This window comes from Adiantum capillus-veneris, chromosome 1 (genome assembly GCF_014529385.1).
Source record: "Adiantum capillus-veneris isolate H3 chromosome 1, ASM1452938v2, whole genome shotgun sequence".
NCBI lineage: Eukaryota > Viridiplantae > Streptophyta > Polypodiopsida > Polypodiales > Pteridaceae > Adiantum > Adiantum capillus-veneris.
Genome location: NC_140931.1, coordinates 116,265,865 through 116,337,953, shown reverse-complemented (window position 1 = coordinate 116,337,953; position 72,089 = coordinate 116,265,865).

The window sequence follows — 72,089 nt, the reverse complement described above, 5'->3', positions numbered from 1 at the left end:
TAGATTTGTGATAAATCTTACCAAAATTTAATCAATGTCTAGGTTGGACAAGTGGTGGGGCTTCAAACATTACTGTCTTAAACAAGTGGAGCTATCTTACTTGAATAAGTGGTGGCCTTTGAATCCAAATCTAAGCCAAATCTCTAATTGTTTGCTTGTAGTTAGGTTGGACATTTGGTGGACCTTGTATCCATGTTTCCTCAACAAGTTGTGGCTTTTAGTTTTCACTTTAAGTACTCATATTTAATGTTGAGTGTAGGATGGAATATGTTGAGTTAGTAGATTGTATTTTAGTCAAGTGGTGTTTTGTGTACGAATGCTGAAAATGGTTGCAAGGATTCTAACAACGACTTTACCTTAAATAAATTTCTTACTTGGAGTTCTACATATAAATATGGTGGATAAGATTCTAGTGGTTTTGAGATACCATTTGTGTGTGTGTTTTCTTAGATTCACAAACTGGGATGGATAATGCTCCTTTGGTTCAGTCAACAACTATAGAATCCATAGATTCTATGGTTTTTGAAGTGCCCAAGATGGATGATATTTCTATACTAGAGTCTAGTGTTGTGCAACTTGAGAAAGCTTCCAATAATGAGAACCAAGAAATCGATGCTTCAAAAATGAAACATACATCAAAAGAGACTGAAAAGTCCACTCACGAGCTATTGCCAATTGCTACTACGTCATGTAGTGTAGATGTTGAGAAATCCATGCTTACAATTATATTGGATTTAAATGGTCTATTGTTGAAACGTTCCCCTCAACCATCCTCACACCACAACTCAGTGAAAATGGATTCAAAAAGATATATTATACTCAGGCCAGGTTTCATCCAATTCTTGAAGACTATTTTTACAGAGGTTCAATGTTGCAATTTGGTCGACAGCTACTAGGAATAATGTGTATCAAATCCTTGCAGCACTAAACAACTTAGCTGAGGATACATTGCCTTTCTTTGCAATTTGGTTGCAAGATGTTTGCTACACCGCTCAAACTCAAAAATTGTTTAGACCCAACAATCCAAACATTGAGGCAATGTTCAAGCCTCTAGCCAAAATTGCCATGGGGTTTGAATGTGATCCACAAAGAACAGTGCTTATTGATGACTCTCCTTACAAGGGATGTATTTCACCAGCAAACAATTGCATTTTTCCACCACAATTTGATGCTGAGAAGATGGTTGACAATATGCTCTTGGAGGAGCTACTGCCATACTTGATTCAGCTTGATGAGAGAAGGGATGTGCGTAATTTAATTGATTCTAATCATTATGGACAACCTATAGTGACAAATGATAGTGAATACAAACAAATCATGGAGTATTGGAAGCAGAAAAATGATGTTTTGTCAGTTAAGGTATTCTTTACAAGAAGAATATCACCTGCAAAAGGTGACAGAGATGAAACTATTATTGAAGACGCAAGTGACACAAGCCACCGCAATGAAATGAGAAGAGCCCAAATACAAGAGATCTTGGCAAAGGAGCGTACACCCATTGAAAGCATGAAGGCATCACAATTGACCACTTTAGCTAGGCAATTGGGTTGTAACACAAAAGGAGTTTTGAAGGCAACCACAACAAAGGCTTATATAAATAAGGTGAAAGTTGAGAACAATATTCTAAGGCTGGATAGAAACCAACCCTAAGGTACTAGTGACATGTCATATATTCTTGATACACATGCTTGAACACTCATGTGCATGGTATCTAACAAATCTTTCTTTTTATTTCTTCCTGCAGCATCTTACAAAGGATACTACTAGATGGAGCTCAATCAATAGAGATTTTGATATTTTTGCTCAAAATAATGAAGGAGTCACCTACATTTTTTGTTTATCAATTTCTTGAGAGACTTTCTTTTAATTTGTAATCATCAAATGAAATGAAAAGTATCCTTCTTATTAAGATTGCTAATCTTTTTCTTGTTCAAAACTTTCAATTGTGATTTATAGTTTTGTTAGCATGAGATTGTGCTTTTTTAGTTGAAAAAAAATGTCAAAGATCCAAGTCTTTTTGGCTTTACTTAAGTTATTAATTGTGAAAAATCCAAGTCTTTTTGCTTTACTTAAGTTATTGATTATCTATGTAATAGTCCTTAAAACAATATCGGATGGATTTCTTGCTCCCATGTCTCACATTGGTCTTTAGGTAAGACAAGTGGTGACCTTGAAAGTATGGTCTCATATCTCGATCAAGTGAAGAGACATGAAGCTTAAATATCACTACTATGTATGTAGTGTTAAACTCCATCGAGACAAAGATACTAGAGTGCCAAATTGCAGTCTAGTTTAAGTGAAAATCCATTTGAGCTAAGGTAAAACTTATAGTGCCTCATTTTTCTAGGATTCTACCCCATCAAGGAAGTTAGAATCTAGCACAAACCAATTAAGACTCTTTTGGAGCCTAGATAGGACAATTCGTGGAACTTAAGAAAATTATTATTGAGTTAGAGTCTAGTTTAGATAAGAAAAAGATCTTCAAACCAGCACTTGACTTTCTTACTAATTCAATATTCAAAGTCCCTTGAGGATAACAAATTACGTACCTACTTGTAACCTAACTAATGAGTAATTATATAGATCTAAGCAAGTATATATAATGAGTCTTCAAACTAATAAACCAAGGGAAGAGAGTAGCAAGGTCCACTACTTGTCCAAGCTCATCTCTAGACAACATAGAAAGATGCTAGTTCTACTAATTGTCTAATTATAGGCATGGAGAAACGATAGAAGGTTGACCACTTGTCCAACGTATCATATCTTGTAAGATGGGAGGTTTGGCCTTAAGATTCACCATGTAACCAACCTATACATCATTGTATTATGAAGAGTAGAAAAGCAAAGCTCCACCACTTGTCCAAGCTAGTTCTAAAATCCACATGGAGATGAGCAAGCTCCACCATTTGTCGAATCTCTCTTCCATTAAAACATGAAAAAACTCAGCTATGTTGTACAAGGGGGACTTTTTTCCAAGGTCCACCACTTGTCCAAGCTAGGATCCATTAAAACATGGAAATAAACAAAGCTCCACCACTCGTCCAACCTTTAGAGTTGCAAAGTGTATGGGTTGTCTAAACTAGGTATGGAAAAATAATTGAAGGTCCACCACTTGAAACATGGAGCGAAGCAAGCTCCACCATGTCTCCAATATGCTAGACTCCATTCAAACACCCTAAACCCATGATATTTTGTACATAGGGGATGTACATTCAAGGTCCACCACTTGTCCAACCTAGTATCCCTAGTAGCTTGATAGGTTTGGTCTCAAGATTCACCACTTGTCCACTCTATGTCATTGTATTAAAAAGGATTGGGTGTTAAGGTCCACCACTTGTCAAACCTCTAGGGTTATATTTTAAATGGTTTTTTTTCTCACAACTTGAACTACCCATGATATGTTTTACATGGGCATTTTGTTTCAATGTCTGCCACTTGTCCAAGCTAACTCTATTGAAACATAGAGAGAACCAAAGGTCCACCACTTGTCCAAGCTAGGCTATATTGAAACATGGAGAGAAGGATGCTCCACCATTTCTCCAAGATAGGATTCATTGAAACATGGAGAGAAGCAAGGTCCACCATGTCTCCAAGCTAGGATCCATATAATACCCTAAACCCATTTTATTTTGTACATGGGGGGTTTTATTTCAAGGCCCACCACTTGTCTAACCTATTATCCCTAGTAGCACCAGTGGTTTGGTTTCAAGATACACCACTTGTACACTCTGTGTCATTATATTAAGAAGAAATATGTATTAAGGTCCACCACTTGTCCAACCTATAAGGTTATATCTTAAATGGTATCCTTTCTCACCACTTGAAATGCCCATGATATATTTTACATGGGGGTTTCATATTAAGGTCCACCACTTGTCCAAGATAACTCTATTCAAACATAGAGAGAAGCAAAGGTCCACCACTTGTCCAAGCTAACTCTATTCAAACATAGAGAGAAGCAAAGGTTCACCACTTGTCAAAGCTAGGCTCCGTTGAAACATGGAGAGAAGTAACCTCCATCATTTTTCCAAGATAGGTGCCATTCAAACATGGAAAGAATCAGGATCTACCATGTCTCCAAGATGCCACGCTCCATTGAAACACCCTAAACCATGATATTTTGTACATAGGGTGTTTACATTCAAGGTCTACCACTTATCTAACGTATTATACCTAGTAGCATGAGTGGTTTGGTCTTAAGATTCACCACTTATCCACTCTATGTCATTATATTAAGAAGAACTGGGTGTTAAGGTCCACCACTTGTCCAACCTATAAGGGTATATCTTAAATGGTATCCTTCATCACTTGTCAAGGTCCATCACCACTTTTCCAACCTGTAAGGTTATATCTTGAATGATATTTTTTCTCATCACTTCTAATGCCCATGCTATGTTTTACAAAGGGTTTTTGTTCCAAGATCCACCACTTATCCAAGCTAGCTCTATTGAAACATAGAGAGAAGCAAAGCTCCACCACTTGTCCAAGATAGGCTCCATTGAAACATGGAAAGAAGGATGCTCCACCATTTCTCCAAGATAGGTTCCATTGAAACATTGAGAGAAGCAATCTCCACTATGTCTCCAAGCTAGGCTCCATTGAAATACCCTAAACCCATAATTTTGTACATGAGGGGTTTACATTCAAGGTCCACCACTTGTCCAACCTAGTATCCCTAGTAGCATGAGTGGTTTGGTCTCAAGATTCACCACTTGTACACTCTATGTCATTATATTAATAAGAACTATGTGTTAAGGTCCACCACTTGTCCAACCTATAAGGTTATATTTTAAATGGTATCCTTTCTCACCACTTGAAATGCCCATGATATGTTTTACATGGGGGTTTCATTCCAAGGTCCACCACTTGTCCAAGCTAACTCTATTAAAACATATAGAGAAAGAAAGGTCCACCACTTGTCCAAGCTAGGCTCATTGAAACATGGAGAGAAGGAAACTCCATTGTTTCTCCTAGATAGGCTCCATTGAAACATGGAGAGAAGTAAGCTCCACCATGTCTCCAAGTTGCTAGGCTCCATTTAAATACTCAATACCCATGATATTTTGTACATGGGAGGTTTACATTCAAGGTCCACCACTTGTCCAACCTATTATCCCTAGTAGGTTTGGTCTCATGATTCACCACTTGTCCTCTATATGTCATTATATTAAGAGGAATTGGGTGTTAAGGTCCATCACTTATCCAACCATAAGGTTATATTTTAAATGGTATCCTTTCTCACCACTTGAAATGCCCATGATATGTTTTACATGGGGGTTTCATTCCAAGTTCCACCACTTGTACAAGCTAACTCTATTAAAACATATAGAAAAAGAAAGGTCCACCACTTGTCCAAGCTAGGGTGATTGAAACATGGAGAGAAGGAACCTCCACTGTTTCTCCTAGATAGGCTCCATTGAAACATGGAGAGAAGTAAGCTCCACCATGTCTCCAAGTTGCTAGGATCCATTGAAATACCCAATACCCATGATATTTTGTACATGGGGGGTTTACATTCAAGGTCCACAACTTGTCCAACCTATTATCCCTAGTAGGTTTGGTCTCATGATTCACCACTTGTCCACTCTATGTCATTATATTAAGAGGAATTGGGTGTTAAGGTGCACCACTTGTCCAACGTATAATGTTATAGCTTGAATGGTATTTTTTCTCACCACTTGTAATGCCTATGAAATGATTTACATGGGGGTTTTGTTCCAAGGTCCACCACTTGTCCAAGCTAACTCTATTGAAACATAGAGAGAAACAAAGGTCCACCACTTTTCCAAGCTATGCCGCATTGAAAGATGGACCTTAATACCAAATTATTTCTAGTAGCATGAGTGATATTTTTTACATGGGGGGTTTACATTCAAGGTCCACCACTTGTCCAACCTATTTTCCCTAGTAGGTTTGGTCCCAAGTTCGCCACTTGTCCACTCTATGTCATTATATTAAGAAAAATTGGGTGTTAAGGTCCACCACTTGTCCAACCTGTAAGGTTATATATTGAATGGTATTTTTTCTCACCACTTGTAGAGCCCATGATATGTTTTACATGGGGGTTTTGTTCCAAGGTCCACCACTTTTCCAAGATAACTCTATTCAAACATAGAGATAAATAAAGGTCCACCACTTGTCCAAGCTAGGCTCCATTGAAACATGGAGAGAATGATGCTCCACCATTTATCCAAGGTAGGCTGGATTGAAACAAGGAGATAAGCAAGCTTTACCATGTTTCCAAGCTAAGCTCCATTGAAACACTCTAGGGGGTTTTATTTCAAGGGCCACCACTTGTTTAACTTATTATCCCTAGTAGCATGAGTGGTTTGGTTTCAAGATTCACCACTTGTACACTCTATGTCATTATATTAAGAGGAACAATGTGTTAAGGTCCACCACTTGTCCAACCTATAAGGTTATATCTTAAATGGTATCCTTTCTCGCCACTTGAAATGCCCATGATATGTTTTACATGGGAGTTTCATTCCAAGATCCACCACTTGTCCGAGCTAACCATATTCAAACATAGAGATAAACAAAGGTCCACGACTTGTCCAAGCTAGGCTCCATTGAAACATGGAGAGAAGGAACCTCCATGATTTCTCCTAGATAGGCTCCATTAAAACATGGAGAGAAGTAAGTTCCACCATGTCTCCAAGATGCTAGGCTCCATTGAAATACGCAAAACCCATGATATTTTGTACATGGGGGATTTACATTCAAGGTTAACCAATTGTCCAACCTATTATCCCTAGTAGGTTTGGTCTCACGATTCACCACTTTTCCACTCTATGTCATTATATTAAGAGGAATGGGGTGCTAAGGTCCACCACTTGTCCAACCTATAAGGTTATACCTTGAATGGTATTTTTTCTTAACACTTGTAATTCCCATGACATGCTTTACATGGGGTTTTGTTCCAAGGTTCACCACTTGTCCAGCTAATTCTATTGAAACATAGAGAGAAACAAAGGTCCACCACTTGTCCAAGCTAGGCTCCATTGAAACATGGACCTTAATACCAAATTATTCCTAGTAGCATGAGTGATATTTTGTACATGGGGAGTTTGCATTCAAGGTCCACCACTTGTCCAAACTAATTTTCCTAGTAGGTTTGGTCGCAAGATTCATCACTTGTCCACGCTATGTCATTATATTAATCATAATTGGGTGTTAAGGTCCACCACTTGTCCAACCTATAAGGTTATATATTGAATGGTATTTTTTCTCACCACTTGTAATTTCCATGATATGTTTTACATGGGGGTTTTGTTCCAACGTCCACCACTTGTCCAAGCTAAATCTGTTCAAACATAGAGAGAAACAAACGTCCACCACTTGTCCAAGCTAGGCTCCATTCAAACATGGAGAGAATGATGCTCCACCATTTATCCAAGATAGACTACATTGAAACATGGAGAGAAGTAAGCTCCACCATGTCTCCAAGATGCTAGAGTCCATTGAAATACCAAAAACCCATGATACTTTGTACATGGGGGGTTTACATTCAAGGTCCACCACTTGTCCAACCTATTATCCCTAGTAGCATGAGTGGTTTGGTCTTAGGATTCACCACTTGTCCACTCTATATCATTATATTAAGAAAAATTGGGTTTCCACATCTAAATGGATCTTTGCTTGGATAAGTGGTAGACCTTGAGACCTAAATACCCATTCTACACTAGAGCATTGGTTAAGCCTTATGCACTTCAAGTATACCTTTAACAACAAGTATAAGTTATTAGTTGACTTAAGTCTAGTTGAACTCCACGGTATTGAGACTAAGAGAGAGTGTGGCATAAAAAGGAGTCAGGATTTTAATTTGACTTTCTTTCTATTAATGAGTAGATCATAGATGGACTTTGGTATCTAATAAAACCTTAGGATAGACAATGTAAAACTCATGTCTATTGTTGTGTTTACATTAAGTGTTCTTGTTCTTTAATTTCAAAATCATAATAGAAACATGGATTGGCTATATGCTGGCATAAATTGAAGAAAACTATTGAATTACCTATCCAACCTCCTCCAAGACCTTGTCCAAGGAATGAATCACCTCCTTATCACCTACCACTTGCTTTCAAGGACATCAAAAGAGTAATTATCTTGGATCTAGAGGGGTTACTTCTCAAGACAATTGAAATGAAACATGGAGATTCTATGCCAGCTTGGGCTCAACACATGCAACTTGTGGAGGATAAAGATAAAGTTTATCATGTGGTGCGACCAGACGCACAAAGTTTTTTGGATTTTTGTGCTGAATACTTTGAGCTATGGATATGGAGTTGCTATAACTTAAACAAGGGTGCAACTCATCACACAAAAATGTTTTCCTGAGCAGTATACCAAGTTCAAGGTGTTTATGAGTAACAAAAATTGCCAAAATCCAAATATCATGTTAGGATTTACAAGGGTTTATCAAAAAAATTTGAGTGATATTTGGAAGATATTTGAGGATTTGGATGCAAACAATACCTTAATTTTTGATGACACTCCATATAGGGTGATGTGGAACATGACAGGGACATATCTTATATTTCCAAAGATGTGGAGGCAAACTTCCGAGCAACTTCAAAACTTCTTGCAGAGAACCATAATTCCATGGTTGGTAGGATGGTTGTATGCAAGAGATAAGAGAGTCTATACATACAACACAATTGTAAATCAGTATAGTGATTCTGAGACAAATTATGTCCTTGGTGTGTACTTGTCAACACGAAAGCATTGAATAAATATGGCCATAAGATTCTTTTTTATTCTAGTGTGTATCTTTCAACATTTGTATAATTTGATATAGTGTCAATTTTATGAACACTTCAATGGAGTGCACCCTACTCTAAGGGGACTTCAATGTACTATTGGAGTGCATCCTATTGTAAGGGGACTCTGATGTATTGCTAGAGTGCACCCAAATAATTGGGGACTCATTTTTTATTTGATTGGGGCCTATGTTGTGTCATATAGTAAAAGAAATTCATTTTTTGTCAATTCATATCGAGGTTGCCTTTATTTGTAACTATGAGAGAATTGATGTTTGATGTCAAAATAAAACTTGTAAGTGTGGATTAGAGAATTCATGGACTTTAAATATGTGAGAGGGATCTTTTTCTTGGGCACAAGTTTGCTTCAAGAATTTTGTCATTACATACTTTATGTGAAAGAGTTTTAGAACCTAAAAGACTTTGAAAAGAAAACTATGGAATCTAAGTGCATGTATTCTTGAATGGCTTGAAAGTTGATGTATACATGCATGTCGCCTTGATGAAGATTTAGATCTGACAAGATGCAAAGCTAGAATTTTTGGACGTTACCTTTGTCAATTTGGTAATAACATATTTAACTTTCTTTTCTTATGGGTGGAAAATATATTATTATGTGCATTTGGAACCTAATTGCTTGACCTTCAAACCAAGATTCCTATGTTATTTTTTCATATACTTTTTTGTAATGAATTAAGATTGTGGATACAAGGTCCACCACTTGTTCAAGCTAGATCTAAGAAAGTATATATACTGAGTCTTCAAACTAGTAAACCAAGGGAAGAGAGAAGCAGGGTCCATCACTTGTCCAAGCTCATCTCTAGAAAACATAGAGAGATGTTAGGTCTACTAATTGTCCAATATAGTCATGGAGAAATGATAGAAGGTTGATCCACTTGTCCAACCTATCATCTCTAGTAAAATGGGAGGTTTGGCCTTAAGATTCACCATGTAACCAACCTATACTTCATTGTATTATGAAGAGTAGAAAAGAAAAGCTCCACCACTTGTCTAAGGTAGTTTCAAAATCAACATGGAGAGAAGCAAGATTCACCATTTGTCCAAGATAGGTTCCATTAAAACATGGAAAACCTCATATATGTTGTACATGGAAGCTTTTTTCCAAGGTCCACCACTTGTCCAAGCTAGGATCCATTAAAACATGGATAGAAACAAGGCTCCACCACTCATCCAACCTTTATAGTTGCAAAGTGTACCGGTTGTCTAAACTAGGCATGGGAAAATAATAGAAGGTCTACCACTTATCCAATATATTATCTCTAATAGCATGGGAGGTTTGGTCTCAAGATTTAGGAATTGGCTGACCTATATTTCATTGTATTATGATGAATTTGGTTTTAAAGTCAACTACTTATCCAAGCTATAATTTTATATCTTGAATGGTATTCCTTCCCATCACTTAGAAAACCAATGATATGTTGTACATGGGGGGGTTTGTTACAAGGTCCACCACTTATCCAAGCTAGTTTCATTGAAACATGGATGAAGGCAAGCTCCACCATTTGTTAAAGCTAGACTCCATTGAAATCTAGAAAATCCATGCTATGTTGTACATGGGGGTTTTTGTTTTAAGGTCCAACACTTGTCCAAGCTAAGCTCCATTGAAACATGGAGAGGAAAAACACTCCACCACTTGTCCAAGCTAGGAAACATTGATAGTAGTTGGTTTAGTTTGAAGATCCACCACATGTCTAAGCTAACTCTATTGAAACATAGAGAGAAGCAAAGGTCCACCAATTGTCTAAGCTAGGCTCCATTGAAACATGGACTAAAACAAGCTCCACCATTTCTCCAAGATAGGCTCCATTGAAGCATGGAGAGAATCAAAGGTCCACCATTTCTCCAAGCCAGGCTCCAGTTTTCCAACCTATAAGGTTATATCTTAAATGGTAATCTTTCTAATCACTTGGAATACCCATGATATGTTTTACATGGGGGTTTTGTTCCAAGGTCACCACTTGTTCAAGCTAACTCTATTGAAACATAGAGAGAAGCAAAGGTCCACCACTTGTCCAAGCTAGTCTCCATTGAAACAAGGAGAGAAGCAAGCTCCATCATTTCTCCAAGATAGGCTAGCGTGGATAAGTGCACCTTGAAACCAACCTTCCTATGAGGAAATAGAGCATATGCTACATATTTTATGTTTGCCCCATGCCTCAAATTAAGAAGTTATAGATTAGAAGTGGACCTTGATTGAATGTCACATGCAATAAATTAAGGAAAAATAGCCAAGTGGATTGTATTCCTCAATGGATCCTTGATTTCACAAGTTGTGAACCTTGAGTCACTTTTACATTAACTTGGATAAGTGGTGGACCTAGAAACCAAGCTCTCCATGTTGAGATAAGTTGTAGGTAGGACAGTAGAACATAGACAACGATAATGGATGTAATATACTCGTCTCCTAATAATCCAATTGATTGAAACCATGGTAGTTTAGTTGTTTTCATTGTGTATTGTATGTGCATAAAGTGGAATGAGACCTTAAGAAAACTCAAATTTTGACAAAATCTCTATTTTTTGTACATGATATATTGAAAGTTGTCCAACCTGGGAATTGGGATTTTCCCACTTTACCTAATATGGTCTTATAGGCATGTGTGCTTAGGTCTTATAAACTTGTCCTAGAAGTTCCGTTACGTATGGATATCATTTGATGCTAACGGATGTGATCTTCTTGCCGATGAGCGATTGGCTTTTGGTGATTTCAGCCACTTGAGTGTAGCTTGAGTTAGATGCGAGTTGTTAGTTGTTTTCCAAGAGATTGACAACCTCTTGTTGCCTCTATACACTAGTCGAGTCAGCTTTATCCGATGGTTTGACAAATTAATCGTGGTTCTCGCTAATACTGCAATAAGATAGGATGGTGAGGTTAGACATGCGTCCCACATAATGTGACGTAAATATTGAACCTCTTGCAAGAAAAATTCACTTTTCTTTTGATTAGCATAAAGTTTATTTCTCTTAAGACTTGAAATATTACCTGGAGTTGTTGCTTGTGTTCGTCTAGTGAATTAGAGTAGATGATAATATCATCAAAGAACACTCCAATAAAGGTTCGGTGAGGCTTGAATAGCTTCTCCATCAAGTGGTTGAATGTGGTTGGTGCATTGGGCAAGCCAAAAGGCATGACAATGTATTCCTAAAGAGCAAACATATTGCAAAATGCGGTCTTTGCAATGTCTTGATCAACTATCCTTATTTCATGATAGCCACTTTTTAGGTCAATCCTATAGAAGTAGGTTGACTCTTGCAGCTTATCAAATAGGTCTTCTACATGTGGAATGAGAAACCTATGTTTGATAGTGATCCTATTTAGGGCTCTATAGTCAACACACATACGATATGTGTCGTCTTTGTTTTGCACTAATAACACGGGTGAGCAAAATGGAGATGAGCTAGGCCTAACCATGCCTTCTCAACTAACTCGTGCACTTGCCGCATAATCTCCTCTTGTTGAGCTTGAGAAACTCTATAAGGAGGTTTATTAGACGGTGCACTCCCTAGAAGAATTTCAATTGCATGCTCATCATTGCCTCGTTTAGGAGGTAGTTCACAAGGGATGTCGTCAATAAATACATCTTGAAATGCCTTGAGAAAATTGGATAACTCTAGTTCCTTATGATTATTTATATATTCTTTTGCTAAAGCATTAGGTTCATTTTGAGAATCTTTAACAAAAATCATGTACATGGAAATAGAGCTCTTTTTTGACTTATTGAAAGCTTGTGTATGTACAATGGGTATGGTGTTACCCATCTCTTTGGAATCTATGTACATATCTTTTTCCTTGAACCTAAAGTAGATTCTCCTTTCAGGAAATTTAAACCATGGTGCCCCTAGGATTACATCCTCGTGCTTGAGAGGAGAGATAAAGAAGTCCTCTTTGTCCACATAGCTTTGGACATGGAGCCTCAATTTCCCGATTAAGGGAGTGACTAAAGCTTCTTGCCCCTTGAATACACCATCGGCGGGTAGGACATCTCCCATCTCATAGGCTTGGATGCCTAGCTTGGTGTCCAACTCTATGGATGTGAAATTGTGAGTAGAACCACGGTCAAAGAGAATAAAAGCATCATGTTCTCTTACCTTTCCCCAAGCATGTCATAGAGGAGATCATTTGTGGTAAGCTTCCTCTTCTTGGATTTCGACCAAGGTAGCTCTAGGAGGCTCATGGTCCGTGTTCTTTTAGGGGCAAGCACGGTACGCATGCCCTTGATAGCCACATTTGAAACAATGGTTATCCTTGCGATAACGCTCAAGATCTTCAAGAGATATTTTTTCTTGCCTTTGTAAACTCCCTTCTCCTTAGCTTTGTTGTTATTGGAATTGGCCTTAGGAGACTTTTGGACATTGTCCTTCCCCTTAGGCTCATTGGAACCCTTGTTTTCTATGGGCTTAAGATTTCTCTTAGCCCCTGTTTGGAAATTGATTTGTGAAGCCACCATGGTATGGTGTATGATCGCAAATATGGTGCGTGGCCTTTGGGAGTTGATGTACTCCGCCATATCTTCAGTTAAGCCCACACAAAATTGTTGTTTTTGCTCTCCAAAATCCATATTTTTGAAGACAATTTCTTTGAGATGTAAGTCACAAAACTTGTGTACATATTTGTGAATGGATTCTAGGGAGATAGCTTCAAGCTTTTCCATTCGGTGAGTACTTTGTCTTTGGCATCGGTGGCCAAAAACTTCTTCATGATGGAAGCTCCTAAAGCTTTCCATGTTCGTGGGGCTTCACCGTTTGCCCATAGGCTAGACCACCATTTCCTGGTGGACATTTGAAAATGCATAGCTATGTGGTGTAGCTTAGAGGACTCCGTGAACCCCTCATCTCCAAATGCCGCACCGAATTGTTGGATAAAAGCCAAGACTTTGTCCAAAGCACCAAAAGTGCCATCGTAGGTAAGGAAAGAGATGCTCTTTCCTCCCTCTTCAAACTTCTTGAGATTGGACGATCTCTTCCACGCGGAAAAGGATTTCCTATGGCCTCTTTTTTTTTATGCTCTAAAGTTGCACCATTGCTTTCTTTAGAAGATGAAGAATTTGAGGAAGATGGAGAAGAGGGTGACCTCTTTCTCGCCTTTTTCTTGCCTTGATCTTCTTTGTGTACACCATCACTTTCTTCATAAGAAGGAAGAGGATGAAGAAGATGGAGAAGAGGGTGACCTCTTTATTACCTTTCTCTTCTCTTGTTTTTTATCATCCCTCTTTGAATTATGGTGTGGAGAAGTGTGCGATGGTCTTATCTGTTTAGGAGGTGATGGAGAGCATTTTTCTCATCGTCTTTGTGGAGCCATCTCCATTGAGGTGACAAGAGACTCACTTCTTTCTCATTATTTTAGTGGGGGCTCTTGAGTTCTCCTTTGGGAAGGAGATGTGTCATCAAGAAGCAAATTTTTGAGCCCTTTGTATGGATCCTCTTCTTCTTACCAAATGAGAGAGAGGTCTTTTTTGGAAGTCTCGCAAGGAGGCTTCCTAGGTACTCTCTTGTCATGGTGGGGAGTTTTGAGAATTCCATGAGCACGTAGCTGCCATTGCACTTCACTTTGGAGGGATGGATTTTCCATGGCTTGTTGAAGCCTACAAACAAGGTAGTTAACAAGCATAGGGGCATCATTAGTAGCCTGCTAATTAGCAAAATCAAAGCTATCAACATTCACTCTCTTTACTATTGTCAGCCATTCTAACAATTCTTAGGTGTAATATTTTTTTTTAAGGTTTACTTTGGCACTTCACGCCCTAGTTGCTACTCCTCTTTACCCCTTTATAAAAGCACTTAAGCTCATGTACCCGTGGCTCGAATATCATTCATTGCAAGGAATAGAAGAGAGGGTCTTTCAACACCAAAATAGTACCTTCTCCTGTCAATCTTCTTATAGCTCAATAGTGGTTAAGCCGTAAGCCGTAGGCAAGCCCCTTAGGACTCCACTATTACGACCATAGCTCTCAATGGTGATGCCCCATTATCTGCATGAAGGCACCCAAACAAATTGAGTATCCTCTTTAGGCTTGTATCTTGAGCATAAAGCATTGGCACAAGAACTTGAGCATGCAAACAAGGTTGGCATACATGATGTGCTACTCCACATAAATCCGGGGCGTTCGGTCACATGGCCATTAAACCTAACATTCTCCCTTTTTGATGGACAATGTGGGAGACCATAAGAATGGAAGAGAACCACGCTTCACCCAATGCCCATCAACTCACGACAGTGCTAAGACTGATGGCTTGGAGATACTTTTAGTGAGTGCATCTGCTATGTTCTCTGACGTAGGAATCTTAGCTAAATCAAGGTTCTTGTTTGCCAGGCATTCACGACTGAAGTGATAACGCACATCAATATGTTTTGTTCTAGAATAAAGCAATGGATTGTTAGCCAAGGCAATAGCACTCTGACTGTCACAATGAAGAACTGGTGTATACTGCTCCAATCCAAGATCTTTCACTAGGCAAGCAATCCAAATAGCTTCTTTGCATGCCTCACTAAATGCAACATACTCTGCCTCTGTGGTAGAAATGGATGTACTGTCTTAAGAACGGATCTCCAAGAAATAGCAGAACCAGCAAATGTGTAAATCCAACCTGTTGTTGATTTACGACGCTCAACACAGCCTGCATAATCATTGTCTACAAATCCTTGAATGGATGACACTCCACAACCATAGCATAATTGTCTATCTATAGTGCCACTCAAGTATTTGAGAATTGACTTGATAGCATCCCAATGCTTTTTACCAGGGCTAGACATAAATCTGCTGACAACTCCCACTGCATGTGAAATGTGAGGTCCTGTAGCCACCATGGCATACATGAGACTACCACAAGCTGAAGCATAAGGAACCTTAGTCATCGCAGTTTTTTTCTCAACACATTTGGGACAGTCGTTCTTGCTAAGTTTCAAATATACAGGCAATGGATTACTCAAAGCCTTCCCCTTCTACATGTTGAAACGATCAAGAACCTTGTGCACATACTCTTTTTGAGAAAGGTACAACAACCTCTTCTTATGGTCACGAGTAATGCGCATACCCAAAATGTCATTGGCTTCACCAAAATCTTTCATGTCAAATTGACTTTTCAGCTTGGTTTTCAAGTCAACAATGTCCTTCTTGGAATGACTAGCAATAAGCATGTCATCTACATAAAGGATAAGCATAATAAGTTGTCCATTGGGTTGTCTTTTCACGTAAAGACATGGATCCTTGTTACTGCGCTTATAGCCTAGGGAATGCATAAATGCATCAAACTTTTGATACCATTGTTGTTTGGATGATTGATTCAAGCCATAGAGACTTTTCAAAAGCTTACAGACCAATTGTTCCTTGCCCTTTAGCACAAACCCTTCAGGTTGCTGCATATAGATCTCTTCCTCGAGATCACCATGTAAGAAAGTTGTAATGACATCCAAACATTCTCAGTGTGTTCATCTTGACCACAGGAGAAAATATTTCTAGGAAATCGACACCATATTCTTCCTTGAAACCTTTGGCCACTAAACGAGCTTTGTAATTGTCAATCTTCTTTTTGTAAACCCATTTACAAGGCAATGCTTTCCTACCTTTTGCAACGGAACAAGTTCCCATGTTTTGTTCTTTGCAATACTAGACAGCTCCCTCTTCATAGCATGCTCCCACTGAAACTTATCATTGGCTAGCATAGACTCTTTGTAACAGGAAGGCTCACCACTATCTGTCATCAGCACAACAAAATCCACACCTGGAACAAAACATTCTGGTGGATGTGGGACTCTTTGAGATCTCTGCGGGGCTGATCAGAACTCGTACTAGCTTGTGTAGTAAGTGGCTTGGGAGATATCTAGACAGGAGGTGATACATCAAAAAATGTCACTTTCTAGAATTCAACCTCTTTCATTGGTTTTCTATGCATCTTAGTCTCATTAAAGACAACATCATTGCTACGAATCATTCATTGACTTTCTGGATCCCATAAACGATAGCCAAATTGACCATCTACACCATAGCCAATGAAGATGCATTTTTTGGACTTAGGATCTAGCTTAGCACGCAACTCCTTGGGTACATGTGCATAAGCTTCACAGCCAAATGTGTGAAGTTTTTCATAAGACAATTTATGTCCTGACCATAACTCCAAAGGTACATGAGACTGTAATGAAGCATGTGGTGATCTATTGATCAAGTACACGGCTGTGTATAATGCTTCAGCCCAAAATGTTTGCAGTAAATTAGCTTGTGATAGCATAGACATAATCCGCTCTTAGATGGTCTTATTCATTTGTTCCGCAACACCATTTTTGTGCAAGGGTATAAGGAGCTCTAAACTCACGTTGAATTCCCCTACTTGAACAAAAGTTTGTAAACTCTTTGGAGACATATTCTCCACCATTGTCTGAGCGCAAAGCTTTGAACTTAGGCTCAAAGACTGCGTTTCAACACTAGATAAGAACTTCTTGAAGCAAGAAAAGGTCTCATATTTAGACTTCATGGCGTAGACCCAAACATGCCATGTTGCATCGTCAATAAATGTAACATAATAGGACGCACCACCATGGGATTTAGAAGGCATATACCCACATAAATCATTTTGGCACAAGCTCTAAGGGTTTTCTTTCTTTGTCAAAAGAATGTGTACGATGTGTCCGTGTTTGCTTTCCATATTGACAGTGCTCACAAAAGGGAAAATCAAAAAATGACAAAGACGGTAAGTAGCCCAAAAGAGAGAGTGTCTCCATTCCCTTTTGACATATGTCCTAATCGGCTATGCCAAAAAGCAACGATTGGCATCTCCGTTATAGAAAGAACATTGTTTTTATCACATACATAAAGAGGGAAAAGTGAACCAACCTTAGAACCATGGTCGATAATAAGATGATCCTTCGCAACACGCCAAGACTACTGATGAAAAGTTACTTTGTAACCCAAGTCATCAAGACATCCAACCTAAAATCAAATTATGTGTCAATGCTCAAACATGACGCACATTATGGATGATAAACTTCACCCCATTTTCCATAATGATGGCAATATCACCTACATTATTCCTAAAGGCGTTATCGAGCTACAACCTCATCACATCCTTGAAACACGGGAAAGAAAACTATGGAATAGAAACATCATCGAACATCTAGCCAAGTGGAAGGATTTTCCAGAAGAAGATGCAACATGGCAAGATCAACTAACACTTCAATGGAATTACCTACACTTACCCTTGAGATGAGGGCATCTCAATCCTTTCACGTTGGGTAGAATGTAAGGTCTCTACCTGCCCTAGAAAAGGGCTACCTATGTAAAATTTTAAGCCTAAATATCAGTTTGGCAAAAGATGCTATTTTTAGCAGGTTTCAGTGATCAGATGTCATTTTTGTGTTGTGATCCTTGTAGAACTTTTAATTCTGGTCAAATTCAATTTCTGTGAAAATTTTCCAAAAATATAATTTTTTTAACCCCGGGTATGGTCTAGGGTCGACCGGCTCGTCAAAATGTGCACCGACCCAAGTTTCCTTAAAAATAGGGTCTAGACGTCGGAGGCTGCTATTTATGGCAGGTAGTCATATCTATTACCTGTAGGTCTCTCTCGAGTTAGCAAGTTTTAGAATTGAATTTGGGTTAGTATAAGTCTAGTTAGCTTAAGGTTAGTAAATTCCTAAGGTATGTGTATGGCATGGATGTGCATGCATTGTCATGGGAATGCATGGGCATGTGTCTCCATCATGTATGGCCATGGGTCATGTGTATAGCTAGTCTTGTGACAAGTGTTAGGTCAGGCATGAAAAGTGTAGCATGGGAACTAAGCATGGCCTAGATAGGGTAGAGCATGGGCCAAAGAGTGAGGTGTGGGCAATGGAGCATGGGCCTAGGACACCACACCCCCTCATTATAGCAAGAAGGTAGCCGGTACCTCCTCTTGTAGGACTCAAATTGTGTGTGTCAGTGTGTGTGTGTGTGTGTGTGTGTGTGTGTGTGTGTGTGTGTGTGTGTGTGTGAGAGAGAGAGAGAGAGAGAGAGAGAGAGAGAGAGAGAGAGAGAGAGAGAGAGAGAGAGAAGGAGCATAGGAAAGTGGAATGGGCAAGTGAGGAATTTCACTAGAGAATCCCACACTTGGCATGGAACTTGGAGGTGTGTGTGTGTGTGTGTGTGTGTAAACCTTTTCCCCTGTCAATGTTGCTTTACACAAGTTTATGTGTGATTAGCCATAGCTCAAATCAACTTCTACTTGAGGAAGCTATGGTTTGAAAGCATTTCATTGCACTCTCCTAGATGTAGAGTATAGTTATGAGTAAGATTAGGTATTCTTTTCCTAATCCTTGTGGGTGCCTAATCATTATTGATATGGTTACTTGATACCATATTTTAGCCCTTCTTTCTTTGGAGTTTTTCTAACCCGAGGTAGTGAGATATGGCCCCCAAGAGGACACTGTGTTAATGGTGATAACGACCGCGAGGCAGGAACTAGCAATATGGCAAACAACGGTAAAGCACCAATGAGAGAGGAAAATTCGGCCATCTCACGAGGCATCGAAGAGGAAATTCATGAGGTAGGATGGATTTTATTTTTTATTTTACATAAGCATTACATTACAATAACTTTAGGAATTTTTAAACTCCCCGAAATATGTTGAAAATCCAACTGAGACAATGGCATTTGTATTTTAAAGATTTTATTTGAATTTTAAGTTTGAAGTAAATAGAAAAGAAATGCTTTATGGAAAGACTGTTTTGAGGTAGGAAAGAATGGTTGTTAGGAAAAACTATTTCAAGCAAGTTTCATTCATTACTCCAATGTCGACTTAGTTTGAACCCCCTATCGATCACAGGGTGGTAGCTCATGGAGTTATTGTAGGAGCTAAATCCATGACTTGCTTTCTATGTGGTGGATATGTCCATGGCTTGCTTTTGATGCGGTGGATACATGATTTTTAACCGCCGAGTTCCTCCATGAATTGGGTGGATCATGGACTGGTTGTATGGGTGGAGTTAACACTCGCTAGAGGTCCTCACGACTCCAGGACATTGGAATTTTTAATGAAGTATTGTTTTTTGAGTACTTTTTCCTAGGAAAGATATGTTTTGGTGGCGATTTTACAATGTTTGAAGGGATGTTTTAACGAACTTGTGTCGAGGAAATATAAAAAAGGAACCCTCATTGTTGAACAACAATGTGGTAGTAATCAGGCCACACAAAGACTCTGTGTGAGTGCGGGGTGGAAAATGGGGCTTGGCTCAGGCTGCAAAGCCTACGAGACGGGTGGTCCCAATCAGTCGGGAACTCTGTGTTATGTACAATAGAGTACGAAATTATATTTCTCATTACGCCAGAGCGGAAGGAACTCAATGTACATGCCTCTGAAAGCTACGGGAAAAAGAGTACACCAAGGTTACTTCTCCTCTTAGAAGATGAGAATAGGTCTAATAATATGTAATGACGCTTCCCCTATGGGACGGAGCTAGACTCCTTTCACTGGTGGCTTGGAATCAACTCACTAAGTGATGAGAGACCATCCACTGGTTTTCTTTTTAGCCTGGTTTTTTTTTTGCTCCCGCATAGGATCTAGCAACCGTCAGGTGTCCTCCAGTTCCGTCAAGGTAAGACGGGGAGGTGACCTCACAACTGGTATCAGAGCCTAGGTTTCAGATTCTACCTTAGTTTGGAAAAATTCATACTGTCTGAAATTTGTTAAAAACAAGAAATATTGGATAGTTAATCCAAGGCTTATGCGTCAATATTTCAGGAAGATCCTATGGTTGAATATCACAAATTCCAAGTCTTCAAACTTATTTATGAGAGTGCATCTTTTCCGACGGAGCGTGATGGAGCTACTGATGAAGGCTCACACTCCTCATTCGACTCGGATAGATAAAGGTTGGCAGCTCGAATAGAGCAATGAAGGCGGGACTTATTACATCAATGCTTGGAAGCTGGGATGTCTTACCATAGACTTAAAGAAACTATAGTGGGCAAAGGAATTGAGAGTAGTTCAGTTGTACTACTTCTTGGGTACAAACTCAAGTATCACTGTTCCCACTTATCCAGGAGGCACAGGGGCAACCCCTGAACGAATGGGTATTGGAGAAAGTGGTGGAGATAATTCCATATTGAAGGATCAGAACTTTTTCTATTCCTCAGAATACCCCTAAGAATATGGATCTTGTAATTTTCTTCCCGATTTCAAATGAGTATAGGAACTATTATACCAATCAGTTAGAAGATTGTAGAAATGTGACTACAAACACCCAATTTTTTGTATCACCATATTCCAAGTCAGCCAGCTATGCGAATGCTTTAGATGCCACAAAAATTTGTAATAATGTAGGACGAGATACCCTTAGCTTTTGTTTGTAAGGCTATCCTTGTAAATATTCACTTTATGAATAAAGAACCAAGTCTTTTGAATTGAGTATCTTGATCTTGTGTCCATTCTGAAGTTAGATCTTAGTCGTGTGATAAGTCTTTGAATTTATAAGTCTACCGATCTTATAAAATCATGTAGGTACCTCCTTCTACTCTTTATATCGCAGTTCAGGGGAAAAAAATTCTTCTTAAGCAAGCGCAACCCCCCCCCCCCCCCCCCCAACTTCAAAGGTGAAGGGTTTAACGAGGAACGAGATGCAAAAGTAGCCAAGTGGAAGGATTTTCCACAAGAAGATGCAACGTGGCAAGATCAACTAACACTTCAATGGAATTACCTACACTTACCCTTGAGATGAGGGCATCTCAATCCTTTCAAGTTGGGTAGAATGTAAGGTCTCTACCTGCCCTAGAAAAGGGTTACCTATGTAAAATTTTAAGCCTAAATATCAGTTTGGCAAAAGATGCTATTTTTAGCAGGTTTCAGTGATCAGATGTCATTTTTGTGTTTTGATCCTTGTAGAACTTTTAATTCTGGTCAAATTCCATTTCTGTGAAAATTTTCCAAAAATATAAAGTTTTTGACCCCCGGTATGGTCTAGGGTCGATCGGCTCGTCAAAATGTGCACCGACCCAGGTTTCCTTAAAAATAGGGTCTAGACGTCGGAGGCTGCTATTTATGGCAGATAGTCATATCTGTTACCTATAGGTCTGTCTCGAGTTAGCAAGTTTTAGAATTGAATTTGGGTTAGTATAAGTCTAGTTAGCCTAAGGTTAGTAAATTCCTAAGGTATGTGTATGGCATGGATGTGCATGTGCATGTATGGGTATGCATGGTCATGGGAATGCATGGGCATGTGTCTCCATCATGTATGGCCATGGGTCATGTGTATAGCTAGTCTTGTGACAAGTGTTAGGTTATGCATGGAAAGTGTAGCATGGGAACTAAGCATGGCCTAGATAGGGTAGAGCATGGGCCAAAGAGTGAGGTGTGGGCAATGGAGCATGGGCCAAGGACACCACACCCCCTCATTATAGCAAGAAGCTAGCAGGTACCTCCTCTTGTAGGAATCAAATTGTGTGTGTGTGTGTGTGTGTGTGTGTGAGAGAGAGAGAGAGAGAGAGAGAGAGAGAGAGAGAGGAGCATAGAAAACTGGAATGGGCAAGTGAGTAACCTCACTAGAGAATCCCACACTTGGCATGGCACTTGGAGGGGTGTGTGTGTGTATGAACCTTCTAAATCCATTTATAGCAAGAGAAATCGATCCTCCTTGAGGGGGATGCCTATATAAGTGTAGCTCACCCCTCTCTGGACACACACAACCCCCGAGTTTTACAAGAAGGTGCTGCTGCGGGAGCTTCTTGGAGGAGCTCACCTACATCAATTAGCACACACATGGAGGCTTAATCAAGGTGATTAATTCAAGTTATGTTACTCTAATTGCTCCATAGCCTCTTCTCTCTGGAGGACCTATGTTGAGCCTACCCTATTCTATTATTTCTGCTAGTTGGTTATAGCATAATTTCTACTCTCTAGTGTCTATTAATACGGTTGATAATCAATAGGCTCTTACCTATTGATCATTCCTTTCTTTGCCGGATTAAGGAGCACTAAAGCTACCCTAATATCTCAAGGAGATCTAAATTCTTTTAATTATGCATAATCAATGTTTAATTGTTTCCTACCCACCTATGTGATTTTAGTACAAGATTAAGAAGGAATTAATCTTCCTCTTATGCTCTAGTTAATACATGCTTTAAGGGTGAAATCAATCTCTCTTTGTGCATTAAATTTCTGAATGATTATGTTCCCTTGTGCATTAAAGATTATGTATGTTTAGAGTTCTATTTACATGCACTAATCTAATTGTACATATTTATGCATGGTAAAGTAGATTTTGATCCTCTCTTTGACCCAAGTCTATGCATGGTTATGGGCATACATTGTGCATAGTATTGATGAGTCAAAAGTGATGTATGGATGTGATTTCTATATTGCATATGGTGGATGTAATTATGGTAATATTATGGTAAATATTATGCATGTGTGTTTATGGTAAGTTTGTTTTCTTCATTCATGGTCAAGTGACTAATTAGGGAAGAATTACCCTCCCTTCTATGTAACATTAGATACCTAATTAGGGAAAGAATTCTTTTACTCTAAATCACTTGTGCATATCGGCATGTTGATTAATCTTAGCTAGTTTCCCCTTGTCAATGTTGCTTTACACAAGTTTATGTGTGATTAGCCATAACTCAAATCAACTTCTACTTGAGGAAATCTATGGCTTAAAATCATTTCATTGCACTTTCCTAGATGTAGAGTATTGTTATGAGTAAAATTAGGTACTCTTTTTTCTAATCCTTGTGGATTCCTAATCATTGTTGATATGGTTACTTGATACCATATTTTAGCCCTTCTTTCTTCGGAGTTTTTCTAATCCAACGTAGTGAGATATGGCCCCCAAGAGGACAGGCTTTGGTGGTGCTAACGACCGCGAGGCAGGAACTAGCAACATGGCGAACAATGGTAAAGCACCAATGAGAGAGGAAAATCCATCCATCTCACGAGGCATCGAAGAGGAAATTCATGAGGTAGGATGGGTTTTATTTTGTATTTTACATAAGCATTGCATTACGATAACTTTAGGAATGTTTAACTCCCCGAAATATGTTGGAAATCCAAATGAGACAACGGCATTAGTATTTTGAAGGTTTTATTTAAATTTAAGTTTGAAGTAAATAGGAAAGAAATTCTTTTTGGAAAGACTGTTTTGAGGTAGGAAAGAATGGTTGTTAGGAAAAACTATCTTAAACAAGTTTCATTTATTATTCCAATGTCTACTTAGTTTGAACCCCCTACTGATCACAGGGCGGTAGCTCGCGAAGTTATCGCAGAAGATGAATCCATTACTTGCTTTCTATGTGGTGGATATGTCCATGGCTAGCTTTTGATGCGGTGGATACATGATTTTTACCCGGAGAGTTACTCCATGAATTGGGTGGATCATGGACTAGTTGTATGGGCGGCTAGTTGACAACGGGTAGAGTTAACACTCACTGGAGGTCCTCACAACTGTAGGGCATTGGAATTTTAATGAACTATTGTTTGTTGAGTACTTTTCCTAGGAAAGATATGTTTTGGTGCCGATTTGACAATGTTTGAAGGGTTGTCTTAACGAACTTGTGTCGAGGAAATATAAAAAAGGAACCCTAAGTGTTGAACAACAATGTGTTAGTAATTAGGCCACACAAAGACTCTTTGTGAGTGCGAGGTGGAAAGCGGGGGCTTGGCTCAGGTTGCCAAAGTCTACGAGAGGAGTGGTCCCGATCAGTCGAGAACTCTCTGCCCTGTGCAATAGAGTACGAAATTAGATATCTCATTGTGCCAAAGCGGAAGGAACTCGGTGTAAGTGCCTCTAAAAGCTACGCAAAAAAAGGCACCAAGTTACTTCTCCTCCTGGAAGATGGGAATAGGTCCGATAATACGTAATTACGCTTCCCCTGTGGAGCAGAGCTAGACTCGTTTCAGTGGTGGCTTGACTCAACTCACTAAGTGATGAGAGACCATCCACTGGGTTTTTTTTTGTTGCTTCTGCATAGGATCTACTAAATTGTCAGGTGTCCTCCAATTCCATCAAGGTGAGACGGGGAGGGGACCTAACAACCACTAACAAGGACTTCAGCTCGTATAAATAAATCTACAAAGATAGAGTTTCCTATGCATCATAAAAGACATCATTATTTTTAGTCAACATATTAATGTCTTGTGCATCATTGTCATCCTGAACTATATTCAGTTCTTCAATCTTAACCAAACTCTTTGGTTTCTCCTCTTTATCATCATAGTCTTTGCCTTTACCTTTTCCCTTCTCTTTGTCATGCTTCCAAGCATAACAATCCTTCTTTATGTGACCAAACTTATCACAATAATGGCATTGAACATTGCAGCGACCACGAGACTTTGATCTACTCTTTGATGCATCTCTATTGCCCTCTTTCTTGGACTCACGTTGCAAAGAACAACCCTTATGTTGCTTATCATCCCTTTGCACATAATGAGCTTCGCCATAATGCAAGCTAGTCATGGTCTTTCGATGCATCTCCTTTGACAAAAGGGCACTAGTAACATCATCGGATTTTAGCATACCATTAGGAGTAGAGTTAGTAACAGCTGTGCAAAAGATATCCCAAGAGGGTGGCAACGAACAAAGCAAAAAGATTGTTTTCATCTCATTATCAATGGTCATGCGTTGTGCACGAATCTGGGCAAAAAGAGAATCAAAATCATTGACATGGTTGGCAATGCTAGCTGACTCTTTCATACTACGAAGGTTAAAAACTTTTCGCATCATGAAAACCTTATTGCTAGCCGTATCCTTTTCGTAAGTGTCGCATAATGTTTTCCATAAAGATGATTAGTCTAACATTCTAAGACTGAAAAGTACACGGACTCAATAAGGTGCAATCTAATCATAGACCTGCATAGCTCACCAAGATCATATGACTGATATGCGTGTCTAAAGTGCACAAAATTCTTGAATATCAAGCAGTTCATAAGTGTCGTCACCTGTCATAGCGTCGTGGGCACTCTCCTTGAGAGCATCCAGCCGCAAGCCATCATGGGCAGGATCAGGCATATTTTTCTCAAAATCAAAAGTCATATTGATATCTGAATCCATGTCGACACAGTGCAGTGGAAGGAATATGACTTTTGATTTTTCTCAAAATCAAAAGTCATATTGATATCTGAATCCATGTCGACACAGTGCAGTGGAAGGAATAGCAAGAAAAATACCTGATGTCGGCAAGATGCTCCATAGATGTAGGATGTACCACAACTGATAAATATCGATAAAGAATCCCGTTGACACCGATAATTAGCCTTGCTGATTTCGTTCGTGCTTCAATTTTTACTGAGGATGTAATCTTGCTCTGTGTTCCAAGAAAACAATCCGTTAGTTTAGGTGTGGTTTCCTTGAGCACCAGTACTGCACTGGTCTTTGTATCTTGGAGAATTGAAGACGACTTGAATTAATTTACGAAAAGACCATATGTAGTATACACAGCATTTATTGCTCTACTTGGAGTTCGCTTACTATAAGTTAAATCATGTTTGAGACTAAGTGTAGTCTCTTCATGTATACATCAAGTTCTCAACCTTGAACACTAGTGATGGTGGGGTTGTTTACTGCTGAAATTGGAAAATAAGTCAAGGACTTAAACTTGGCTGATGATTTATGTTAGCAAGTTACTTTCATGGAAAGAGGTACTCTTTAGGGTACATCTTTGTGTGATAACTTGTTTTGCATACTCATGTGTGTTCTTAATGGAGTCTACACACTATGATTGGATAGGAATCGGTAACACAAGCTGGTTGAAAATGGACAACAATGGGAAAAATCAAGATGTTACTCTTGGTTTCATTGAACCTCCTATTGAACCATGTTTCACTCAACCAAACATGTGGATGCGTGACGGATGCCAAAATGACACTATAGAAAACATTAGTGTATCCTCACTCTTGTTTTCGAGGATGAAAACGCTTCTCCAAGGGGGGAGTAATGTCATGCCAAGGGTAGGACACGCACGGCCAAGGGCCAAGACGGACATGCAGTCAAGGGGGTCCCTATATTTAGTAGGCCAAGGGTCTATAATAGGGCATGGATGGGTGGTGATGAGCATGTTCTAGTTCCCTTGTCCTTTCATTGGGCTATGGTGATTACCTTGATTGCAACAATCGGTTCACTCTCAGATGAGCTACTAGGTATCACTTGGACTAGGTTCACTACTGTTTTACCCTTGTTTAAAGGATTTTTTGGAAAATATTCTGAAAAGTGTCCTCCCTTTTTGCAACATTGTATGCAGCAGGCTTCAAGTGGCTTGATGTTCTTGTCAAGCTCTGGGCATTCATTTTTCCAATGATCATCTGCACCACAATTATGACAGTTTCCAGTTCTTGGCTTAATCATGGGTCTTACCATAGGAGGTATGACACCTTGATTAGCCACATAGTACATTGGTACAAGATCTGGTGTAGCATAAGTCACAGGTTCTTCCATTGGTGGTGGATGTGAATTATACCAATCTCCTTCTACCATTGTTGTAGATGGACTAGGCTCAGTATAGGGTGTACCGGGCACCAGTGCTTGTTCATCTATGACTCCCTCTTGATGCATGTACTTTACACACACTGCATTATGTCCCAGATATGGATGTTGTTGACCCAACATGGGTTGTCTTTCCATACCCATCGGTGGTCTTTGAGTTGGGGCCATGTTAGGATGATATTTGTACATGGGTTGTCCTTGTGGCCTCATAGGCACGTACTGAACATTCCCATCATACTTTGGTCGTTAATAGCACTCATTGGTCTCATTGCTGGTCCATTTACACTCGATTGCACACCATTTTTGCTGCCTAATTGGTTGTCCCTGTTGAGGTATCCCTTGTGTTGGTCCTCTCATAGGTGCTTTTTGCATGTTATTCATCATGTATTTCATCCTTTTGAGCATGTCTTCTATGGCTGAAAGTGGTGCTGCAGCAGCCGTTCCCACTTGAGCTGGTTTAGTGGATGCTATTTTCTCGCTTTGGTTATCTTAAGGGACATCTTCTTTGTTGAAAATATCACAATTGTCTCCTAAATCAATAGCATCTGACACACACTCTTCTAGTGTTGTATACCTCTTGCTATACAGTATAGCATGAAGTTCTTTGTTTAGCAGTCCCTCTAGAAACAATGATACTAGTCATTCTTCTGCAGGTATCTCTAGCATTCGGCATCTAGCAATGTATTGTTTCATTCGAATTGCACAAGCCCTAATAGGCTCACCTTGTTTTTGTTTAAAACTGTAGATTTGAGCTATCGTATTGTGTTTGATCCTCGTTTGGAACAAGCAGCTACAAATCCTTGGGCTAATGTATTTAAATCCATGATCAACCTTGGTGAAATGTTTTGGAACCATGTTAATTCTTTTCCTTATAGTGTCATTCCAAACCCCTCGAATTGAGTATGGAAATCGAATATGTGTTCTACTCTTAGCACTTGCTTAAAGCTTGCTAAGTGGTCATAGGGATCCTCAGATCCACTGTATTTTTAGACCCATTTTTGAAAATCATCTGGTCTGACACGTCTATTTGGTTCAACTCCCGGTCTCATGGCAGTTGGTCCCGTTCCCTTGGTCCCGTTCCGAGTCCCTCAAACCAGTCTATTGAAAATAGTGACTCATGTAGCCCTGGATTGGCTTTAGTGTCACCCGGTTTTCTTTGTGATGAGGTGGTTTCTGGTTTCTTAACATTACTCTCAGAAGATCTCTCACGGTGTTCTTCTCTTGGAATAGTTTCTAGTCCTTGGCCCAATATCGAATCCCTTATGGAATACCCTTGGTATTTGGTTTTTTCCACCTCGTCAGGAGTCATCATAACAAAGTTGTTGTTATAACCATTCCTAAATAGGTAGATTGGTAGATCTGCTGAACCTTTATCTTTGATCTTGAAGATATAGATGATCTTCATGGGTCTTAATTGACCTGATTTGGCATGCAAAGTTCACAGAATATCTTTGACGCTTCTATCCTCCCAGCAATAGACTCTGATCCTAGGATTGTCTATACTAAGCCGTTTCAAAGGCTTCAAATCAACTTGATCGTATCATTCAAATTCTAAAGTTGGTGGTCCTTCCTTTGCTGCCATATTTGGAATTGTGGTGTTTACTTCTAACCCCCATTTGTCTATCACGTTAGGGTTTTCAACTTGTAAATACTGAGTTTCATTTCTATCCATGTACATTTTTCCTTATTTGTTCCCATGATCTCTTCTTCAAACTCAATACCATGGTCATCAATGCGAATAGCATACTCTTCATTGGGGTACAGGTAAACCTGAGCTTGATGGCGACTAGTCTTATAAAATGAGAGTATATGCTTGTAGCGCACTGTCGTTCCAGGAAGTTCCATGCCCTGAGGACATGATCAGTCCAATGGGGAGTAAGTCCAAAGCTTTGCAGAAAGCTTCAAGCTTCTCATGAGACAATGCCTTTGTGAAAAGATATGCAAGGTTGTCATGTGCTGGAAAATAAGCCAAGATGATCTCTCCTGCTGAGAGCCTCTCCCTGACATAGTGGTAATGCACCTCAATGTGCTTTGTGCAAGCATGAAAAACCGAGTTTCTCGCAACTGCCAATGCGCTCTAACTGTTGGTGTAGATAGTGTTGGCAATGTCCTGTCTAACACCCAAATCAACCATAAGGCATATAAGCCATACACACTCAACCGTAGCTATAAAGACTACCCTGTACTCAACCTCACAGTTGGAAGTGGCCACAGTAGGTTTCTTCTTGCTCAACCACGATATACATGAACTACGAAGCAAGAAAAAAAAATGGCTTTTGGACACTTGTGTGTCAAAACAACCACCCAATTTGAGTCTTGAAAAGCATGTAGGTCTGGCAGCAATGATCCCCCCTTGAGATAAAATAAGCCAAGAAATGCCACTCAAGTAGCTGAAAATACTCTTGGTAGCCTGCCAATGCTTTGATCCTGGACTATGCATAAATTTGCTGACCTATGAGACTGCAAACAAAATATCCAACCTAGCGTCGCATACATAAATGAGGCATCCAATAGCAATTTGGTAAAGAGTGACATCTGTAGGATCACAAGCATCATGAAGACTAAATTTCACACTTGTTTCCATGGGAGTGGAAATAGGTTTGAAATCCTCAAGCCCAAACTTACATAGAATGTGTCTACGTAACTTTTCTAATATAAGGCAATACCACCATCACACTCCTTAAATTGTATACCCAAGTAATGATGCAACAGTCCCAAATGTTTCATCTTAAAAGTAGCATTAAAATCAGCAATATGTCTCTCATTTGGTCCGGTGATCAGCAAATCATCCACATAAAGAACTACGATGAGAAGTACGTCACACTCACGCTTTATATACAATGTGCTTTCTGTTGGACTGTTACGAAAGATTTTTTGACCAAATGAGTGTCAGCCTTCTCATACCAAGCATGAGGAGACTGCTTCAACCCATACAAAGCTTTGCTACATTTTCACACCTTATCCTTTTGTCCTTTCTTGACAAAACCATGAGATTGTGTTACATAAACTTTTTCAAATATGTCACCATTCAAGAAAGCAGTAACAATGTCTGATTGATGTACATCCCAACCAAAATGAGCTTCCAATGCACATAGAAAATGCAACATTAGTCATACGACAAGTGGGAGAAAAAGTCTCTTCATATTCTATGCCATCCAGCTTACGTTTCAACTTGTAAACCCACTTCATACCAATGGCTTTTTTTCCAGGAGGCAAATCACATAAAGTCCATGTGTCATTTTCTATAAGTGCATCATATTCTGATTGCATGGTAGCCATCCAATTTTTTGAATTTTGTGCTTCATCAAAAGACAAAGGTTCATCAACATCATGTAAGCTAGACACATCCAAAGCATAAAAATATAATTCATAAGATGCATGGCAAGAGCTTGAACAAGTGCGACTAAACAAAGGTGCATCCAATTTACTGTCAGGAAATATATGCACCACCCATTTTGGCATACCTCTAGCCTGCTCATTTTCAGCCCTTTCCTCATCAAGTACATCATGTACATCTACAGCAGTAATAGGTTGATCTATAACATTTTTTGAAACCCCCATAGGCTATACATTTTCCTCGTTGGAATTTACATTTGAACTCCACCATTGAAAAGAGGCAACAAAGTGTCATAAATGTCCTGTGAGCTTATATTACTGTCTCTAGTACATGACAACAAGGGCTAAACAAAATCTTCCACAAACACAACATCCCGTGGAACCAAAATACGTTGTGTTTGTGGATGAATCCACTTGTAACCTTTGCTTTCAGAACTATAACCAACAAAAATACATTTGATAGCCTTATCATCCAATTTTATGTGCTTTTTTTGTGGCACCAAAGCATATTGAAAACAACCAAAAACACGCATGTCCTCAATAGAAGGCTTTTTATCATGTCATGTGTCATATGGATTAATAGACTTCAAAGATTTCGTAGGACACCTATTTAGTACATAAGTGGCACAAATGATGGCCTCAAGCCAAAACCAATGCATCAAAGCTTGACTTTTGACCATACATCATTCCATTTCCGTAAGGAAAATGACCTATTTTTCGTCTCAGAAACACCATTTTGCTGAGGTGTATAAGGCACTGTATGTTGGTGTTTTATCCCATGACTAGCCAAAAATGCATTAAATTCATGAGACATATACTCCCCCCCTTGTTCGGCACGAAGGGTGCCCATAAGACATTTTGAGACCTTTACTTAGGTCTTTGCTTTGAGCAGATAAACCCATGCATTCCTGAAGTAATCATCAATAATATTCACAAAGTAAAGGTAATTTCCCAAGGACGGAGTTTGCATGGGCCCACAAACATCACTATGCACAAGCCGCAACCTGCATGTGGCCCTAACTGAACCATCCTTTGGAAACTTAGAACACTGCATCTTACCCAAAATACAGCCTTCACAACCATGTTTGACAGGTGCTTCAAGAGGCGGCAAAGAAGAAACCATGTTACATTTCTGCAAATGCAATAAACTGGCAAAATTCAAATGACCAAAACATGCATGCCAAAGTTTTTCATCTGAAATAGCCTTAGAATCCACAACTGCATTTGCAAAATTCTGCCCACACTTTTCATACAAAGTGAGCTTATACAGCCAAGAGCATAAAATGCTAGATGCAACAATTTCATCACCAAAACTGAGATCATATACCGTACATCTATCATCCACAAATTTGACTACAAGACCAAGTCTAGCAAGTCAAGATACAGGCAAAAGATTCTTCTTGATCCCATGTACATAATGTGCATCAACAAGTGTGAAAGAATTTCCATTTGTAGCAATAAGCACAATCTTTCCAACTCCCTGAATCAGCTAAGGCATTGTTGGCACAAGTAACTGAATTCCCATGAGGGACAAACTCAAGAGAGGTGAACAAATTACAATGTTAAGTAATGTTCTTTGTAGCACCATTTTCAAAATACCACACATGTAAATCTGTAGCAGCTGGCATGCATGCATCATGGACAACAAGATTATAGGTACACTTTGCACTAAAATCCCATTCTACATCAACATTAGCATCACAGTCCCCTTTCACAGAAGACTCAACAATAGCTGCATCTGTAGTGGAACCAGCATTTGCAGTGGAACCATCCTCTTTCTTCTTGGCCTCTTTGGCCTTCAACTTAGGACACTACTTGATCAAGTGATCATTAGCTTTACAATAATGGCAACGCATCTTCTATTTTTCCTTATCACCAAAATTTCTAGACGAATTTCTGCCAGCAAAAGCATTAGGAACAGGTAATTTTCCACTCGCAGAAGAATCATGAGAAGTGGTTGCATTACTGTTACCACCTTTTCTTTGAGCAGGAATAAAGGCCTGTTCAACTGCATGTTGTCTAGTCTTAATTTTTTTGGAAACAGACTCTTGCAATAGCAATGTGCACAATGCATCAAACTTGACAACTTCAAGATTTCCTTGGGTCATAAGTCTCCAAGTACTAGCAAAAATCTGGTAAGAATCTGGCAAGGCATCAAGAATAGTTTGCATAAGGGAACTGCCTTAAATGACTTCACCTATAGAAATAAGTTTCTCATTGATATCCTTAACACCAGCAAGGAAAGTGTCCATATCATCTTCCTCATGCATAATCTTCGATTCCGGCTCTTTATGTAGCAATGCAATTTTAGCCTCATTGTGACTTGTATAAAGACCAGCCAAAATATCCCAAGCCTCTTTTGTAGATTTCACTGAAGGAATGTGAGGAGTAATACTGCGCTTCACAGACAATGCAATCAATTCATGAGCATGCGCATCTATTATATAACCCTAACGAGCTTGTTTTGTCGTAGGCAAAACAACTCTAACTACAGCAAGACCTGCAACATCCTCAACTTCACCTACATCCTCAGAACTAGGATGTACATCAATTCCCTGCACAATATTCTAGACACCTTTTGATACAAGAACATGTTGCATCATGTAAGCCCCCATAGGGTAATTTTCCCCATCCAATCTGTCCTTAGTAAGCAAACATCTTGAACACATCTGTGTTGTTGTCAGCCATGGTAAATGCTGCACCTGATGTGAAAACTGCCCAAAAAGAGGAGAAACAAAGGAGGAACAACACTTGCTATATAGCGAAAACCGTAGAAGACTGTAAGGGACTTGTTATGCAAAAAACGGCACTGACAAAAATTCTGCACAAAATGACAAAATAGCATGTACAGTACTGTCTGTAGTGGAAACGGAGGCCGAAATGAGCCCAAATCAAAATTCTGAGCAGATCAAGCTCCTGGAGCCAAAGCAAACCTGCGAACGCTCACCAAAGCTCATAGAAATTGAAGTAAGTGAGAAAGCGTATGTGCTAGAGCTGCTAGCGACTAAGCCCGGGAGGATGCAACCTGCTCTGATACCAATTGTTGGAATTAAGGTTGCAAGAAAACACACACAGCTTGGAGAAAATGAAGGAAGCTCAAGGCACACAACAGAGAGTGCATTACTTAGTGTGCAATGGAAAGATGGATAGCCCTAGAATGATGGACGTATATACAATGCACGGAGGAAAAAACCTCCTAGTGAGGGAAAAAATGCCATAGCAGTCCTAAGTGTGTTCACACACATCACTACCACATGTATATGGTAACACGGTGGCACCTCTCAAGTATCTGAACATGTGCCAACAATCCAAACCACACACATAGAGTTTGAAAGTATTGAGCAGATGCCACTAAAAGAACTAGGCATTACATCAATTGTGGGGGGTATTTAGGACTTGGATGAGGTAAAACTAGAAATGGATGCTTGGGATGATCTAACAATGGATAGCAAATACACCATACTGCATAGCCAAAGAGTATATGGAATATGAGCTCAAATTTCTAGAGTCTATGGAATTATTGATGATCTAGCTAGATGAGTAGACCAAGAATTTTGGCCATGATAGGCTAGCCTTGCCAATAATGAAACACAAAGCTATCTTGTGGAAAACGAAATTGCTTCCCTCCTTAGGGTTCAATGCCTATGGAGATTATGAGAGAGTAGTAGCAATAAAAGAACAAGTTTTACTCATCCTTGAGAGCCAAAATTTATGGAGAAAGAAATGTTTGAGAAATTGCCTCAAGATGAAACCATCTAATTTAGGAATGCACCACAACACCTTTGGATTGACTTGACTTACTATCCTATTCCTAGCAAGCAATCCTCCTAGAGTAACTATGAAGTGTGGAGAATCAAGAGAAAGATGGAGTTGAATTATGCAATCCTTGCCAATGCTAAATCAAACACCAATCCCACAGAAGCATACATAATCCACATCCTCCAAGAAACAATAGCAATGTTGAGAGGTGTCCCAAATCACACATGCCAAATGACATACAAAATAGAAAAGATGATGATCACATGTATTGAAGCTTATGATAAACAAAGCACAACACCCATGGGAAGTTTTTATTGAGGGCACAAACGAAATCTATTGGGACTTGCAAGAGGCTCTTTCCAGAAGTGTGATTATGGGCATGTACGCCTGCATCATGTTCTTGCCCTCCCTCTACATTCAGACCTTCAAAGAGGCATTTATGAAAGGGTTTTTCAAAAAAGATTTGAGCATCTTTAGTCCATCAATATAGGATCTCAAAGCTAGACATGTGGCTTATCAAAGTACTCAGCTCATTAATCCTCTCCAAGATCCTTCCTTCAAGACATACATCATGGCACATGCAACATAGTTCAACAAAGTACTAAAGTCCAAGTGACATTTCTAAAATTATAGATAAATCTTCTACAATATGCATGAGGACGTGCGTTGACTAGGAAGAGGGGAGTGTTTGGCCGGTATAGCTTATGGGTACCCATTTCACAAAGACAAATTTCATAGACACATTTTTTATATATTTTACTTTTTTTTAGACCCATGTACATGAGCATATGTAATTTTGATCCTAGAGCTATAGATTTAAGAGTTGTAAATATATTATTATGTATGCAAGTCCTAGAGTAGCTAGCCAATGGCCATTTTTAAAATCCCTAGGTATATAAGACAATAGATTTAGTTTTAAAGGGACACATAGTTTTTGGATAACAAAGGAGGTCTATTGTACGTGTTGTTAAAATGTTTCTCATCTATACTTTGTAATCAACATAACTCTTGATTGCCTAATCTCTTTCAAATTCCAAAACTTGCATTGTGTTCCTCTTCTCTTGTTGTCTCATTGTTTCGTTATGTGGTGCTTTGTGACTAAGTGTCTGCAAGCCTTATCTTCAATTTTAAGTGCATAAAACTTTGTTTTATGACATTTTGACTATAGGAGAGTGCTAGTACAATTTAGGGCGACCTGTTTCAATATTTTTGTTTCAATTTTTATGACTTGGTTGATGATAGATGGTGACTTTTTTACCTTGTCAAAATATTGCTAGACTTTGTAGATTTTTTCTCTTAGACCTAGTATAGTTTCCCCTAAAACTTTGTGGCTATCCAAACCCGTTCAATCATTGAAATAGCATGATGACTTAGAGTGGTGAGATAGGACATGGGCACATTTTTTGGTCTTTGAGTTTTTTATCAGCTTATCAATTCTAACATCATTGCTTGCTAAGTTCACTTGTTGGGGTTGACACCCTTAAAGAGTCTTCGTGCCCCATTCGAGTCACTTCCTTGAGTATCGACAAGAGTATGTTAGTGTCAAAAATCTATGCTATGGACATCCATCGTGGTGACCCGGTAACAAAAGTATGCTAGAATTGACCTACAACTTACCAAAGGCTTCTAAAATGTAAGGGAATCCTTCCTTTGACCTATAAGGGTTTCCCCTTGTTATACATCTAAAATTGGATCAATAACCCACAATTTCAGCCCTTGACATGTTTGGGTTTCTTGGTAAGATTCTAAAGTAAGTTTTTGGGTTGTTTGTTTGAAATTAAATAAAGAAATTCCAAAAGGGGTGCCAGTCTTCGGGGCCAACATTGTGTCATTATCTACTTGGGAGCCCACTAGCTACCAAGTTGTGGGTTATTTTGAAGTGGTGAATACCAGTTGTAGGTTCATTTGTGAAGCTTTTTTGTTTCATAAAGTGCACTAAAATTTAGATGACATAGTTTTGGGTGAAAGCTAAAGCTCTACCTCCCTTTACTAAGGCTACAAGCCAGTTTCATGGTTTCATTGCGGTTATATTCAAGTGCTTTCAAGTTAAAAGCACTATCTCCTAGGTGCTAATTTTGTTATCCAATACCTTGCGCCAATTCTTGAAATGAGTTTTTTATCTAAAAAGCATATGCAATGGGCATATACTTTGTATGTGTTTCACTTTCAGATTGTGCATGTGGAAGGCAAAAGGAATGTTGTGCTTGATGCATTGTCAATTCCTTGTGATCATGAACTTGATTATAAGAAGGAATAGTATGTTAATGATGAATATTTTGAACATTTGCTAGATGGAAAATGCCATGAACACTATCTCCTCGGAAATGGTTTTGTGATTATGCATGGCAAACTACGTGTCACTAGGCCATTGTAACATAAGTTTATGGTAGAAATTCATGTCCCACAATATGTAGGGAATCATGGTATAGATGAAATAGTGAAAGTGTCTGAGACGTTCTTTTACTGACCTAATTTGAGAAGAGATGTGGAGCATTTGTGTGAGCATGTGTAATTTTCCAAAAGGCCAAGTTTGACATGCAAAAAGCACCATGATTGTTACAACCATTTCCCATTCCAGATAAGCCATGGGACACTATTTCTATGGGTTTTATCTTTGATGTTCTAAGAAAGAAGATAGAGAAGTGATGGTATATGGACCATTATATGCAGGTTCAACAAATAGGCCCATTTTATTCTTGTCAAAAAATAGATAAGATCTGATTAGATGGAACAATTGTTCATGTACAATGTGTTTGAGTAACATCATATGCACAGTCAAGTGTCAATAACTCAGGGGGGTCACTATGTATAAATTGTGTATTATCATGTGCGTTCTGGAACTATATATAAAACTCTTTACCTGTGAGTTTTTTTAAAATAAAATACCCCCTTTTCTTATTCAATATGTAAAATTTTTTCCCAATCTCCTTTTATAGTACCCTTCTCTATGTGAAACTGTGAGAAAAACTTAAATTTAACAAGCCCTTATGTTGCACTCACATGATAGTCGCATAATTATAAGTGACCCCCCACCCCCCCCGCTCCCTGAGGTCAAGAATCATGGTCCTCCCATGAGAAGTTTTCTCTGGAGAGGGTTCTTTGAAAACATAGGTACAACACTTAAGCTGTCATCCACAAACTGATCAACAATCAAAATAAGCCAATTACACAATCTTAAACTTACTTAAATGATATGTGTCAGACAATGAGGGAAAGTGGTAATAGTATTTACCTTTTTTTGAGTATGCATATAACAATACAATGCATTCGTCTCAATAGGCAAGGCACCCCTTTGAAATTGTTGAGGGTGGACAAAAGGTTCCTCCCATTTTTCATACAAAAGACAATATTTTTGAAGTAGATTGATATGTAGAAAATATGGATGAAATGTACAAGAAAATTAGGCTTCCCTTGGAGAAGACTTAGACAAAGCAAAAAAGGGATGTTGATTGTCATTGATGTGAGCTCTTTTTTTCACCTTATCATTGGGTTGTATTATGATTTGAAAAGGCAAGATTATAGAAAATTAAGAGCAAGAAATGGTTGTGTTTCCAAATCTCATCATGCACTACTATGAGTCGTTTCAAGCAATAGACAAGAGCAGTGATGTTGCATGTAGGCTGAAAGTGTCAAACAATTGGAAGATTCATAACACGTTTTGTGTGAGTCTTCTAAGACCTTTTGTGGAAGATGTGCCAAAGGATACGCTAGTCAAAGGTCAACATGAGGTTGATGAACTTGATGAGATCTTGCTGCCTGAGTAGATATGGGCACATAATTTAAAAAAAATTGCAAGGCGTTATTTGGTGAATTTCAAGAACTAAGGTCAAATGTTACAACATATGGTCAAGAGAAGGGTGATGCTGGAGCTAGCACTTTTCATGTACACAGTGGATTCAATGCATCAAAAGTGTGAAGATTCCATATAGTCATTTTTACTCATGTTTGATAGTCTTTCTTGTAGATACATGTGATGATAAAAGGGTGCTAATCACACTAAATCATTGATGGCATGTATAGCATGCATGCAATTGAGGACATTGCCATTTCAAGAGAGGGGATATTTCACAAGATCGTGAAAAACAATTTTATTTACTAGTTTCCTTCCCTTGATTTTTCTTTAATTTTTGGGACCCTGTTTTTGAACTCACAAATGCTCGAACATTGCATGGCTAGTGTGAAATGGCCAATGGTGGAGAGTTTCACTTGCAGGACTCAAGAGGGGGTTAAAATATAAACCAAATCAATCAATTGGACACTTGTCAGTAGGAGAGAAACTCGTTGGTCAACACACTCCTCTGAAAGTCTCTTCCTAGTTGGGAGCACCCAAATATGAGAGTGGAGGTTGATTTTCAATTTACAATTTTCACTGCAGTGTTCACAAGTGGTTTTCGCTTCATGCTTGGCAGTTCATGTATATCATGGTTGAGCAAGAAGAAACCTATTGTGCCCACTTCCAGACATGAGGCTGAGTACAGGGAAGTCTTCACAGCTTCGGTTGAGTGTATATGGCTCAGACGCCTTATGGCTGATTTGGGTGTTGGACAGGACACTGCCAACACTATCTATACTAACAATCTGAGCACATTGGCATTTGCGAGGAACTTAGTTTTTCATGCTTACACAAAGCACATTGAGGTGCATTACCACTATGTCAGGGAGAGGCTCTCAGCAAGAGAGATCATCTTGGCGTATGTGCCAACATAGGACAACCTTGCAGATCTTTTCACAAAGGCATTGTCTCGTGAGAAGTTTCAAGCTTTCTGTAAAGCTTTGGGCTTACTCCCCTTTGTGGAGTGATCATGTCCTCAGGACATGGCACTTACCTTTACTCTTTGTGCCAACTCTCATTCACCGCATTTCTCCCAGGGGGGATTTGTTACCATATACATGTGGTAGTGATGTGTGTGAACACACTTAGAACTGTCGGTGCATTTTTTCCCTTGCTAGGAGGTTTTTCTCCCTGTGCATTGTATATACGCCCATCACTCTAGGGCTATCTTATCTTTCCATTACACACTAATTAATACACTCTCTCTTGTGTGCCTTGAGCTTCCTTTGTCTTCTTCAAGTTGTGTGTCTTTCATGCAACCCTAATTCCAACACTTATTTACTTCAAATATTCTTTTGATAGAGGAAAACCCCCGCTAGATATCCCTTTGTTTGAGCTTTTGATGTTTTTTGCCTTCCTTGTCACCATAGATTTTCCTTTCTTGAGATATAAGAGCAAGAGAGAGAGAGAGAGAGAGAGAGAGAGAGAGAGAGAGAGAGAGAGAGAGAGAGAGAGAGAGAGAGAGAGAGAGAGAGAGAGAGAGAGAGAGAGATTTGGTGAGAGCAAGAATGAGCTTGAGAGAGAGACCAAGACGAAGAGCTTCCACTTTGTTTTGGTAATCATCTCCCCTTCTCCTTATGTCCCCTTCCTTTCTCTGATTTCTCCTCCTACTACTCAACCCACCACTATCGCTCCTCTCTCCAAGGTCGATAGAGAGAAACCCTACCAATGTCGTGAGAGAGAGCTTCCTTCCCTCGTTTTTCCTCGTTGCCCATTCTCCCTTCTCCTCTAGTTTTCACTTGCTTCCTTCACGCTATCCTCTCCCTTTTTTCTTCATGCATATCTCCCCTTTTAAAATAGCCCCTTCTTCCTTTTAGGACTGGCATTGTCGTTGACATGGCACGAAAACCCATTTGATGAAATGGTAGGGTCGGGGTGGAGGTGCAAAAAATCACGTAGATTTCATATTGAGTAGGTCCTTAAGATCCTAAGAAACTTTTTCTTCATGGGTGAGCCCATCCCAGCATCACACAAGCTTGCACGAGTCCATTTCTTCCTCCCTGCACCCTCATTCCCTGCCTGCACTATCGCCCATGCTTTTCTTCCCCTATTTTCCACCTTTTTTAACCATTGGGTGGCCTTCTCGGCTATGGGCGGCTCTTCTCCTTGTGCTTTTGAGCAGCTGGCCCCTCTTAGGTAGCCACTCCCTCAATGGACACCATATTTGGCATGCACAATGACCAAGGCATCGCCAACACTACCTTCCACTAACATGTTGGGCATTCCCCACAATCAAAGCTCTCTAGGAGTCGGTCTTTTCAACTAAAAGCTCATTAAGAACTTTAATGGAACCACATTTGGCGTATACGTCAACCAAGCATTGCATATCACCACATCCATCTTCAGCAGCCCTTGACTGGCAATATCATTGCCCATATCAGTTTCTTAGATAGTGCCACATGCATTCAAGATGAAAGTATAAGTGATTACATTTGGTGAAAGACCTTCCCTTTGCATTCGGTTAAAGAGTGCAAGAGCTTCGTTATTGCTATCCAGGCACTGCCAATCACCACATTAGGCATACATAACAATTATCATAGTGTTGTTGGCAATATACCCCACTTTCAAGGCACTGTATGAGATGAAATTCCGCAGAAGATGCTCCTCAAGAACTTAATGCCCTTTAGGAATTTCCATATCTCCATATTCAGAACCTTGTTGAAGCCCAAAATTCACCAGATTGCACATTGATCAAGGCTACCAAAGTGGTATAGAATCGACCTCGGTGAAAGTTAAGTTGCTCATATCTTGGCCGTTTGAGCTCCAATTATCAATCCAAAAACATTAACGCTCTCCATATGATGAGCACTTTAGACCCATGCACTCATACCATTCTTGGCCCCTCATCTGCACTTGCTCAATTTGGCCCAGATCTAAACATTGTCCCAGCTTCAAACTGCCATAATTGACGAGCCATAAAGACAAGCATGGAGAGTATGTCAAGCACTATAATTCTGGTCTATATAATCACATTTTGGGAGCATCACTGCAACTTGACCTGCAAGCACCCACTTCATTTCCAGGCCCCAAAACCCATCTTCTGCATACATCTCAGTCCTCTTGATGACATAACAACTGCTAACATTGTTCATAAGTTTGAAAAAACCTCAAAAATGTATGCAGATTTGCATCTTTCACCTCATGCTCGCAAAGCGACACGACAACGACAAGGAAAACATTTTCAGCTTTCAATCCTCATATCTGCTAGTGTTTTTTGGTTTTCAGCCAACGTCATTGTCACCAACAATAAATCAGCCTATTAGCTTTGCCACATGACTAAGATCCCGTTAGCATTCCTAGCATTTTTAGTTTTTAGCAGATTCAACCCTTAGCCTCGACATCGCCATCATCATCGTCATTGTTGTTGACATCATTGTTGTCAAGTATCACAACATCTAGAACTATTGTATCATACTTTTAGCAATCTAAAGCAAATGCCTCTCTATTGCTAGAGAGGGGGGCCCTTGGAGAGGGGTTTGGGACCCTATCTGGTGTTGTCTCTTCTCTCTCTCTCTAGAACTCTTAGCACTATTCTCTCACAGGTTTCTACTCTCTCTTTTGTTTTGGTCATTTCACATCCCCTCTCTAAGGAAGGAAGGCTCTCCCTTCCTCCAAGTAAAAGGAACCTTGAGCACCACTGATCACTCATCCTCAGCTTACACCATCATTCACTTCCGTTGCACATTACATCACACCACATCGTAAGTGGTTCAACACATTCTATAGTGGGAGATTTGGTTGTGTATACTTAGCTGACAATTCAGTGTTTGACATTTTAGGTGCAGGAGATGTTTGCTTGCCATTGCCTTAGTGGTGCATCTTATACGCTACAACATGTGTGATATGTTCCTCAACTCCTGATCACTCATGTTGTGTTTACACCATCATTCACTTCCACTACACATTACATCACACCACATTGTAAGTGGTTCAACACATTCTCTAGTGGGAGCTTTGGTTCTGTACACTTGGATGATGATTCGATATTTGACATTTTCGGTGCAAGAAATGGTTGCTTGTCATTGCCTAGCTGTGCATCTTATACGCTACGACATGTGTGATATGTTCCTCAGCTCGGACATAGCTTGATCTCAATGAGACGGTTTTTAGTAGACTGTGGGTGGCATACATTTGTTAGAGAGCAATATTTTTAGATACATTGTGGATCATTTGTGATTAGCAGGGGAGTATTGGCTTGGTTTACCCTGTGCATGTGTTTGAGGTACGAGATGGTATAGTCTTGGTTTTGTTGTTGGCATGCGTTGAGCGAGAGATGAGACATGTCTCCTTCATGGGTGAGCTCCACCATACTCATGACACATAGCATTTAGATGTACAAGATGTGTTAATAGACTATGTAGATATAGAGGTAGAACGACAATGCTCTAGTGAGACACAGTAGGTGTTGTCAAAGTCTATGCAGGCAGAGGTAGAGCGGGTCTACTCTCTAGAGACACGGGTAGAGATGACAAGCATGGAGTTATTTGATACGCTCATGTTAGAGGCTGATGACTTGATGCTAGGACACATAGTTCTATGTTGGCATTGGCACATCCATAGGTGATGCTATGGATGAGAGAGACGTAGCCATCCCTATGTTGGCATTGACACATCCATAGGTGATGGGAAGTCCTAATGATGCAGTGCACACAATTTGCATAAGGGAGGCTAGGATATCCAGGTTTGTGTAGATTTTGTCAGTGTTTGGGCATCTTATGTACAATCCACTAGTGTTGAGGTCCAACCTAGCTTCTATAGTGGAAGCATTTGAGGGATTGTCTAAGTCGTATGGTGAGTGACACTAAATGATACATCTTGGAGCTTTGCATATTATCTGGAGTTGTTTGTGGGATTTACATGCAAGCTCTAGCATGGATACACACCCTCGCCTATCACTAGAGCCAATATGGTTGCATGTAGATCGATTGAGAGAGCCACTGGACGTAAGTTGAGAGAAACTCTCACCTGTTTTCTTGTACATACTAGTAATTTAGCTAGTATAACCCACTTATTGGCACATTTGCATTTAACACTAGAATGGTAACAGGACACTTTTATGTCCTTGGACATTTTTGTGTCCTGTTAAGTGACCATTTTGCTTGAATTATTTGAAGAGTATGAAAATGAATTTCTAGGTGTTATATATCCACAAAGTTGCCTAATGAGCTGAAAAAAACTTAGCATTTTTTTTTGAGTATCGATCTCACCATTAACCTTACTCTTGCACAACAGTTTTGAACCTAAACTGTGTGAAAAAACGGCTCCTGTTTTTGGCCTTTTTTCAAATTTTGGAAACTATACTACTCTAAACTTCATGTTTGTGAGATTTAGATGGCTAGAGGTTAGGACTTCATAGTTCTCAACATGTTTTGATGCTTGTAGGAAGAGCTAAGTGTTAAAATTGAAAGTTATGACCAATTTATAAGAATTGCATAATCCTGTTTTTTTGGCCAAAATTAGCACTTTTATGATTTTTTTGGTGGCTTTCTTAATATCCAAATTCAATTTTGATTGTGTAAGTGTAATGTATAACATAAAGATAATCTTCCTTGAGTTTTGGGGGACCTAATATGCTATATAGCATAGTATATGATGATGGTTAAGTTTTTTGATTGCTGAAGAATACGATACATTTTAGAGTAGCAAGTATAACTTTCTCAATATTGCTAGTTTCTTAGGCCAATTGTGTGTATTTTGTAGGTAGTAACCATATCTAATCATAGACTACAAAATTGACTAGATATTGAGTAGTTTTTATGGGTTTCTAGAGGTCATAATGCTAAACCCAGTTTTTTCATGTTTGCTGTATATATCACTTTATCATTGCCCCCAAGGTTCCAATTGTAAGAGATCCATTATCCTTTTGACATGCTCCATGGCTCCTTTTGAATCCAAAGGCCCAAAGGAAACTAAGAAAACATGTATATAGTATCTGTATTGAGTGTGACTATAGAAACTTTGATGATAGGTCCGCAGAATGGCAAAAATGCAACTTTTTTGTACCTATTTTTTTGACCAAAAAAGAATTAGTGAGGTAAAAGCAACCATATGTTTTGGTCACCAACCCATTGAAGTTAACGGGGCATTTTATCTCATGTCCTACAAAAATCCCTAATCTTATTTATATGCAATCAACCGTAAGAAATTGTTGTTTTGGGCAAAATACACTGGTCCATCAACTTTGGAGGCTTGTAGTGACCAAGGGATGAGAAAAATTACAAGTTTCTCATTTTTTCCATATGTAGTAGTTATTGAAATATAAGCTCATGAAAGGATTTTTCAAAATGAGTGGATCTACTATGGTTTTGGAATTTTTTCCCAAAACCTTGAAAGGACACTTTTATGTCCTGTTCGGTTACCATTCTAGTGTTAAGTGGGAGATTGTTGGGATAAATGCATTGTGCCTTTGCCCAGGGCCAGACATCGTTGACCACACTAATATTATTCTTTATATACCAAAGAATAAGAAGCTCTTCACATTCTCAGAGGCTTGCTTCACCCACAAAACACGGTCCTTCTTCTCCCCTTGCCCACATGCACTGCACTGCACTACACACACAAGCGCTCTTTCACCTTCAAGATGCAAGCAATATGTGATTGCAATTAGAGAGATGCCCTCGCTTCCCATCTTCTGAAAATAGCCTAAAGTAATTTTTTTGTTTCTTGAAGTAGACCACATTCGGCATACATGTTGACCAAGACCAAGCACCCTGTTTTCATCTGGACATCCAACCTAGAGCTTTGTTGCCTATCCCTTTTGAGCATAGCAAGTAGTTAGTTCACTCCAAGAGACGAAATCCCACATAGGCAGCTCCTCAAGCATCATTGGTGTACATGTCGATCAAAGTGTTTCCTAAGCATGGTGTTTTTTCTCAATAGCCCGTAATTAACAATATCATTGTTAATTCTTTCTCACATATTATATCTTCACATGCCTTCAAGAGTAAAGCATAGGTGGCTTATCTGGAGAGATGTGCTCGCTTTGCATCCACTAAAAGTATCTTCTTCGCCCTACCCTTGTTTGGCATATCCCGCAGTCAATGCATTTTGAGAGTCAACATTTTGGAGGAAGCTCCTGGAGCACTTTTCATGCTTCTTGAACTACATGACACTTGCCATGCATGTCGACCAAGGCAGTACCAAGCACTATGTTTTTTTTTGCAACTGCCCTCAACTATTGATATCATTGTGAATTCATTTCCTCATTTCAGCGTCTTGTGTGTAGTGCCACATGCCTTCAAGATTTAACACTAGGTTGGTAATGGGACACTTTTATGTCCTGGGACTGTTAAGTGACCATTTTCCTTGAATTATTTCAAGAGTTTCAAAATGGATTTTGAGGTGCTATCTGTCTAGAAAGTTGTCTCATGAGCTGAAAAAAACTTGACATTTTTTTGGAATATCAATTCCATCTTTTACCTCATCCTTGCACAACATTTCACAACCTAAATTGTGTGAAAAAACGGGTCCTGTTTAAATTTGGCTTTTTCCAACTTTTTGCAATTATACCACTCTAGAATTCATGTTTGTGAGGTCTATAATGCTAGAGAACTATCTTTAGTAGTCCTCAACATGTCTTGATGCTTCTAATGAGAAATAAATGTTAAAGTTGTAAGTTATCACCAAATTACAAAAATTGTCAAATCCTGTTTTTGTTGAGATGTAGAGAGAAAGAGAGAGAGACGAGACAAGAGACACACCATATACGCTCCCAAAGACTGATTCATATTGAGGACAAGATACAAATATATAGGTGAGACCAAGTTCAGTAGAGTGAGCCATATATAGATCCAACACCCCCACTCAAACAAAGGTCTCTAGCTTTGGATGAAAAAACCCTTGGGGAGTTCAAGGGAAAAACCCAAGCCCCTATACAATGTGAAATATGAACTAGTGGTGATGATGTGAAAGTGAATTGTGCATCTATGTACAAATATTCAAGTGACTTAGATATCACAAGGTGCAAATGTGGAGTGTGCATAGTGCATGGTACCTAAAAGATTACAATGTCATATGTACAAAGCTATTACAATAGAAAAGAAGCTAATCTAGAAAGAGTGAGGCCGAAGCAACTCCAAGCTCCGAGCGCAAGAGGATGAAACGTGACTCATTGAGGCCTTTGGTCAAAATGTCTGCAATCATCTGGTCACTTGGACAGTGTTCAACCATAATGGTTCCCTTGAGTACTTCATACCTGACATAATGATAATGGACAGCAATAATGTGCTTTGACATTATTATGTTGAACATAGTCTTTTGCAAGACTAATAGCACTTTGGTTGTCACACCGCAAGGGTGTGCTAGAAAGAGGAGAGTGACCAATATCAACCAGCATTTGTCGAAGCCAAATCAACTCACGAGCTGCAAGTGATGCCGCAACATATTCTAACTCAGTCGTAGAAACTGCAACACAACGTTGTTTCTTGCTGGTCCAAGAAACAAGACAACCATTTATAAAGAAGCAATTTCCACTAGTAGATCGCATAGATAAATGTGAGCTTGCCCAGTCTGCATCTGTGTAACCCAAAAGAGAAAGAGATTGCATAGAATCCGATGTGAGTTGTCGTCGATAGACTAAACCAAAATCTGTAGTGCCTTTCAAGTATTTCAATACACGCTTTGCAGCAGACCAATGCTTAAGAGAAGGACATGCAAGATGTTGTCCAAGATAGTTAGCAGCGAACAGAATATCAGGACGAGTGTTCATGCCAACAAACTGAAGACATCCAATCAAGTTAGCATAAGGTTGATTTGTGACAAGTTGACCGCCATTGTCAGAAGTATTCTTCGTAGAGCTCGCACGACAAGGTGTGTTGGCTGAATGTGCAGATTCCATACCAAATTTTTGAATAGTATCTGCAATAAACTTTGACTGCCGAAGGAATAAAATACCTTTTGTACGGTTCTGTTGGATTTGAATGCCAAGACAAGAGTGAATCTCTCCAAGATCCACCATATCGAATGCAGAAGACAATAAATTTTTCACTTGCTGAAGAAATCCCAAATCATTGGAAACAAGGATGGTATCATCCACATAAAGAGCAAGAATCACAAAACTGCTACCTTGGCGTTTTATGTATAAGTTGGGGTCTGACGAGCAAGAGATGAATCCTTTAGAGGTGAGAAAAAGATCAAATTTTGTATACCAGGCTCGCGAAGCTTGTTTGAGACCATATAGTGCCTTATGGAGTTGAGCAACAAGGTCTTCTTTACCTGGAATAACAAACCCTTCTGGTTGTTCCATATAAATTTCCTCTTCCAAGTCACCATTAAGAAAAGCAGTTCGCACATCCATTTGATGAGCTTCTAAATCAAATTGAACAGCAAATGCCAATAAAACTCGAACACTTGTAATGCGAACAACTGGTGAAAAAGTCTCTTGATAATCAACACCAGCTACTTGGGAGTAACCTTTTGCAACTAAACGCGCCTTGAACTTGTCAAAAGATCCATCTGCTTTTACTTTTGTTTTATACACCCACTTACATTTAATAGCTGTACGACCAGGAGGTAATTCAGTTAGTATCCATGTACCTTTAGAGATAAGAGAATCGTACTCTGCTTCCATAGCCTCTTGCCATTGATCCTTTTGTGGTGAAGAGATAGCTTCATCATAAGTAACGGGATCTTCAGAAGTAGAAAAAGCATTATCAGCAATATCGTCATCATAAACATGACATGAGCCATGTTCAAAATCAATAGGCAGATCAACAAAAATATCAATATCATCATTGGAAACATTTGGAATGGATGGTTGTGAGGAGGAAAGTTGCTCTATAGGAAGTGTTTCATCTTCTGAAAGAAATGGAAAAGCCTGAAGCAATGATTTAGTATCATCAGAATCATCCATGGACCATGAGCCTCCCATAAGCTATTCGTTAAAAGTAGCATCACGATTCACAGTTACTTTCTTGGAGGAAGGGTCATAGAATTTGTAGCCTTTGGAAGTGTCAGAATATCCAATAAAAATAACTTTAAGACCAGGAGCATCAAGCTTTGTTCGTGTTTCTTTGGGAACATGAATATAAGCAATACATCCAAAGGTTCGAAAATGAGATACAGAAGGAATGTCACCTGTCCATGTTGTGATGGGTATCTTACCAGAGGGTGCAGTAGTAGGAAGATGATTCTGAATAAATGTTGCTTTCAAAGTAGCTTCAGCCAGAAAACACGAGATAAGCCAGAATGAATCAGCATACATCTTACAGCATTGAGAATAGTGCGATTCTTTCGTTCAGCAACACCATTCTGTTGAGGCGAATATGGAATAGTGTGTTCATGATGAATTCCAGTGTCAGCACAGTAACTCACAAACTCTCGAGAAACATATTCGCCTCCATTGTCACTACGAAGCTTCTTAAGGCGACGACCAGTTTGAAGTTCCGCAGCCTTGTTGAATTGTTTGAAAACAGATAAGGCTTCAAATTTTTGTCTAAGTAGAAATACAGTCGTATACCTTGAGAAATCATCAATGAAAGTAATGAAGTAGCGATATTGTGATCTCGAAGAAGGTAGAGGTCCACATATATCAGTATGAACAAGATCCAAGATGTCATGAGAATGAGTTGTATTTGAAAGAGGAAAGGGTTTACGATTGTGTTTCCCAAGAGCACAAAATTCACAAATTCCCATATGGGGATGGGCTTTAAGATCCATGCCATGAACAAGATCACGACGTTGAAGATCAAGGAGTTTTGAGAAATCAGCATGAACAAAACGGTGATGCCATACTTTGCAATCATGATCACCTGGAGCAGTGACAATATTTGCTACAGCATCGTTGAGAGAGAGTTCAAATAAATTACCGTTTCGAGGAGCAGTGGCTATAGTCTGTCCATCTTTCTCAATTCGGCATTTGGTATAATCAAATCCAACAAACAGACCAAGATCAACAAGTCTAGCAACTGAAAGAAGATTACGTTGAAGATCTGGTACATGTAATACTCCTCGCAAAATTCGAGTGGAAGAAGATAAGGTACCAAGATATAAGTCTCCAATACCCTTTACTTGACAAGTAGTATCATCAGCAAGATAAACAACACGTTGAACTGGCAGTGGATGATAGTTATGGAGCCACTTAGACTGATATGTCATATTTCCTGTAGCACCAGAATCGACAATAAAAAGTGATCCATCACGTACATGAAGTATTCTTTCTGGAGCAACTGAACATAGGACGCAGCTTGTTTCTGGTACAATGTTGTTTCGATGTTCAGTAGCATATGCTCTATTCCGATCTGTGTCGAATCGACGCTTATAGCACATATGAGTGGGATGATCAGATCGTCCGCAATATTCACAAGAAGAAGAAGAAGAGTCTCTAGATAAACGTGGTTGTTTTGTGGTAATATTGTGTTCTTCATCATATTGACGTGCCCAACAATCATCTTCAGTATGGCCATTTCTGTTGGAGTAAGAACATTGCATATTAGGAAATTTGAGACGAGAGAAAATATTACCGCGACGGCCACCTCTGCGGTTTCCTCGTTGAAATGGACGCCTTCGAGCATAAAAATCACGTTCCATCTGTTGTGACTCAGTCTCCTCTTGTGAAATCATAGCTGTATCGTGACCAGCATTCCGACGTTCTTGACATTGAGAGTATTCAATTAAAGACATGCAAGCTTGGTCGAAATCAAGACCATCTTTATTAGAGAGAATAGTAACAATGTTATCATAAGAAGAGTCCTTCACCGTATCAAGGAGAAGTGTAATCAGTTGCTTTTGTGGAACAGGATCACCGGCAGCAGCAAGTTGATTAATAATAGATTTGAAAGACTCAATATGTCCCGTCATGGCAGTACCAACTTCATATTGTAACTTGTTAAGCAACCCTCTCAAATAAAGTATTTCTGTAACAGATTTCTTCTGAAAGTTTGCAATAAGGTACTTCCATACGTCATGGGAAGTAGGCAGTTCATACATATCAAGCAAAAGGGAATCAGTAAGAGCAGAAAGAATATACCGACGAGCTGCTTTATCACGTCGTTGCCAATCCGTATAGGCAACATTCCAATCTTCAAATATAGGTCCTTCAGTGATAAGCACGTTATCATTATTCGTATCAACAGGCTGAGGTGGACAAACACGATTTCCAAGAACAACATCGGAGAGTTCATCGCCTTCAAGAATTAACAACATCTTTGCTTTCCAGCCTGGAAATCCTTGACCTTGGAAAGGAGGAATAGAACGTTGGCCAGAAGGAAAGCCGTTGACGAGAATATTCATAGCCATATCTTGTTGCGAGAAGACGTATAAGATAAGATCGCAGAATCTGCACACCATATATGGTGAAGGCCGCAATTGAGAATGAGAGAGATATGAGTACTGCGTTCTGTCAACGATAAACGTAAGAAGGATGCTCAAGGAACGTCCAAAGATGTGAGAGACGTCACCCAAAAAAGACAGGGTAAAGGAGACGTTAATAATAAACGAGTCCTCAAAATAGAGTGGCGTGAGACGCAAGATTGACGGCCACAATACGAATAGCAAAAAGCTAAATCTTCTCGAAAAAGTTAACGCCAAAATAAGAAAAACGATCGTGGACGCTTCACGAAGAAGTAGGACGAAGAAAGCTGCGTCAAGCTCTATTGCAGTAAAAACAGCATAACTTTCTGCTGCGAACTCCGATTGACGCAAACCTAGAACTCAAATCGAAGAGCTCGAGGAGACGAACAAGTTTTGGATGAAAATTGCCATTGCGCTTTTCCCGTTTCTCCAAATTTTGAGCAGAACAGCAAGAAAAATTGAGATGAAGTTCAGGGTGTCATTAACAAGAAAACGTAATCAACGATTAGATTGATTATAAATAAACGCCACATAAAACACTAATCATATTATTCTTAACACAAAACAACCACAGTTAACAAGAATCAACGCTCAAAAATAAAATTTGTAACAATTTTGAATCTTACATGCGAATCACATACACATACTGTTGTCACCATGAATTGAATCGGCGCGTGATCGTTACCGCTCTGATACCATGTTGAGATGTAGAGAGAAAGAGAGAGCGACGAGACAAGAGACACACCATATACGCTCCCAAAGACTGATTCATATTGAGGACAAGATACAAATATATAGGTGAGACCAAGTTCAGTAGAGTGAGCCATATATAGCTCCAACAGTTTTTTAGCCAATTTTAGCTCTTCTATGAATTTTTGGTGGCTTTCATGATGTCCAAATGCAGTTTTGATTTTCTATGTCGCATATTGTACATTAAAGCTAATATTCCTTGGAGGTTTTGGGGGCACCTAATACCTATTTTTCATAGTAGACAACGATGGTTGATTTTTTTAAATTATAGAAGAAAACAAAACATTCTAGTTATCAAGTATAGCTTTTTCAATATTGTTAGTTTCTTGTGACAACTACATTCATTTTGTAGGTAGTAACCATATCTAGTCATAAGCATCAAATTTGGCTAGATATTGAATAGTTTCTATGGGATTCTACAACTCATAATGTTGAACCCAGTTTTTCATGTTTGCTGTATTTAGCACTTCACTTTGTCCCCAAGATTCCCCTTGATAAGAGATGTATTTTTATTTTGACATACTCCATGGCTCCTTATGAACCTAAGGAAAATAGGGAACTAAGAAAACATGCATATATTATTGTATTGAGCGTGTCTATAGAAACTTTGATGATAGGGTTGTAGAATGGTAAAAAGATCCATATATCCACCTTGTCAACATGAACGAGCTCGGTCTAACTGACCATTCAGAGAAATCAACGTTCGACAACTATCATGTATTTCAACTTTCCAATCTGAACGCGCTCGGCGTGTTCTTGCCATTTGAGAAATCTGTGTTCGGCACAAGCTTCCACCATTGCACAGAGGTACCTTCTCTGTTCTCTAGCCTGTTGACCAACATTATGTAAAGGGTTTTAAGAAGTATCATACCAAGAGTTCTTTTTCGGCTTCCCATTACTCTCGTTACCTTAATACTTTCATATCTAGGTCATTTTCCAAGGAAGGTTATTGTGTGCACAAGGATTGTGAGTTGTTTGCTTAATAACTATCTCAATCTCAAGATTCAATTTCTTTTCATACTATCGAGAACTTTGGTCTCATTTGCTAGATCAACCCTTAATTTCTTGATTAAATACCAACTTAACTTTAGATTCATTAAGTAATTTTGGAGAAGAAAATCATGTATTCCATTATAATATATAAGTAACTCAAGTTTTTACATTATTGATTTATAGTGGTTTACAAAGCTCTAAGATTGCTAACTATGGCCAAGAGAGTGGCTCTTTTATCTTTCTTATTCATAAGGTTCTCCTATGATTGCATAAGATCCGGTTCCTCGTGCTCTCGCTCTACCTCGTCCTCCATTTCTACCTCCTCGTACATTATCTCCTTGATTTTGAGGAATGGCTCTAGCAGTAATTCGAGGGTTTTCTTCTTCTAGACAGTTATTTCTATAGTGTCCCATTTGATTTCATCCATAGCACCTAACGTTTGGAAAGATCTGTTCTTAGTTCACTATTGCAGCTACTCCACATTGTTGATATCCCTAGTTGGAATTTTCCCTGGCTCTTCCCCTAAAGTTACTAAATCCATTATAGTTCTTTGTAGAGTTGGTTCCTTCAGCTGCAAGAGGCTTAGCCCTAATAAGGGCCTCATGTATTGATGTATGCCTCATGGATTTGATCCATACCTCTGCATCTCGTTCCACGTTGACCCCTTTACCTTTAAAGTTGGGGGGTTGCGCTTGTTTGAGAAGATACAAGCACGGTATAAAGAACAGAAGCAGGTATCTACATGTTTCGTAAGATCAATGGACTGACAATTTAAAGACTTATGACACGGCTAGGATTTAACTTCAGAATAGACACAAGATCAAGATATTCAATTCAAAAGACTTGGTTCTTTATTTATAAGGTGAATATTTACAAGGATAGCCTTACAAAAGAGCCTTAGGTATCTCATCCTAACTTGTTGTAAATTTTTGTGGCCTTTAAAGGATCCGCATAGCTGGCTGATTTGGAATATGGTGATACAAACGATGGGTGTTTGTAGTCAGATTTCTACAATCTTCTAATTGATTGGTATAATAATTCTTATACTCATTGGAAATCGGAAAGTAGATTATAAGGTCCAAATTATTAGGGGTATTCTGAGAAAAAGTTCTGATTCATCGATATGGAATTATCTCCACCACTCTATCCTATACCCATTTGTTCAAGGGTTTTCCCTTGCCTCCTGGGTAGGTGGGAACAGTGATACTCGAGTTTGTAGCCAAGAAGTAGTACAACTGAACCACTCTCAATTCCTCAGCCCAACGTAGTTTCTTTAAATACGTGGTAAGACATCCCAGTTTCCAAGTATTGATGTAATAAGTCCTGCCTTCATTGCTCCATTCAAGCTCCCAGCCTTTATCTATCCGAGTCGAATGAGGAGTGTGAGCCTTCATCAGTAGCTCCATCACGCTCCGTCGAAAAAAATAGTTTGGAGAAAGACAATCACTCTCATAAATGAGCTCAAAGACTTGGAATTTGCGATATTCAATCACAGGATCTTCCTGAATTGTCGACGCATAACCCTTTGGTTAGTTAACCAAATTTATTTATTTTTCTATATATATATACATATATATTTTCTTTTTATATTTTCAGACAGTACGAAATTTTTCCAACTAGCTAACCCAGGCTCTGAAACCTATGCTCTGATACCACTTGTAAGGTCCCCATCCCGCCTATACCGAGGTCGGGATGGGATCCTTGACAGGTCTCTAGGCCTTATAAAAATCGGAGTCTCTAGACCAGAAAAATCCAAGGAATAAACCTTTTCCATTGACAATGGCTTGGGTCTATAGGCTTAGAAGAAGACCTAGTCCTGTCTCGCAGCGGAAACGGGATAACATATTAACAATCCCAAAAGTCTTTTGGCCCTATAACTTCCACATAGTGGGCTAAGGTATCGCCAACCAACGCTTTTTTCCCTCTAACAGATGTGAGGGCACAGCCGTTGGTGGACTCCTCTCCAAGTGAAGAAGTTTTCTAAACGTTTTAGCGCGTAGGGATGGATAGTTACCTCACTAATCAGGTCCACCCGTCCATGATTGACAACCTTAGTCAATCCCCACTTACCACCCTGCACTCACACATGATTCATTTATCTTACTATCACATTGTTTTAAACATTTAAAATAATGGTTTCTTTTAACGTTCCATCACAGTAATTCCTTGAAGACAGCATTGAAAGCATTCCTTTAGAAAACAGACATCTTTAAACTTAAGACAGGGTACTGTCAATCAAAACATTATCCATAATAACCATGACCAGTACTCTTCTTCTCTCAAGACCACCTAAGGGTGAGAAACGGCACCCATTCCTTATTCAAATCCGGAGTGGATAAACCCCACCCAAGGTTTCGGGTGCCCATACACCAAACCAGTTGCCATACAACCGGGCGGCTCCCCTAGGATAAAAACGGTATCCTAACTTATGTAGAAACATCAAGACATGACACGGAGTAGAAACTCATCGTTCATGGGGGTAACCGACTTATTCGTGGCTAGAAAGCCAATCATTATCATCAAAATATTCCAAGGAGTCGGAGGTGTCTTGAGACAAGCTGTCTTAAGGATGATCAAACATATTTTTCCTAATTCAACCAGTTTTTAACCCAAACAATTCTTTCCTACATTATAAACAAATGCACGCTCGAAGTTACCTTCCGTTTTCAGCCAGTTTATCCTTCTTACGTATGCAATGCTAACTTATAAAAGAACTTAAACTAATTAAAGACTTAATTGAATAATGGGAAACTCACCTGGGATTGATTGGCCATCTGTTGTTGCACTAGCGCCTGAAGAATATCCTTTGTAGGCCTACTACTAGGCCCCGCTTCGTCGACTACTTGGCACTCCAAACTTCCAAAAAATTCACCACAATTGCAATTAAAAAACCCTTTTTTCCAATCCACTTCACAAGGTGGCCATCTACTGTTCAAAGGGCCGACTCCCAAGCGGCAAAAATTGTCTAGAAGTGCTCCTCCTCAACTCCAAACCTGGTCGTCCTTTTTTTCTTCCAAGATCCCCAAGGCCACTAATTGAGGCTGTGAAAATAAGAGAAAATCATTTGGCACTATCCTTGAGCAACTGCACCCAAACTTTGACCGACGAGAACTTCACATTTCGGGCTTTGATTGTCATGTAGTCTCCTCTTGTTAGCTCCATATACTGTCCTTTATCCCTACAAACTCCATCACGCTTCAAAAAACTTTTGCTGGCACACTTTCTAATGCAAACAAACTGGCCCCGAACCTAGCCCCTGGGTGGTAAAACTTCAAAGCCTCGTATCTTGATATCCGTGACTTAGATTGCCAAGCTGAAAAGACTAGCATGCAGACTCCATAATTCAAGCACAATGCATCTATCTGTTGAGATTAGCTCAAACTATCATGCACCACCTACCCTATCTATCTTTTATTTGCCCCAACCACTTCCTAGCTTTAAACCTGCAATAAGTTTTCACTGGTCTAGATGGCTCATTTGATGACGTCCAGACTAGTTTGCAAATCACTTCAAGCACTTCAATATTGGCGTATGAGACCACTTTTTGACAATCATCACTGCATCTTGGTCTGCAAGAGTTAGCATACATTCCAATCATCTTCTGATGTCATAGCATAATCTGGTCTAAATCATCAATTTGGCAAAACCGTAAAAATGCCAGTAGATACTTGTCTTTCATTCTGTGTCCCCCAAAGCGGCACAAAAACGAGTGTAATGTGAAACTAAAAATATCCACCTCAATATTAATGCTTTTGATGTGTGGGACCAAATGCTACAATGTACATAGTGTAATATATGCGAAAACAAATGCCATGGTTGTAGGTGTATGCATACCTTGTTGGACATAGTGATGGGGTAGTATGTGGCACCATTGCTTGTTTTATCACATTAAACATGCCTAGTTTTTTTTAGTAATGTACAAATGTCAAGTGTTTTGAAGTGGCATGCGCAGAATGCGGCCGATCTTGGCCAAAAATAACAGGTTTTGTGTGTGTCCGTAAATGACGTTTCCAAAATGCTTTCCAAGTGTAAAAATAAGGTTCAATATGAAATTTGAGCCCAATTGTATTTTTCCACAAATTTACGGAAATTTTCCAGCTCGTTTTGGGTATTTTTGTGCCAAAAAGGGCTAAAAATGGTCAAAAATAGCATAACAATAGCACAAAATGGATCAAAATTCCACATCAACGATGGTGTTTTTGTTCCTCAAGTTGTACAGAAACTTATGGAGCCAATAATAAGCTCATTTGGGCATAAAAGCAAGGAGACAGAGCCATTCCAATCCAGCGTGCTAGTGCAGTCCCATGCCGCTTCCACTACGTGTTCGAGGCTGTGACGCCATCGATTAGGGTTTTGTGTCCTCAAATAACTACCTGGTCTTCTCAAATGAAGCTATAAAGCTTCCATGAAATGTTCATAATGAAGAATCAAAGCGTCAATTTAGGGGTTTTAGCAGGTCGAAAGAGCAATGCATATGTGCAATTGGGAGCGAGGCTGCATCTAATCTTCATACATACAAGATTTTTGAGTTGATCTTGGTTCTTTTTCAAAGTGGAACTTTCATAGCTGGAGTTTTGTTCTTTTTGAGGGTTTTTTTCTCTTCAAATAGTTTGCAACTTGCGTGACTTTGCTACAAACTCTCACAGTCAGAGGCCCGATGCTTTCCTAGCCGCACTATGCACTTCTTGACACATTTTTGTGAACTCCATGCAAATTAGGCTAGGTTGAGGGTTCAAAAGCTTCAATTAAATTATCAATTCAAATCTTTAAAGCTATGGAGAAACAAGAGCAAGAGGGTGTGCAGTTTGATCCTATCACAATGCAAATGTTTCAAGCCTTTGTAGTATTTATGGAGCAGCAGCAAACTGTTGAAAGGAGTGAGCTTTCCTCAACCAAAGTGCTTCAATTAGTGGAGACGTCGAACCAATTTAATGATAAAGATGTAGCAAAGTATCTTTGTGGGTATGTTAAGGAGATGGAGCTGCATTGAGTGCCCGAAGCAGAGATGGTACAAAGTTTTGAGCTAGTTGTGTTTCTTGAGATCAGAGAGCATGTAAGGGGATTTAGAAATGATCATGGGGGAAATTGGGAAGCATTTAACTTAACCATGAAGGAAGAGTATTTCATAGAGAACTCTGAAAGCTTAACAAAGAGGAATTTTTTATAGTGGATAGTTTGGTCAAAAGAGGGGCTTTTGCCTACCAAATTGCTAAGGGAATTTGAACTCCACTATGATCAACTTTCAAGGACTGAAAAGGCTACCTTAAACTTAGAGAAGACAGAGCTCTTTTTGCAGGCTACAGGTAAAGAGATTCAAGAGAATTTAGAGTTACTACTTGAGGATAAGGATGCACAACAGGTCTTAAAGAGTGATTGGAATGTGGTTAAAGATGCAATTTCACTGCTAGCCAAGCAACAATGGTGGAGAGACAAGATGATATTTAATTATACTCAAGCCCTAAATATTCTTGAGATTCCCATAAAGACTGTTATTTTGGTTCCAAAGAGTGAGAAGTCAGTCCTACATGATATTGTTAAATGAATGCAAGAGCTAAATTTAAATCTTCCAAGGCTAGAAGAAAAGGGGCAACCATGGGGTCAATCTGCAATGCAATGAGCTCAAAATAGAGAAGGCTTTGTAAATAGATGCATATGGTGTGATAGTACTGACCATGCAAGGAGGGATTGTGAAAGTTTCAAAGATGCCTTGATGAAGGATCTTGTTTTCTTTAAAGATGCAAGATCCACTTTAGTGAAACAAGTAAGATCTTGGGGACAAACTTTGGCAAAGGTGTGATGAAGAAGCTAGTTGAGGACATGGCTACTAGCCATGCCATCTCAATGGTTAAGGCAGCCCCTATGGGTTGAAGGTGGAGCCTATTAAGCAAAAAAGATCAATCAAGGTTGGAGAAGAGGAATTGAATTGGATTGGAGAGCTATGGGCATGTGCAATAGAATCTTCTATGAAGGGTAAGATGACTACATAAGTTTTGCATGAAGCTAGAGATTGCATTCAGCTAGAAACAGGTTGGAAGAACCCTGTAGATTCTTTGTCAGTGCATGCAAACATCACCAAATGTGAAGCCAATGAGGCCTTTGTTGAGGAGAAATGTAGGCTTGAGAATGGGGATGAAGGGCCTTCAAAAAGGGCCACAAGGAGTGGAGGCAAAAATGACACAGAGCCTCCTAGATCAAGTTCTCCACAACAAATTCCTATCCCTAAAGTGCCTATGCAGGAAATCTCTAAAGAGAAGAGGAAGGAAGCAACAAAATCCAAAGCAAAGGGTCCGGCCTACAAACTCCAATCCAATATAGAGGTAGCAAAAAATCTCAAAAAGGTTTTGGAAGAGAGGATTTTGAACAGTAAGCTGGAATTTACCTTGGGTGAGGTCCTTGGCATAGCTAAGTGGGAGTTCCATGAAGAAATAATTGATATTATAAAGATAAAGAGACAATCACTTATTGAATCTATCCATATATAGGGTGAAGGATAGACTTTAAATGCACAAGGAGTAGAAGTCTATGGTAAGCAAGGTGATGAAACTATAGTTGGATGCAACAAGTCTAGGGGAGGAGTAAAACAATTTCGCTTCTTGGATGATGAAGATGAATTCGAGACCGCTCACAATAATTATAACTTGAAGAGTCATTGGGAAAAATTAACTAATGAGACCCTGGTAAAAGTGGGGGACTTAGAAGAGAGATACATTGCGTTGAAGGATCATGGGTCAGAAATTAACCTTATGTCAAAGAGTCTTCATCGAAAAGAAAGATGGTCGATCGATATAAATGATGGATGGATGATCCGTGTAGCAAACAATTCATCAAGAGAGGAGTACGGGGTTGTCCAAATGTAAGGGTGACTATAGGGGATGTGAAAGATGACCAGAATTTCTTTGTCCAAGAGATGTCTACATACCCTCTTATCCTTGGGCAGCCGTACATCATTTCTACTCGTATGGAAACCAAAGGGATGGACGATGGGTCAGCTTATGCTAGGATGAGGAACAAGGATGGGAAGCGTGCAGTACAATTTTGAACTGTTTGTATGGACCATGAAAGGAGCCGTGAAAGTCTTAAAGACTACCCTTTCCAAAGACAAACAAAGAATCCAAGGACTAGGTGTATGAAAGATAGAGTGTACCCACTTCTTGCAGTCCACACCCAAGCGTGACATTTGCAACACGGATAACTCATCGAGTTACCCTCACTCCCAAAGCATGGTCTTGCAACGTGTGGCATGTTCCAAGAACTAAACGAGTTATTAGCAAGAGAATCCACGTAACTTGCTGAGTGACGTGGCCTTCCCACCTTGGTCTTAGGTTATTTCCACATCCATGTGCATGCCGCATTCCAAGTAACTCGCCAAGTTACATGTGGAATTGCTGATGCAGGCAAGCCACGTAACTTGAAGAGTGATGTGGCAGTGACTACGAGTATGTCACATAGCCATGCCACATAACTTGGCAAGTTATGTGACTGCCATCTTAGAAAAGCCATTGACATTGTCGTGGCACACACGGCAGCCTCCACGTAACTCGATGAGTTGCGTGGAAAAATTTTCATCTTTATGCATGGCTAGTAACTCAATGAGCTACGTGGCATCTGTAGGTTGACCCCTCTCTGAGGCTCCATAGCCGGGTAGAGGAGCTCATGTGAGAGCTGGCCACAACGCAGCGGAGGGTTGGAGAACTGGAGCAGGCACTTGGAGACACCGGAGCAGGTTTGGGGGACTCCACCATTGAGTGTCACATTGATTACTTTTAGGGAGATCACTTCACATGATTGCATGCTTACCTTAGCCGCTCCCCGAGCACACACAAAGTTCAACCCTCGATACCATTCTACCCTTACATGCCTGATTTGGGTTTGGGTAGGTGCGAGATTTTGATGGGCGTATAGGCCACACTGAGAGACCATGCAGAGTGCTAAATTTGTCTCAACTTGTTTGAGGATGTTGGCTTCTACACTTTGGGCTCCGGCCATCGCTTTCGCCTCTACTACCTCTTCCATAGCATGTGCATGCATTAGGACTGTCTGATGTGCTATCCACAGATATCAATCGCCATTTATCACCATTGGGGCATTGGCAACCTTTTTCCATGACGAGGAAAGATAGTAGACCTTGTCACTCGCCGCCTTGTTGGGGCGAGTGATGAGGCAAATAGACAGGCAATCATGGGAGCATTGCTAGAGGACGGGGTACCAGAGGAGAAGGCACTACAAATGGCTCAATCAGTGGGTGTAGTTGGGTCAGGGGTTATAGAGGTAGAGGAGGTCAGGCAAGAGTCCTTTTGACAATGGGATGTCCTCATAGAGAGCTCCAAAGAAAGAGCACTGAGGAGGCCACTCGGTGATGCTTCTTTTTCCACAGAGATAGACTTTGTTCACCCACTACTTGTTGCTGAGCTGTGAAGGGGATCAGGGAGCACCACAGACGAAGAGTGAGAGAGAGAGAGAAGGAGACAAATGACACAGATATGGGTGGGGAGACTCCAAAGAGTGAGCAGCCCCCTATACACTTATGCTATGTATAAGGTATACAAGTCAGTGGACGCCCAGACTCTGATACCAATTGAAGGGGATCGAGGAGCACCACAGACGGAGAGTGAGAGAGAGAGAGAAGGAGACACACGACACAGATATGGGTGGGGAGACTCCAAAGAGTGATCAGTCCTCTATACACTTATGCTATGTATAAGGTATACAAGTCAGTGGATGCCCAGACTCTGACGGCCGGGCAAGGCACAGACGCCTATACCCCAACAACCTCCCACTTAAAGGCGACTGTGACTTTAAGCAAGAGAACCTAGTCTAAAGACTACAAAAGGCGAGATAAAACCGCTCTCAACTGATGCCCACTGGCTGGCTGTGATCGTGTGCATCCGGTTGTCCTGCTCCCGTGTAAGTACATACACCACCAAACGTACCACACACGTACTGCAAGTATGTACGCAATACCTACATATCTCCCTCGTGTACTATGCCATCATCAGTCAACAAACGACTGACAACCCCAACTGCAAATGCTCCCACTGCAGCTGCGATATCCGGTCTCAAGATCAACATCTCATACATGAGACCACCGAATGCCGATGCAATGCTAGCGTGCCCTGCTAGCTCTACGGAGCATGCATCAACATATATATCCCTGGCAATAGGCATCTCTGACTGACAAGGCGTGTCAGCCACATGCATCTCCTCACTGTCCACAAAAGACGCATCAACCTGTCGTGCAACCTCAGAGCAAACCAGCTGCTCTAGATGTCTGCTGGAAGACATATCCTGCACAACTATATCCCCATGCTCACTGTCGAGCATAGAAAGGAATGACTGCATAATCGTTGACATCTCAGTCTCCTCTGCAATCATCCACTGCAAACATGACATCTCAATCTGCTGTGACTCACTAGAGCTCTCATGCTCTAACTCCGTATGCATAGACTCTTGCACAACGTCCTCCTGTCGTGACTCACTAGAGCAAGACCGCTCTGCCTGTCTATCCTGCATAGAAGTATCTTGCACAACTGACTCTCTGCTTTGCTCAGTCACTAGCAAAGCATGCATGTCTGACTCTGTCACCTCTCTGTGTGACTGTTCAAGTCGTGCCCCAACTGTGTGCACAACGAGCTCACTACTCTGCACTCCATGCAAAGCATCCTGCAACCCACAAGCAAAAGAGACTCGCCTGCTCTCTCGCTCTCTACCTGGCTACGTGATCACAGAGACAACACCGTCTCTCCCGTGATCCACATGCAATGGGTAACCTGTACCACTCCTGGCACCTCTCGCAATCACTAGCGAACCCAAATGCATCACAAAATCTCGCTCTCGTAGCGAAATCTGACATCCACTATCCCGTAACTGTCTGACTGAGATCAAATCCCGTCTCAGATCTGGCACATAACGCACATGACGCAAGGTAAATCTCATACCACTGGGCAAGGACAAACATACGTCTCCTGTACCCTCAATGTCATACACAGCACCATCAGCCATGTGCACACAACCAAGTCTCCCACTAGAAAATGTGCTAAACCACTCACGATGCGACGTGACATGGAAAGTAGCATATGAATCTAGTAACCAATGTGAAGACAGTGTGCAATCTGATATGCAATCCATAGACATAAGATCGTCTGAAGACAAGCTAGATGTAAATGTGACATCGCCGTGACAATCATACTCAGTAACCACCGTACTGATCTCACTAGCATCTGTCATGCCCAAATCTGCATCACGCATCTGTCCCCTCCGTTTTCTCAAACGCCTGAAACATCGACGCCTAATGTGCCCTCTATGTCCACAATGCCAACATGTCAAGTCTCTATGCCGTCGAGACTTGCGTGTGGGACCAATCTCTCCCATGGACATAGAAGTGGGACTAGACTCCCCTGTAGACATGGATGTCGCGTACATAGCATGTAAACTCTGCCATAAAGCATGAGTTGTAGTCTCCCTCGAGACCTACCAGTCAACAGACTCAACCAGATGCAAACAAATCGTAGACATGGCTAACTCATCAAGATCCTGCCAATCATCATCACGCATAGAATTGGGCTTCGCCGATAAACCACGCAAGGGTTTATCCTGCCCCAAATCCGTCAATGCAACAAGCATATGCTCCTTCCAAGCAACAAAATCTGCACCATCAAACTGTGTCAGACCATAATGCTGGAAGTCAAATGAAAAATCAGCCATAATGCTCGCAAAATAGCAACCAGCAATGAGTAGCAAACATCAACCAAATCAGCCCTAAACTAGCTCGAATCGCATCAACAAAAGTCTGCAAATATGGCTGTAAAATATAGCTGCAAATCAGCCCCAAAACAGCCCCAAATTCAGCTCTTAAACAGCTGCATAAACAAGTCACAAACGTGTCCCAGATCAGCCTACAATTGAGCCATACATGGACACCTGCAAAGAGGAAACAATGGCTGAAAATTCAGCGCCCAAATAAGACCTCAAACCTGCCTGTAAACTTGTAAACCTGTAGTTGAAACCTGCTAAAAAACCTCAAGCCATTAGTGCTCGAATCTGGCTACCTAGCTCGTAGCCACACAAGCATACATCACAATATTCACTCCTGTGAGTGTGCCAAGATAACTGTACGCCTGTCAAACCCGTGAGCTAATCACCAAGCCCACACTGTGCGGTATCGATGCATACACGTACAAATCTCCCACCTGCAGAGAACACCGCACGCAAATGCTGAGCGCAACCCGCAATCTCTACCTAGATCGCATAAATGATACGCATAAAACTCCTGGAAAAATTTCGCCAGAGTTTCGTCACTAAAACGGCCACAAAACCAGTAACCAAACTGACTGCACGCTCAAAACCATGAGCAACCAAAGCGCATAAAACCGCACTCCAAATGCATGCACCAATCTCCACACTTTGCATACATCATTGCAAACACCTGCAAATCTAGTACACAAATATCTGTTCTACCTGTGACTGCCAAAAAACATGCTCAAGGCATACATTGCCAAGCTCAAAATGCAATCACATTAGTCTCCCTGAGCATCAAACCACATAAGGCATACATCGTATCCTCCCACCTGTGAGGAAACTTGCAGCAAATATCATCTCACATCTGAGAGCAAACCATGTGTGGAATCCTCGACACACAATAAACAACTGCTGCTGCTGTAAAAAATTCAGCGTTCAGAATTTTAAAATTCTGACATGACGAGCGCGTCCGGAGCGTGCCAAAACCCCAAGGTAGACTCCTGGATCACATGTATCCGAGTCCGGGTGTGAAAGCTATGCCAAAAACCTCCGTATCGACCCAAAAACGCAACATAAACTGCCAAAAGAGGGCTGAAAAATACAGCTCCTCAACCGTAGCTCGAATGAGGTTTATGATGGCTCGAATGGCTTCGAAAGGAGGATAAAACGGCAGGAAACCTGCTGGAAACGCTCTCGAAAAGCTGAATTTGCCGATGCCGAAGTCGAAACCCTGTTTGCACTCTTGAAAGTGCGCGCGCGCGTGGACAGGATTTCGAGAATGAAACTGACTCTCCGCTGTCGTCATGACTGTGCACACATGCGCTCCTTCCGCACCTACGCTCTGATACCAATTGAAGGGGATCGGGGAGCACCACAGACGGAGAGTGAGAGAAAGAGAGAAGGAGACACACGACACATATATGGGTGGGGAGACTCCAAAGAGTGAGCAGCCCCCTATACACTTATGCTATGTATAAGGTATACAAGTCAGTGGACGCCCAGACTCTGGGCGGCCGGGCAAGGCACAGACGCCTAAACCCCAACAAGCTGCAAGCAGTGGAGGAGGATACTTTCTCACAGTTTAATGCGTGAGTATATGCAAATTTATGGATTTGGGTGATGGGATAGCTAGCCCATCACACACTAGCCGACGAGGACTTGGTGCTTGCCAGGATTTAGTTCTAGTGTAACAGAGCTCAAGCGGAGGTTGGGGAGAGTCTTCAATAGCAGCTGAGACCAGCGCTGAGCACATTGCATCTCTTGGCAGTTAGTGCACCATACCACAAAGAGTAGTGCAAGCCCCCGGTACTAGAGTGCAACTCATACTGTACATAGAGCATGTAGCTTCATACTCTGATTTGGTTTTATTTATTTGTATATATTTTTGTGTTTGTTGCATTTTCTATATTTTGTAGTCGCCATGTTCTATTTTATGCAATCCATTTGTACCCTTTTGTTGCACGATGTGTCCTTATGATTGTAGTTTCCATGTTCTAGTTTTTGTAGTTCACTTGTACAACATTTTTTTACAATGTGTCCTTACATGAGCATAGTTCTATGTTTTACTTTATATTGTCCATTTGTACCAAAACTTTGCAAAAATTGTGTTTGTGATTATAGTCGTCTTGTTCAAGTATGGAGTTCACCCACATCACACCTTTGTATGATATGTCCTTATAATTGTAGTCGCATGTTTAATTTTTGCAGATCACTTGTATCAAACCTTTTCAGGATATGTCTCATTGAGAATCATTGCAATGTATACTTTGTGCAATTCAATTTTCCCAAACCTTGCAAACTTTGTCGTCATGATTATAGTTGTCTCGTTATAGTTTATGGAGTTCAATTGTACCACAACTTTGTAACACAGATTATAGATGTTTGTTCTGGTTTTTGTAGTTCACTTGTAGCACATCTTTGCACGATGTGTCCTTTTCATTGTAATATCCATGTTTTACTTTATACAGTCCATTTGTACACCGAACCTTTGCAAAATGTGTCATTATGGTTATAGTTGTCATGTTCTAGTTTACGTGGTTCACTTATTTTAGTCACGATACAAGCCATGAAACATTGCAGGGGTAGGGGAAGCACATCAATCCCCTCCCTTGCAGAGTTTCATGGGAATCGCAATCTGTCCCATCGGTCCAGGGTGGCACAATCGCCAACTTTTGCCCATTGGGCCCTTGGCAAGCCCATAGCCAAAAAAAATTTAATCGTGCCATTGTGGACCAACGAGACACCAGCAGATCGCCATGAAACTTTGTGAGAGTGGGGGAAGCATAGTAGTCCTTGCCCTTAGAAAATTTCATGGGCATCACAATCCGTCTCGGTGGTCTACAGTGGCACAACCACTAATTTTTTGCCAATTGGACCTTTGGACAAAACATTGGTGATTGTGATATCCAGGACCGTCAAGACGGGAGCCAATGGTCATGAAACTTTGCACGGGTGGGGAAAGCATAGTAATCCTTTCCCCTACAAATTTTTGTGGGCATCGTAATCCGACTAGATGGCCTACGTCCGTGGTACATCCAAAGTTTGTTGACCCTAGCAGAGGGCACAAGCAATGATGTGTATTCTTTTAATGCATGGCAAAGAGCTATAGTAGATGGGAAGAGCCTGGGCAGGCAAGTGACAGTGGAGATGTATACCCTATGTGGTTTTATAGGCCAAAAATGTCTTGAGATAGGGCATGATAGTGTGGAACGTGAAGAATGTTTGAGGTGCTAGTTTTTGGTCCAGATATGTAGAGCTTGAAGTGTGAAGGAGAAGCTCCAAATAGCTCATCAAACGGAGCCACGGTGTGTAAGATACGGGGCTTTGGAACTAATTACATATCCAAGACGGATAGGCCAAGTGATACCGGGAAGTTTGAGCCACTTTGGAGCTCTGGGTGTGTAGTGCTTGAATTATGGAGCGTGTCTATTTTTTGAAATCGGCAATCAGAGCCTTGGATGTCAAGATATTAGCAGATGAAGTTTTGTCAAGGGCCAAGTTTTTGCGGGTTGGTTGCCTCAATTGATGTGCCATTTGATATTTTTTGAAGCCCAACAAGGTTCACAAAGGTAGTATGTGTTGTACGAAGCTAGCAAAAAGTGACGGCGTCTCAAACGGAATCTCGATGGGCAAGTTATAGCACTTGGAAGGTTGACGGTGGTGGTCAACCGGGAGTATTCTGAAGTCTTTTTCCTTTTTTGTCATCTCGGTTGGTAGGTCCAAAAAAGTGGGAAGGTGGTGGTGTCTACACGAGACATGGTCTGGGACTAGGGCTACAGGTAGCACTTCACGGCTTGGCAATCAGTTTTATGGTAAATCCTTGGCAAGTAGTGCAATTTGGGAAGAAAATTGATTTTTTTGAAGCTTTTAGGGGGGTTTGAAAGACTTGGAGGAGTTGATTCACCTAGGGCCGCCACATGGAGAGAAAATTCCCACATGCGAGTGGAAGCCAGTGAGAGTTGGGCTTCATATAATGGGGTGTGAGGCCATTTAGGGGCACAAGGGAAGGGAGAGATAACTCCTACATGCATTGGCTATGGTGGCTTGACTTGGCGGTTTTGTGTTGGCGTGTTGATGGAGCGATTGGTGCCCATGGGCAGGTCAGTGCGGTTTTGATGACCGCAATGCTGCTAGGGAAGTTGTACCGGCCAACTTACCGTTGACGGTGATGTGCTAACATGGCATGCCTGCGTGGTGGCCTCGTTCCCGTGCCCGTAAGGGGCAAACCTTTTTTGAGAGCATATAAGCAGAGCACCGACAGCACCGTTGGTGCCCCCCTTAGGGCATTGTTCATGTTCTCAGTTGGAGAGAGTGGGGTGCCGAGGTAAAATCAAGCGGTGGCTCCCATGTAGAGGAAGAGGGAGGAAAGTCAGCCAAGTGTCTGGGGCATGCATGCATGCTAAAATTGGAGTATGGCAGTGCTGAGAAATGCAAAATATGCTATCATGGGGCTCAAGTTGGACAGAGCGAGCTAGAAAACACACGCACACCAAAAACAAAAAATTGCTTGGTAAAGGCCCTATAAATGGGACTTCACACAAATTTTGAAGGGTTATTTTCCCGAGGTCCATGAACCAAGAGAACCAATGTATGTGTAGTGCCGAGCTGCGGCTATGGACATGGTGCGGAGCAAGAGGGTAACCACATCTTTGTGTTGAGCTCGCCGATGCTTGTGATGGCTAGGAGCTAGAGCTTTATATGGTCGGATTTTTTGAAAGGAAGACATCATGATTGTGTATCTGGTGTCGATTCCCCCTACCCCTTCCCTTCTTTGTCATGTGTGTGTGTTTTTGGGCATGTGTAGGCAGTGGTGCCCCCCCTGATGGCATGTTGTGCATAGAGAGATTGAGAGAGTTTGTGCGTGTGGTGGTGAGCTTGAATCAAGTTGTACAGGACGGTGGGATCTGTTTGTTTTTTCGTATAGAGTGCATGTGTATGGTGATGTGCAGATGTTGGTTTTTTGGTGAGTTGTGTGAGTTTTGAAGGTGAACTCTACTGGTTAGGGGTGTTGTGATTATCTTGGTCTATAGAGAGGCATTTTGTGTATGTTATAGGTGTGTACCCCCTTCCCTCTTCCCATCTTCTAGTGCTCCCATGGAGGAGCGCGTTGATGATCCAATTTGAAATGTAATGTGGTGTTTGGAAGTCGATTAGCAGTTGGCAGATGGTCAAAATATTTGGCAATTGTGTTTGAAGCTAGCAGAGATAATGGAGCCAAGTTTTGGCCCCATATTTACAGGTGGGTGTTGAAGACTGTGAGGATTGGTTAGCAGATTTTGAATTATGGATGCTATCGATGCATATGTTGACGGATGTGGAGAAGCTTCATACGGTACCGCTGCTGATGTGCAGATGAGCAAAGGTTTGGTTGGATGGTCTAAAGTGTGATGATCGAGGTTCATGGCAAGAATTGTAGGGGTAGTTTTTGGATCAGTTTTGAGAAGTGATCACCCTGGCAAAGGCTAGTGCTAAGCTAAAAGCAGTATGCCAAGACGTAAGTAAGGATTTTTCTATTTCTCTTGGGTAGTTTGAAACCTGTTGGAAGGAGTTAGAGATTGCCACTCGGGTGAAAGGCAATCAATTTCTGAAGCTGTCAAAGTTTCTTGAGTACTTGCATCCAACAATCAGAGATAAGGTGGAAGATGGTGCTGATACCTATGAAGACAAGGTGTATCTGGCCAAGATGAAGATCAGAAAGGTGAAGCAAAAGCTGGAGCTATGCTTGTTGAAGACGGCAGATTATGTGACTGTTGTGAATCTAGAGTATCCTATGGTTCAACCAAAGGCCGTGCCAATAGTTCAAAATGCAAAGCCCGTTGAGGTAAGGCCAACAATTGATTATGTTCCTTAGGGGTTTCCAATTTATGATGTGAATGTGCTAGGGATGGACGAGCTTGTCAAACAGGATAAGCCCCTTGTCAAAGTGAACCAATGTGTAAAAGTGGTGGCAAATGTTGGGGTTTTGGATCAAGTTGAGGAGGTAAACCCTGTTCTTGTGGAAAGCTTGTATGAGAAGGCAGCAAATTGCAATCAAGTTGTGGCAGAAATAGAGGGTTCAAAAGGGGATGAAAAAAGTGAGCAAAGCCTAGATGAAGGTCAATCATTTGTGGCGCATCAAGCAGTTGAAGATGCTAATACCGAGTCAGTGTATGATGTTGATGAAAATGGAGAGTCCAGTTCCAATTTCTTAGAGACAAGCAAGGAAGATGGACCAGGTGAGGCCACACCCTATGGCAAGGAGACAGAGTCTGATGAGCTGATGATGGTAAAGGTAAAGATACCTTCTTGTTTAGTTGATAATGTGGTCATAGCCAATGTGGAAGAAGAACAAGTTAAAGTTCCAAAGCAAATGAGAGAGGATGTTCTATGAAGGGAGCATGCGGTGCTCTATTGGCGGCCATGTTGATGAAGGTAGCAGTATAAATTGCTATGGTGGTACAATTTGTTCAAAGCTCTACAAAGGAGGATAAATCTGCATCTCTTGATAGCCAAGCTGGCCCACCAAGTTGACAGGAGGGTGATGATGAAGGAAAAACCGAGGGGTTGGGTATATTTTTGATGCTCATGACATGTTGGGTGCTAATCAAAGAGAGGAGAAGATGGAGGTGCCTATGGATTGCCAAGGTGATGCTATGGACAAGGTCGGGGACCAAGGCTACAACTAGCACTTCACGGCTTGGCAATCGATTTTATGGGCAATCCTTGGCAAGTAGTGCAATTTGGGAAGAAAATGGATTTTTTTAAAGCTTTTAGGGGGGTTTTGAAGACTTAAAGGTATTGATTCACCTGGGGCCTCCATGTGGAGAGAAAATTCCCACATGCGGGTGCAGGCTAGGGAGAGCTCCCACATGCGCTGTCTATGGCGGTTTGACCTGGCGGTGCTGTGTTGGTGTGTCAGTGGCGCGTTTGGCACCCATAGGCGGTGGTCCAGGGCGGTTTTGATGAGTGCGGAAACACAAGGGAAGTTGTATCGGCCGATGGTCGTTGATGATGATGTGGTGCATTCTTTCCACTAATGACAGTCAAGACGACACGTAAGGCCATGAACCTGCAATAAAAGTAGATCAATGCTAAACCTAAATAACAACATATGAATGGTAATTTTAAAAATGAACCTCAAATTAACAAGAGAAAGTACAACATCAAAATATAAAAGATCAATGAACGAGAGTATACAAGAATAGAAATGATCAAAAGGGAAAAAATATGGAATGATAAATAGCACGAATGAAGGGTCATCGCTAGCACTCATCATCACAACAACTATCATCTCCAAAAATATCTCTAGTATCATCAACAAGGTCTAGAACTCCTGCTCTACTGCGGATTGTCTTTGTGATGCTCTTGTACTCATCCGGACCCAAATGCCATTGAGGGGTGCTCCCTTTCTTCTTACTGAGATTCCTCTCTAGCCTTACCTTCACAACAAGGACAAGATGGGAGTACTGTATGACCACCTGTTACCACTCATAGTATACAAAATGGATGTAATTTAGATGTCCATGGACTTGTTGGGAATAGTGCCCTGAAACAACCATACTTTGAGCATCATATGCCTCACCATAATCATCCACCGTGGATTCCTAAATCACAGACTTTGCCATGGTGCACCTAAGAATATAGTAGTCAAATCCCTTTGCATTCCCCTCCTTAGCAATAACTACAAAATCATCTCCCTCTACTAAGTAATTGGTAAGAGTATCAGCATCATTTGAGAGCTATGTGGTCTCTGGCTATCAATGGAGCTACTCGATGTAATCATACTCTATGATGGTGAAAGAGGTTGATAGTGTCCACTTGTCATCCCACTTTGTCATGGTGCAATCTACCCACCATGTACGCAAGCATCACAAAAGCATGAGTGGCACCTAGTAAAGATTGTGCAATCCCTGGCTGCAGTGCTCCGAATGTTTTGCAATTGGTGTGTACCTTCTATATTGTCACAGTCCCAATTGGTGAAATCAATATCTTGATTACCCACACACCAAAAGAACATCTCACTAAGCGTCCACTCCCAAAAGATGAGTGTCACGGGAACCGAATAATAGATATCGATAGCAAAAGATAGAGAAAGAGATCTTTGTATTGATGAATCTTTGTAGAGTTTTGATACAACAGAGGAGCAAAATATATGGGCGCAATCCGTTGTACGGAGCTCGAACCTCCCGACCACCCCCGAGCTTCAGTTCGCTTGCATGCAGCTTCTCACTCGCACTCGCACTCACACTCGCACTCTCACTTTCACTCTCACTTGCACTCGCACTCGCACTCGCACTCGCACTCGCACTCGCAGAAGAAGAGATCGGTGAATGATCCCCAAACGCACCACCCGTCGTGCTTTTATCCTTCTTTTCCTCGAAAAGCCTGCACGATTTTCGTACCAAGTAAACCTGCGAGAATAATATAAGAACGTGATCACTAAGCGATCCGTAAACGTTAGATTTCTATCATGACACTTTGCACAAATCTTGTTTCACACATTGATTTCTCCATCGCGTACAAAATAACCAAAAGAACATACTCGTGCAACCAATTCAACATGATAATCAAAGTAAAAAAATATAATTATATACCTTCATAATCTCAATTGCCATACTCTACCATGAAGAAACAATCCACTTCTTGGTTGATAGCAGAGAGAACTGTATGATGTTGTATGTCTGTCTGTCCCTGTGTACACTACACTACTGCTGTCTTCTGTTTGTTTTCATCATAACTTTTACAAACGAACTCAGAACAGAGCGATCCAGGTACTCAAAACGACGGGAATAGGTCTAGTCTACAACGCATCGCGAACAGAATTGCAAAAAACATCTCTGTTTGGCTAAAAACGCAACTTTTAGGTCACGACTCATAAAACCTCTATTTTTGGGTCTCCACTACTTTTACAACTTATTTTAAGCCTACCCATGCATTTTAAGCTAAAACACATAAATATAAAACATTGATATTAATAAAAATCTCAATTTTACTGTTCATAGACAGACTATCTGTTATTCATTAATCTTTATCAAATCCGTCTTTAGTGTATTATTTTCAAAAAAAGAATATATGTTCTCTCTTAATATCTCAACTCATTCGTATAAGCTCTATTTAATAGACTATTCAACAATCTTTCAAATCGTGCTAACAAAAGATATGCCCTGCTACATTCTTTTCGACTTTACGAACTTCAAA